Source organism: Pseudophryne corroboree, chromosome 4 (assembly GCF_028390025.1).
Source record: "Pseudophryne corroboree isolate aPseCor3 chromosome 4, aPseCor3.hap2, whole genome shotgun sequence".
In the NCBI taxonomy this organism is placed as follows: Eukaryota; Metazoa; Chordata; class Amphibia; order Anura; family Myobatrachidae; genus Pseudophryne; species Pseudophryne corroboree.
The window spans coordinates 801,643,630-801,715,718 of NC_086447.1; the positions used below are offsets into that span (position 1 = coordinate 801,643,630).

At 44.8% G+C, this 72,089-nt stretch overlaps 1 protein-coding gene across 1 annotated transcript; it reads right to left on the reverse strand.

The window, feature by feature from the left end:
- Positions 1–22,171: 22,171 nt before the first annotated feature.
- LOC134911794 (GTP cyclohydrolase 1-like) lies at positions 22,172–56,746 on the reverse strand. Its single transcript, XM_063919827.1, has 6 exons — positions 56,445–56,746; positions 46,575–46,684; positions 37,348–37,403; positions 30,486–30,517; positions 26,953–27,037; positions 22,172–22,657 (listed from the first exon to the last, which is right to left on the reverse strand). Exons 1-6 carry the CDS (start codon positions 56,719–56,721, stop codon positions 22,531–22,533), a joined length of 687 nt encoding a protein of 228 aa, XP_063775897.1. The 5' UTR covers positions 56,722–56,746; the 3' UTR covers positions 22,172–22,530.
- Positions 56,747–72,089: the final 15,343 nt, after the last annotated feature.

Consider the following 72,089-nt stretch of genomic DNA (forward strand, 5'->3'; position numbering starts at 1 on the left):
TTTAACTGCCGTGGATGGCAGCAAAATTTTTGATGCAGTTATTTCTTTAAGGACTCTACCAGTTCGTCTGAGAGTGGGAGTTCTTCATTCCGAACTTACTTCTTTTTTAGTGATTCCAAGAGCCACACATCCTGTGGTCCTGGGCCTTCCATGGCTCCGTCTTCACAATCCTACAATTGATTGGACGACTACGCAAATCCTGGCATGGGGTTCCTCCTGTGCTGAGACATGTTTGTTTAAAGTATTGCCTGTCTGTTCTTCCTCCCCCAGGTCGTCTGATGTTCCACCTCCTCCATATCAAGATTTCACGGATGTGTTCAGTAAAGCTTCTGCTGATATCCTTCCTCCTCATAGAGAATGGGACTGTCCGATTGATCTCGTTCCAGGGAAGGTTCCACCTCGAGGCCGAACTTATCCGTTGTCTCTGCCTGAGACGCATTCTATGGAGGAATATATTAAAGAGAACCTAGCAAAGGGGTTCATTCGACCTTCTTCTTCTCCAGCCGGCGCAGGCTTCTTTTTTGTAAAAAAGAAAGATGGTGGTCTGCGGCCGTGCATCGATTACAGAGGTTTGAACGACATTACCATCAAGAACCGTTATCCTTTACCCCTGATTACTGAGCTCTTTGACAGAGTTAGCGGAGCTACCATCTTTACAAAGCTGGACTTGCGAGGTGCATACAATCTCATCCGGATCCGTGAGGGTGACGAGTGGAAGACCGCCTTTAACACCCGTGACGGACATTATGAGTACCTCGTCATGCCCTTCGGATTGAGCAATGCTCCAGCTGTCTTCCAGCATTTTGTCAATGAGATCTTCAGAGACATTCTATACCGTCATGTCGTGGTCTATCTAGACGATATCCTCATTTTTGCCAACGATTTAGAGGAACATCGTTTTTGGGTTAAAGAGGTTCTGTCCCGTCTCCGTGTCAATCATCTCTATTGCAAATTAGAAAAATGCGTCTTTGAAGTCAAGTCCATTCCGTTTCTAGGGTACATTGTGTCCGGTTCTGGACTAGAGATGGATCCTGAGAAACTACAAGCAATCCAAAATTTGCCGGTACCCTTAACCCTCAAAGGGGTCCAGAGGTTCTTAGGGTTCGCCAACTATTACCGAAAGTTTATACGAGACTTTTCCACCATTGTGGCGCCTATTACTGCTTTCACTAAGAAGGGTGCTAACCCGTCCAAGTGGTCTGAAGAAGCCATGCAAGCATTTCATCTTTTAAAACAAAGGTTCATCTCTGCGCCTGTTCTGAAACAGCCTGACATCGACTCTCCTTTCATCTTAGAGGTGGATGCCTCCTCCGTTGGAGTAGGAGCGGTGTTATCTCAGAGGGCTAAAGATGGCCATTTACACCCTTGCAGTTTCTTCTCCCGGAAGTTCTCCCCAGCTGAGCGCAACTATGCCATTGGCGACCAGGAGTTGCTAGCCATCAAGCTCGCTCTAGAAGAGTGGAGGTATCTGTTGGAGGGAGCTTCTCATTCAATCACCATACTTACAGACCACAAGAACCTTTTATACCTGAAGGGCGCACAATGTCTCAACCCTCGTCAGGCCAGATGGGCACTTTTCTTTTCCAGGTTCGACTTTAAACTCCAGTTCTGTCCGGGCTCTCAGAATCGCAAGGCCGATGCCCTTTCCCGCTCATGGGAGCAAGAAAATGAGTCAGAGTCTTCAGACAAGCATCCTATTATAAATCCGTTGGCATTCTCCACGGTAGGGATGGACTCTACGCCCCCATCAGGGAAAAGTTTTGTGAAGCCGATGCTAAGGAAGAAGCTCATGCATTGGGCCCATGCTTCCCGTTTTGCCGGACATACAGGTATCCAAAAAACCCTGGAGTTTATCTCTAGGTCCTATTGGTGGCCAACTCTGAAAAAGGACGTCTTGGAGTTTATTGCATCTTGCCCAAAGTGTGCCCAACATAAAGTATCCCGCCAGTCGCCTGCGGGGCAACTGGTTCCACTATCCGTTCCCCGTCGACCATGGACCCACTTGTCGATGGATTTCATTACAGACTTACCCATGTGCAACAAGTTCAATACCATCTGGGTGGTAGTTGACCGGTTCACCAAGATGGCACACTTCATTCCTCTCACCGGTCTTCCGTCAGCTTCCAAGTTGGCTCAAGTATTCATACAAGAGATCTTCCGACTCCACGGTCTTCCTGAAGAAATTATCTCAGATCGAGGAGTTCAATTCACAGCCAAATTCTGGCGAAGTTTATGTCAAGTCCTCCAAGTCAAGCTAAAGTTTTCCACGGCTTACCATCCTCAGACCAATGGTCAAACCGAGAGGGTGAATCAGGACTTGGAGGCCTTCCTCCGCATCTATGTGTCCTCCTCTCAAGATGACTGGGTTCAATTACTTCCCTGGGCCGAGTTCTGTCATAACAACCAGTATCATTCTTCATCTGCTTCAACACCATTCTTCACTAACTTTGGATTCCACCCTAAAGTCCCTGAGTTCCAACCGCTTCCAGCAACTTCTGTTCCCGCAGTGGATATCACCTTGCATCAGTTTGCCAATATCTGGAAGAGCGTACGATCAGCTCTGCTCAAGGCATCGTTCAGGTACAAGAAGTTTGCGGATAAGAAGCGTCGAGCAGTTCCTGCTCTCAAGGTGGGTGATCGAGTATGGTTATCCACGAAGAATTTGAGGTTAAGAGTTCCCAGTATGAAGTTTGCACCTCGCTATATCGGTCCTTTCAAGATTGAACAAGTCATCAATCCTGTTGCTTACAGACTCCAGTTGCCTCCCTTCTTAAAAATACCCAGGACATTCCATGTTTCCCTGTTGAAACCGCTGATCTTGAATCGGTTTCATTCCTCACTTCCTCCAACTCCGAAAGTCCAAACTCAACGAGGCGTTGAGTATGAAGTGGCCAAGATCCTGGACTCACGTCACCGTTACGGTCAACTACAATATCTTATTGACTGGAAAGGTTATGGTCCTGAGGAACGTTCATGGACCAATGCTTCTGATGTCCATGCTCCTGCCTTGGTCCGGAGATTCCATTCCAAGTTTCCTCAAAAGCCAAAGAAGTGTCCTGGGGCCACTCCTAAAGGGGGGGGTGCTGTCACGATCCGGGTATCTGGACGCCATTTCTTACCCATCAGATGCCTCCTAAGGCTGGCTCAGCGCTCCAGGACCGGATTCCATCTGTTATCCTAATGTGTACATTCCTGTATCCTCTCCTGTCACTCTGGGACGCTGTCACAGTGAACGCCATATTACACCTGGCATGGCGTCTCCCGCGGCCTCCGCCGCCGTCCCTGAACTTCTGCATGCAGAGTGTCTGAGTGGCGATTACGTCAGCCGCGGCCTCTGCTGTGTCCGCGTGGTTGGATGTGCATCTGTCAGCCTGGCGCCTCCTGTCTCCGGGGGCCGGCGCCGCCATTACTGTTTTCATTACCACATGGATTACAAACCAAACTTCCCTCCAAGTGTCTGCATGGGCGCAGCCATCTTGGATTCTGTCAGCTGATCATTTCCACCAATCTGTTCTCAGTATTGATAATCTGCATAATTGCCTAGCCAATCCCTTCCTTGCTGCAGGTATAAATACACTGTGCCTGAGCAAGGAAGGCGTCAGTGCTTTGGTTGTCAAACCTAGTTCCTGTTTGTCTCTCTCCTGTGATTGTCTTCCAGGTTCCAGCTCCTGTCTCAAGACTTCCACCATAGAGACCCGCACCAGCATTCCACCTGCGGTGTAGCCTGACTCTCCAATCCATTGTGGATTCATCTGTTTCCAGCTACAACATTACCTGCTTCCAGCTCAGCTTCCAGCAGAGTACAGCTTCCCTTAAAGGGCCGGTGTCCTTTCTACACTTTACCACTCTCCACCGGTATTATTATTTCTCCGCTCTCAAGTTCTACATTTCAGTTCATATTTCATCGCTCCCAAGTTCATTTATTATTTAACTGGTTCCAGCCAGTATCCACTCCGTGCTAACAACAGTCTGGTTCCAGCCAGTATCCACAGCAGCTGTTTTATCTTCAGCAACCCAGCTTTTCCTGGAACACCAGCTGGCACAATCCTGGGTTATCACCATTGCTACAGTCGGGCCTGGTAAGGACTTTCCATCTAGAAGATCATAAGAACTATCTCACACTACCAGTGCCCTGTGGCTCCTGCCATCCTGTAGTACCCAGGAACTGTATTTATTCTTTGCTGACTTTTACGTTTTCTTTTACTGCTGCTGTGTTGCGGAGTTGTCATAATAAACATCATTGACTTTTATCCAAGTTGTCGTGGTCACGCCTTCGGGCAGTTATTATTCATGTTACTTACATGTCCAGGGGTCTGATACAACCTCCCAGGTTCCGGTACATCTCAGCCCCTACAACTGAGGCTGCCTCCCGTCAGCTCAGGCCCTCAGTTGTGACACAGGGCGTGCAGTGAGAATAGTGGGGATGGCGGTAGTAAACGAAATGGGGGAGAAGTTGGGGGTGTAGGGTAAGAGCAGGTGGTAAGGTTACTAACATGGGTACTAAAAGAGATTTTACCAAAGCACTAACCAATGACGATTACAGGTCATCATTGCTACATAAGGTGAAAGATGTCCCTAACGCAAGGGAAAATACTTATCTTAGTTGTATGTATGTAAACGCTAGAAGCATTACTGGTAAAAAGGGCGAACTAGAAATACTTGCAGCAAGCAAACAGTATGATATTATAGGCATTACTGAAACTTGGTGGGACGAATCTTATGATTGGACAGTCAATCTAGAGGGCTATACACTGTTTAGGAGAGACAGACTAAATAAAAAGGGTGGTGGGGTGTGTCTTTACGTAAAGCCGTTTTTAAAACCTGATATACGGGAAGATATTCAGGAGGGGACTGTAGACACTGTTGAGACATTATGGGTAGAAATTGCATGCGGGGAAAAAGGAATAAAAAATTTAGTATTGGGTGTATGCTATAGGCCGCCTGGTATCAACGTATCTGATGAGGAATTGTTACTAAAGCAAATTGAAAGAGCAGCAGGAGTAGGAGACATAGTAGTGATGGGAGATTTTAACTATCCAGAGATAAACTGGAAAAACGATTCATGTGATACTGCTAGGGGCAATATGTTTTTAAACACACTTAATGATAACTGCTTAGTTCAACTAATTGAGGAACCAACTAGGTACAATGCAATCTTAGACCTGGTATTAACAAACAATGGGGATTTGGTATCAGATATTATAGTAGGGGAACCCATAGGAAGCAGCGACCACAATATGGTCACATTCAATATCAGTTTTCATAAACAGCCCTATACTGGCTTAACTAGGACTCTAAACTTTAGCAAAGCGAATTTTGAAAAGATGAGGGTATTTTTCAGGGATATTGAAAGGGAAGGTTTGTTTTTAGGAAAAAATACTACGGAGAAATGGGAGGTACTAAAATTCCTGCTAGCTAAAAATACACTCAAATTTATTCCTACGAGCAGCAAAAAAAGGAATAAAAATCATAAACCGATGTGGCTTAACATAAAGATAAAGGAACTTATGGGCAAGAAAAGGCGAGCATTTAAAAAATACAAATCTGACTGGGAAGCAGAGTCATTTCAGCACTATAAGGAATGTAACAAAATATGTAAAAAGGAAATAAGAGCAGCTAAAGTAGAAACTGAAAAACTAGTAGCAAAGGAAAGCAAAGCAAATCCCAAAAAAATAATTAAATACATTAATAGCAAGAGATATAAAGAAGGAGAGTATAGGCCCTTTAAAAGACAAGTTGGGAGTCTTAAGCAAAATTATAATGACATAGCAGACACACTAAATGAGTTTTTTTCAACAGTATTTACTAGAGAGGACCCAATTCAGGGACTAACTCATAATCTCAATAATGGGAATATCCCACTGATAGGTACTTATTTAAGCGAGGAAGTAGTCTGTGACCGATTAAAACATTTAAAGATTAATAAGTCACCAGGTCCCGATGGTATTCACCCAAGGGTTCTAATGGAGCTTCACTCTGAACTTGCAAAACCACTATTTTTGATCTTTAAGGATTCAGTAATATCAGGTATGGTTCCCAAAGACTGGCGTATAGCGGAAGTAGTGCCTATATTCAAAAAGGGAAGTAAAGCTGAACCAGGTAATTATAGACCAGTTAGTCTTACATCTAAAGTGGGGAAAGTATTGGAAGGTATTCTAAGAGATAGTATTCAGAAGTTCCTTTAAGTCAATAAGGTAATTAAAAGGAATCAACATGGGTTTATGAAGGACAGATCCTGTCAAACCAACTTACTTGGCTTTTATGAAACAGTAAGCGCAAACCTAGATCAGGGTAAAGAGGTGGATGTAATCTTTTTAGATTTTGCCAAAGCATTCGACACTGTACCACACATGAGACTTATCTACAAGCTACAAGAATCAGGGCTAGGAAGCACAATATGCCCTTGGGTCAAAAACTGGTTAAATAATAGGGAGCAGCGCGTTGTGGTTAATGGATCTTTTTCAACTTGGACTGAAGTGCTAAGTGGTGTGCCGCAAGGCTCAGTATTAGGACCGCTATTCTTCAATATTTTCATTAACGACCTAACAGAAGGTCTAGAGAGCATAGTGTCAATTTTTGCAGATGATACCAAATTGTGTAAAGTTATAAATGTGGAGGGGGATGCTGAGTCGCTTCAGAACGACTTAGTTAAACTAGAAGCTTAGGCAGCGAAATGGAGAATGCGCTTCAATACAGACAAGTGTAAGTGTAATGCAATGGGGTAAAATTAGGGGATTCTGTACTGGAAAAGGACTTAGGCGTCCTCATAGATAGCAAACTAAGCAGTAGTACCCAAAGTAGGACTGCTGCAAAGAAGGCTAATAAGATATTAGCATGCATAAAACGGGGAATTGATGCTAGGGACGAGAGTATTATACTCCCATTATATAAATCACTTGTGAGGCCACACCTTGAATACTGTGTACAATTCTGGGCACCTTACTACAAAAAGGATGTCCTGGAGCTAGAAAAGGTTCAAAGGCGGGCGACCAAACTAATTAAGGGTATGGAGACGCTGGAATACAAGGAAAGGCTTGCAAGACTAGGCATGTTTACACTGGAAAAGAGGTGATTAAGAGGGGACATGATCAACATTTACAAATATATAATGGGACAATATACAGATCTTGCGCAGGACCTGTTTTTGGTTAGATCAACACAGAGAACTCGTGGACACTCGCTCAGGTTAGAGGAGAGGAGATTCCGCACAATACGGCGTAAAGGCTTTTTTACGGTAAGGACGATACATGTTTGGAATTCCCTGCCTGAGGGAGTTGTAATGGCCGACTCTGCCTGAGAATGGGTTAGATAAATTCCTAATGGATAAGGATATCCAGGGTTACGGGGCATAGTCACGCACTATGGTTATTATAAAAAAGAGGGGTAAAATGTAACGGCAGTCATCAACTTCAGTCAAAATTTTATACAAAATAATCGTGCATAGGAGACCACAAATAGGTTGAACTCGATGGACAATTGTCTTTTTTTCAACCTTAGATACTATGTTACTATGTAAAACATGAACTGTATGAGGTCCTGAGGACTGAGTTTGAGAACCACTGCACAAGACGACTCGCAAACGATGCAATTTTGTCAGCGGGGGGAGCGCATCGGCAAGTGCATACACACTGCAGCATGGCCCTTGCTGGTGATGTTGCCGTCGGACCTGTATGCACGTCCGACGGAGTATGTCATGCGAGAGCGCGCATTGTCAGCGGCAAAGTGCTAACACCATGCATTCCCAACTCGAGGCACACTAACTGTCCAGGTTTTAGTGATCTCCGTGCTTGAACACAGTTAACTTAATTAGTACCTCAGTTATTTTGATTTAACAATCTGAGTTGCAGCCTGGATATCCTGAACACCTGCACTGTTAACGTGCCCATACACTAGGATGATATCGTGCCTTTTGGTGCAGTTTCAATGCATCGGGCAGACAGATCACTAGTAAGTGGGTCACATCGTGTGTGATCCACTTACGATTACGATCTGAGGTGTGCTCCCGGGGGTCGTAAGTAGGGTTTTCAGATCTTACCTGTAGGTAAGATCTGGCCCTGTCGCTTGAGATGAGGCGCTTTAGTGTTAAATCGCATGTGATCTATCGTAAGCACATCGTGAGTGAAGGTGACCTGAGCTCATGATATCGTGAGTCCAGGAGCTGCTGGGGAGTTAAAGGAGTATCGCATGCAACGGACCGCTTGCAATACCTTGTTCTAATGTATGGGCACCTGTATTGTGCCCTGAGGACTGAGGTTGGGAATGCCTGGCATACACATTGGCAGATATCTTGAGTGATGTGTCCGAGCCGAGCACATCGTACACGATATTGTCTAGTGTGTAGCACCTTTAGAGAAGCCTCATAACATGACCTGTTACAGGTTCTAGAGGACCAGATTTCAAAGAAAAAGTGCCTTAAAGGGGGGGTACTCACGGAGCGATATTCTAAGCAATCTGACTAGATTGCTTAGAATTTGAGCATTATCGCTCCGTGTGTACCCCATATAGCGATAGCTGGTGCTAGATTGGCCTGCATGCAGGCCAATCTAGCGGGTCGCTCACTTCACCCGCTGGGTGAAATGAGCGGCCCCCCGTCTCCCCCCACGCTCAGCACAGATCGCGCTGTGCTGAGCGGCGGGAGAGATGTGTGCTGAACGGTTCGCTCAGCACACATCTCTCCCGCATCGGCCCGTCTATATGGGCCTTAACTTAGTGTGTCTTATCTCCCTTCTGTGCATTGTTTTGTGTTCATTTACTTAAGAGTGTATATAGGATAATTAGCATCTGAAGTATTAAATATAGTTGCACTGGGTTCAAGCAGAAAGAGGGCAACCTTGTTGCAAAGGGAAGAGGTTGACAGTGGTATAGGTTTGCCTTAATTGCCTGGTTTTATTTAATTAAAATAATTGGCAATTAGACATTAAAATGTGTTTAGCAATGAGAATAAGACTTATGCCTGTGGTGTAAAATGTAAGGTTACTTCTCTATAAATAATTGCACAGAAAATGACTTTATACGAGAAGTATGGCCATATGGATTATATGAACTCTGGGATCCTAACTGCATCTCTCTTTGCTACACATTCATGCTGTCACAGCCCAGGACTTCTACTTCCTAAATATATACTTGTATTCCTACGAGGCTGAAGTTAGCTTCTTATTCGGCCAGCTTCTTATTCACTTCTTATTCAAGCTCTAGCTTCTTATTCACTTCTTATTCGAACTCCAGCTTCTTATTCAGATCATTCAGTTTTGCAAGGGTTAATGAGTCTTGGGTCACAAATTTGACACCTGAAATCTACAGAGTAGGGTCCCTTGCATATGACCCACTTGTATTTTGCCTGGCCCAACGCTGTTTTGGGCATAAAATATACTGGCAAAGTGGGCACAAACACCATAATTTACCATTTTGAAAAAGTAGCTGTAGTTTTGCAAGGGTTAACTAGCCTTGGGCCACAAATTTGACACCTGAAATCAACAGAGGGTGGTCACTTACATATGTCCCACTTGTATTTTGCCTGGCCCAATGCTGTTTTGGGCATGAAATACACTGGCATAGTGGGCACACATCATATTTTACCATTTTGAATAAGTAGCTGTAGTTTTGCAAGGGTTAACCAGTCTTGGGCCACAAATTTGACACCAGAAATCAACAGAGGGTGGTCACTTACATATGACCCACTTGTATTTTGCCTGGCCCAACGCTGTTTTGGGCATGAAATACACTGGCAAAGTGGGCACACACACCATAATTTACCATTTTGAATAAGTAGCTGTAGTTTTGCAAGGGTTAACTAGTCTTGGGCCACAAATTTGACCCCTGAAATCAACAGAGGGTGGTCACTTACATATGTCCCACTTGTATTTTGCCTGGCCCAATGCTGTTTTGGGCATGAAATACACTGGCATAGTGGGCACACATCATATTTTACCATTTTGAATAAGTAGCTGTAGTTTTGCAAGGGTTAACCAGTCTTGGGCCACAAATTTGACACCAGAAATCAACAGAGGGTGGTCACTTACATATGACCAACTTGTATTTTGCCTGGCCTAACGCTGTTTTGGGCATGAAATACACTGGCAAAGTGGGCACAAACACCATTTTGAATAAGTAGCTGTAGTTTTGCAAGGGTTAACTAGTCTTGGGCCACAAATTTGACACCAGAAATCAACAGAGGGTGGTCACTTACATATGACCAACTTGTATTTTGCCTGGCCTAACGCTGTTTTGGGCATGAAATACACTGGCAAAGTGGGCACAAACACCATTTTGAATAAGTAGCTGTAGTTTTGCAAGGGTTAACCAGTCTTGGGCCACAAATTTGACACCAGAAATCAACAGAGGGTGGTCACTTACATATGACCAACTTGTATTTTGCCTGGCCTAACGCTGTTTTGGGCATGAAATACACTGGCAAAGTGGGCACAAACACCATTTTGAATAAGTAGCTGTAGTTTTGCAAGGGTTAACTAGTCTTGGGCCACAAATTTGACACCTGAAATCAACATAGGGTGGTCACTTACATATGTCCCACTTGTATTTTGCCTGGCCCAATGCTGTTTTGGGCATGAAATACACTGGCATAGTGGGCACACACCATATTTTACCATTTTGAATAAGTAGCTGTAGTTTTGCAAGGGTTAACTAGTCTTGGGCCACAAATTTGACACCTGAAATCAACATAGGGTGGTCACTTACATATGTCCCACTTGTATTTTGTTTGGCCCAACGCTGTTTTGGGCATGAAATACACTGGCAAAGTGGGCACACACACCATATTTTACAAGTTTGAATAAGTAACTGTAGTTTTGCAAGGGTTAACCAGTCTTGGGCCACAAATTTGACACCTGAAATCAGGAGCCTGCAATACAGGCGCTGCGCACAAAGCTTTTCTTAAATTCTGCAAAGTAGTCTCTGCGGGCCTAGGGGGTAATTCAGACTGCATCACTGCAGCGGCAACGATCGCAGTCTGAATTACTTTGTGGAGTGCGCACTCCGGGAGCCCAGTGAGATTCTATCAGCATCTCAGGGCTTCGATCGCCTCTGCCTGATTGACAGGCAGAGCCGGTCACGTGGTGGGAAGGGGCATGCCACCGGCTTTAGAACCGCGGTCCGGACAACAGAGGCCTGTCTGGACTGTTGGGGGGTGGCCCGAGGCAGCTGAGTGGTGTTACACACAGCCTCTGCGACCCGGATTGTGGCGAGTAGCGGACTGCCAGCGTGAAGGAGCTTCGCTGGCAGGGAGCTACTCATCAGGTACAAAATCATCGCCACCGTGCAATGGTTTTGTACCTGTGCGAGTGGGGGGCTAGGGCCAGTCATGCGGGGCGGACTATCCCTGTGCTGGGCATCCACCCGCATGTCAGTACATGATTGTAGATGTGCTACATTTAGCACATCTGTGATTAGATCTTGTCTGGGGACTGTTTCCTCAGACATTTAGTGAATGATGCTGCCCTGTGGTAAATTCGCGCATGAACCTACACAGTGGCGGAACAAGACCATGGTGGGCCCAGGTGCAACAAAATGCGTTGCCCCAGCCCCCCTAAGATCCAAAACATGTGTGTCAAAAAATAGGGCATGGTCTCATTAAAAAAGGGGTGTGGGCACACAATAGTACTACCAATTCAAATTATGCCACACAGTAGTGCAACCTTATTACATTACACCGATTTACATTACACTGAACAGTAGTACTCCTTATATACGTTACGCTACACAGTAGTGCTCCTGAAACACGTTATGCCACACAGTACTGCTTCTTATACGCATTACGCCACATAGCAGAGCTCCTTCTACACGTTACGCCACACAGTAGTGCTCCTTATACACATTACAACACACAGTAGTGCCTCTTATACATGTTACGCCACACAGTAGTATTCTTAATATACGTTATACCACACAGTAGTGCTCCTGATAAACGTTGCTCCACCCAGTACTGCTCCTTATACATGTTACGCAACACAGTAGAGCTCCTTATACACGTTACAACACACAGTAATGGTCCTTATACACTTTACGCCACACAATAGTGCTCCTTATACACGTTACACCACACAGTAATACCCCTTATACAGGTTACGCCACACAGTAGAGCTCCTTATACACATTACGCCACACAGTAGAGCTCCTTTTACACGTAACGCCAATATAGTAGGCACTACGGTAAAGTTTTAGGGTTAGGCTGCTGGGGGGGGGGTGAGGCACTGGGGTGGTGGCTAGGGTTAGGCTGTGGGGAGGGGAAAAGGTTAAGGTTAGCTACTAGGGAAAGGATTAGGGATAATGGGGAAAATACTCACCAGAACACTGCTGAGATATCGCAAATGCAATGTGATCCAGAAAAAGGCACTGCTGTCACCGGTATAAAGTACGAAACTGCTATATCACAAGGGACTGTTTGTTGACAGTTCTTCATGTCGACATAATGAATATCAATATAATAACTGTCGGCCAATTGTATCCAACTCCCACAAAAACTCAGGAGACTTCTCACTGTATAAAGATGGGACAATTCCTTTGTACAAGGATACACAAGGCCCATGGAGACAGATGCCCACGCTATGCATCATGCAGCCAGCAGCAGCACATGCACCCTGGGTGACAACACATGACCCTGTGCCTGGCTGCCTTAGTGGGGTCACTCTATGCTGTGCTGTATGTTATATGTCACTGCACAGTCACCATTACTATTTGCAGAGAGACCAGCTTACTGTAAGAACCCCGCCCACCACCTCCCAATCTCCGCCCTCTCAATGTAGGCCCCGCCTCTTCGAGGTCCGCGATTCTGAGTTTGCAGGATGAAATGTACAATTAGAAAAATGTATAATAAAATAAAAATAAATAAACACACAGCTGCCTGACCGCCTTACAAGGAATGCTGCTGCACTATCTCAGATACTCTACAGCAGGCCTGGCCAACCTGTGGCTCTCCAGATGTTGTGAAACTACACATCCCTGCATGCCCTGCCACAGTTTTAGCATTCCCTAATAGCAAAACTGTGGCAAAGCATGATGGGACTTGTAGTTTTACAACAGCTGGAGAGCCACAGGTTGGCCAGGCCTGCTCTACAGTTTAGCCGCATGGTCACGTGATGCTCCGGCTCCGGTAGCAAAAAGAAACAGCTGGGCTACCCGTGAATGAGAGGGGAAGATGGCCCCTTCTCCTTCTCCAGACTCCTCCACTGCATCCTCCTCCCCCTCTGGCCAGACTGCAGCTCTGCACACCAGCTCAGCCTCATTCTGTTAAGGGGAACTGGCTTGCAGCGCGCCGGCAGGTGGCATGTAATGAGTCAGTCTGACTCATTGTAGTGCCTTCGGCTGTGGGCCCCTTCATCGTGGAGGGGCCCTGGTGCATTGCACCGGTTGCACCGCTGCAAGTTCCACCCCTGAACCTACAAAAATAGCCCACCAGACCAAAGAATATCCTGAGTTGCGACATACATTTTAGCTTAGGCCATGTGAAGATTGCTTCCACCTTGCTGGGTTGAGGTTTAACTTACCCTTGGCATACAATATACCCCAGATACTTTGCCTCCACAGTTATGATGGCACACTTCTCCAGGTTAGCTGTGAACCCTTGTGCCTGTAGAGACTGTAACACTGCATCCACCTTTGGAAGGTTCGACTGGAACAAACCCACTGTGGTAGAGAAGGCTGTTGTTGCTTTGGCAGCTTCCATCAGAGGAATTTGCCAGTACCCCTTCAGTAAATCTAGCGTAGTTAGATACTGGCTTATTGCTAAGTTTTGTACTAGTTCATCAACCCCGGCATAGGATAGGAATCAAACCGAGGAACTTTATTTAACTTTCTGAAGGCATTACAGAATCTCAAAGCTCCAAAAGGCTTGGGCTCTAAGAAAAATGGGATTATTCCATTCACTGTTTGACTACTCTATGACCCCCAAGCGCCGCATCATTTCCAGTTCCCGTTTTACTGCTGCCTGTTGGGCCCCAGATATACAATATGGCCTTTGTTTTATCACACACCCCCCCCCCCCCCCCCCCCTGGGTGGAGTAACATTGTCATGCTGTATGATTTGAGTTTTCCCCAGGAGGGCAGAGAACACAACCTGGTACTGTGCTACTAAGTTTACCACTTCTTGTTTCTGGCTAGGACTCAAAGTTACTTCAGTAGGCACCTGACATTCTGGGGTTTTCATGGCTACTAAAGAGGGATGACTGGCACTTTCCAAGGCTTCAACAAATTCACATGGTAGACTTTTACCTCTTTCCTTCTACCTTCCTGCCGTACCTAGACACAAGTATCAGTACCTTGTTGCCCCTATTGAGAGTCCGGTTGACAGCAGTAATGCCATGACTGCGTTTTTGATCCTGTTGAGCTCTTACCATATGCTTGGTCAGAAGTGGCGCAATTTGCCTTAGACAGCCATACAATTGGGACACAAACTGAACGATGTTTGGCTCTTGGGACGGGATCAGTACTAAATCCAGCTGGACAGGATCCCGGTGGTCGAAATACCGACGCCGGAATTTCGACCACACAATCCCGACTGGGATGGCGAGCAGAACGCAGCCCCTTGCGGGATCGCTTCGCTCGCCACGCTGCAGGCACAGTGCCTTGCTATGCTCGGCACACTTTTATATTCTCCCTCTATGGGTGTTGTGGACACCCACGGAGGCAGAATATGTCGGTCTTGTGCCGGTCGGGGTTCCGGCGTCGGTATTTCGACCGCCGGGATTCCGTCCGGCGGGATCTTGACCGCATCCCCTTGGGACAATTTCTGCTCCCACCCATATTTTAATAGATCTAGTATCCCTCTGCGTTGTCTACCATAGAGGAGTTTGAAGGGTCTAAACCCCATACAGTCTCTATATAAAGTCTCTATATAAATAAAGGATAATAATAATAATAATAATAATAATAAAAGAGGCTTGGGGTACCACTCAAACTGCCAACATTAGCTAAGGTAAGAGTAGGTCCTAATCTCGCTTCTCCTGTGACACTGCCCTTTTCATCATCTGCATAAGGGTTCTGTTAAAGCATTCAACCAAGCCGTCTGTCTGCGGGTGGTAAACCGAAATGGTAATTCTATCCATCTTTAACAGGTGACACAGGTATTTCATTAATTTAGACACAAAAGGGGGTACCTTAGTCGGTCAGGACCTCTATTGGTATTCCTAGACGGGTATACAGCATCAAGAACTCCCGGACAATAGTGCTAGATTTCATGTTACATAGTGGTATGGCCTCCGGGTACCCGGTGGAGTAGTCCACCATCACCAATATATACTGATGCCCATGATCCGATTTTTCTACTGGCCCTATCGGATCTATAAAAATTGTCTCAATAGGCATGGAAATTATTGTCAGGAAAACCAAGGTCGCCCTAAATTCTGTCTGGGGTGCATTCTTTTGGCACACTGGGCATTCCTGACAATATTTTTTTACTGCAGCATGAATGCCTGGCCAGGAGAACCATAGCTAGATACTCTGGAGAGTTTTCCTCTCCCCTAAATGGCCACCCCATAAATGCATGTGAGCCGCCCTCAATACCAGCTGCTCGTGTTTTCGGGGAATCAGCAACTGGTCTACCCTTTTATCTTGCAAATAAGTTACAAGGTAAAACAAATTGTTTTTCACATAAAGTAAGGTACACCTTCAGGTGGTAAAGCAGAGTTTACCTTACCATTTACCACTACCACATTTTAAAAAGTATTGGACAAGTTGCCATCGTTATGTTGATCTCGCCTAAAGTCCTGCAAAGACACTCTTTCGCAAATGTGGGACTAATGTGTCCCAATCTCACTGGCAAGAGAGGGCTTTACAGTCATACAACCTTGGCTTCCAGTAGATCTTGGCCCCTGCGACAGCTTAACCTTTGTCTGTCTGCCAATGTCATGCCAGGTAACAAACTCCTGTAACAGTGGGAAGTCCTGGCCCAGGATTAGTGGATAAGGAGGTTTGGAAGCTACTGTGACTACCATTTTTACTGGTCTTACTTTAATCACCACCGGCAGGTGCACTCATGGGCATTCTTCTATGTCACCAAGTATACATAGCATCTTTACCAGAAGCACAACCTGGCCAGACCCGGGAAGAACCAGGTTAGCAGAGATGATAGACAATTCATTGCCAGTATCAACCAAGGCCCAGATATCCCAGCCTTCAATCTGTACCATCAGATGAAACGGTAGTTTCAGCTGGGGAAATAATTCCAAGCGCCATACTGAATACAGGTTGTGCTGTTTTCCCTGAGCTGCAATCCACTAGCTCACCCTGCTTTAGGAAGTACCGCTGTGCATGACTGGGCTCTCTGCACTCAAAACATATGACTGGAGACGGGCTGTTTGGTTTAACAATGGGGGATCTGGGTACTGGGCTTAGGTACTGGCTGTAACCCTTGCTTGGCTTTATTAAAATTTCCCAGGGTCAGGTACCTCTCAATCACCACTGCTAGCTCCTCAATTGTCTGGGGGTCAGCCTGCAAAGGCCCAGTGTTTTACACCACGGTCTAATACCCGTATAGCCTGGTCTAGAGGGTATCCGGACTCCAGGTCGACATCAAAAAGGTTGACACACCTTAGGTCGATGCCAATTGGTCGACACACCTTAGATCGACATGGACAAAAGGTCGACAGGAACAAGGTCGACATGGAAAAAGGTCGACATGAGTTTTCACAAATTTTTTCTTTTTTGGAACCTTTTCATTCACGTGGACTACGATTGGAACAGTAATCTGTGCGGAGCGAAGCGCAGCGGAGCGAAGGCACCATGCCCGAAGCATGGCGAGCGAAGCGGTGCACTAATTGGGGTTCCCGGTCACTCTACGAAGAAAACGACACCAAAAAAACATAAAAAACTCATGTCGACCTAAGGTGTGTCGACCAATTGGCATCGACCTAAGGTGTGTCGACCTTTTTGTTGTCAACCTGGAGTCCCAGACCCATTTAGAGCCATCACTTCCAGAGTTTTTATCTGTCTGTAACCAGGTTTTACTCAGTTTGGCCAATTATGCCAGTTTGACCACTGGAGGCTCAGATGTGTTCAGCTGCAACTCATAATATTCTTGGGCTTTGCTGGGACCCGTCACCCCAATCCTGCTGAGTATAGCTTCCTTCAAGCAAGGATAGGAGCTGACTTCAGACAACTTTAACTCAACATAGGCTCTCTATGACTCCCCTGTGCAATAAGGAGCTAATCTAACCCTTGATTTCTGGTATCAAATATGTCCCCCAAGACTAGTTAACCCTTGCAAAACTACAGCTACATATTCAAAATGGTAAATTATAATATGGTGGTTGTGCCCACTTTCCCAGCGTATTTCATTCACAAATCAATGTTGGGCCAGGCAGAATACAAGTGGGTGATATGTAAGAGACCACATTCTGTTGATTGCAGGTCTCACAATTGTGTTCCAATACTAGTTAACTCTTGCAAAACTACAGCTACTTATTCAAAATGGTAAAATATGGTGTTTGTGCCCACTTTGCCAGTGTATTTCATGCCCAAAACAGAGTTGGGCCAAACAAAATACAAGTGGGTGATATGTAAGTGACCACCCTCTGTTGATTTCAGGTGTCAAATTTGTGGCACAAGACTAGTTAACCCTTGCAAAACTACAGCTACTTATTCAAAATGGCAAAATATGGTGTTTGTGCCCACTTTGCCAGTGTATTTCATGCCCAAAACAGCGTTGGGCCAGGCAAAATACAAGTGGGTCACATGCAAGTGACCACTCTCTGTTGATTTCAGGGGTCACATTTGTGGCCCAAGACTAGTTAACCCTTGCAAAACTACAGCTACTTATTCAAAATGGTAAAATATGGTGTGTGTGTGCCCACTTTGCCAGTGTATTTCATGCCCAAAACAGCGTTGGGCCAAACAAAATTCAAGTGGGTGATATGTAAGTGACCACCCCCTGTTGATTTCAGGGGTCAAATTTGTGGCCCAAGACTAGTTAACCCTTGCAAAACTACAGCTACTTATTCAAAATGGTAAAATATGGTGTGTGTGCCCACTTTGCCAGTGTATTTCATGCCCAAAATAGCGTTGGGCCAAACAAAATCAAGTGGGTGATATGTAAGGGACCACCCTCTGTTGATTTCAGGGGTCAAATTTGTGGCCCAAGACTAGTTAACCCTTGCAAAACTACAGCTACTTATTCAAAATGGTAAAATATGGTGTGTGTGCCCACTTTGCCAGTGTATTTCATGCCCAAAATAGCGTTGGGCCAAACAAAATCAAGTGGGTGATATGTAAGTGACCACCCTCTGTTGATTTCAGGGGTCAAATTTGTGGCCCAAGACTAGTTAACCCTTGCAAAACTACAGCTACTTATTCAAAATGGTAAAATATGGTGTTTGTGCCCACTTTGCCAGTGTATTTCATGCCCAAAACAGCGTTGGGCCAGGCAAAATACAAGTGGGTCACATGCAAGTGACCACTCTCTGTTGATTTCAGAGGTCAAATTTGTGGCCCAAGACTAGTTAACCCTTGCAAAACTACAGCTACTTATTCGAAATGGTCAAATATGGTGTGTGTGCCCACTTTGCCAGTGTATTTCATGCCCAAAACAGCATTGGGCCAAACAAAATACAAGTGGGTGATATGTAAGTGACCGCCCTCTGTTGATTTCAGGTGTCAAATTTGTGGCCCAAGACTAGTTAACCCTTGCAAAACTACAGCTACTTATTCAAAATGGTAAAATATGGTGTGTGTGCCCACTTTGCCAGTGTATTTCATGCCCAAAATAGCGTTGGGCCAAACAAAATTCAAGTGGGTGATATCTAAGTGACCACCCTCTGTTGATTTCAGGGGTCAAATTTGTGGCCCAAGATTAGTTAACCCTTGCAAAACTACAGCTACTTATTCAAAATGGTAAAATATGGTGTGTGTGCCCACTTTGCCAGTGTATTTCATGCCCAAAATAGCGTTGGGCCAAACAAAATCAAGTGGGTGATATGTAAGTGACCACCCTCTGTTGATTTCAGGGGTCAAATTTGTGGCCCAAGACTAGTTAACCCTTGCAAAACTACAGCTACTTATTCAAAATGGTAAAATATGGTGTGTGTGCCCACTTTGCCAGTGTATTTCATGCCCAAAATAGCGTTGGGCCAAACAAAATCAAGTGGGTGATATGTAAGTGACCACCCTCTGTTGATTTCAGGGGTCAAATTTGTGGCCCAAGACTAGTTAACCCTTGCAAAACTACAGCTACTTATTCAAAATGGTAAAATATGGTGTTTGTGCCCACTTTGCCAGTGTATTTCATGCCCAAAACAGCGTTGGGCCAGGCAAAATACAAGTGGGTCACATGCAAGTGACCACTCTCTGTTGATTTCAGAGGTCAAATTTGTGGCCCAAGACTAGTTAACCCTTGCAAAACTACAGCTACTTATTCGAAATGGTCAAATATGGTGTGTGTGCCCACTTTGCCAGTGTATTTCATGCCCAAAACAGCATTGGGCCAAACAAAATACAAGTGGGTGATATGTAAGTGACCGCCCTCTGTTGATTTCAGGTGTCAAATTTGTGGCCCAAGACTAGTTAACCCTTGCTAAACTACAGCTACTTATTCAAAATGGTAAAATATGGTGTGTGTGCCCACTTTGCCAGTGTATTTCATGCCCAAAATAGCGTTGGGCCAAACAAAATCAAGTGGGTGATATGTAAGTGACCACCCTCTGTTGATTTCAGGGGTCAAATTTGTGGCCCAAGACTAGTTAACCCTTGCAAAACTACAGCTACTTATTCAAAATGGTAAAATATGGTGTTTGTGCCCACTTTGCCAGTGTATTTCATGCCCAAAACAGCGTTGGGCCAGGCAAAATACAAGTGGGTCACATGCAAGTGACCACTCTCTGTTGATTTCAGAGGTCAAATTTGTGGCCCAAGACTAGTTAACCCTTGCAAAACTACAGCTACTTATTCGAAATGGTCAAATATGGTGTGTGTGCCCACTTTGCCAGTGTATTTCATGCCCAAAACAGCATTGGGCCAAACAAAATACAAGTGGGTGATATGTAAGTGACCGCCCTCTGTTGATTTCAGGTGTCAAATTTGTGGCCCAAGACTAGTTAACCCTTGCAAAACTAAATTTTTTGAATAAGAAGCTGGAGCTCGAATAAGAAGTGAATAAGAAGTGAATAAGAAGCAGGCTGAATAAGAAGCTAACTTCAGCATCGTTGTATTCCTCCGGGTAATAAAAGATGCATACACTTTTAATGTTAATATACTTAGACCGTAATACACGTTATTCATAGAGAGAGATAATTTGACTTTATACTCCTTTTTATTGAAATTTAGAAAGAAGCAGCAGGATTGATGAAGCTACTAATTCCAGTCACAGCTCCTGTCGATAAAGATTATTTTGTTTTCCTCCATTGTGTCGTTGTAATGTGTCATTCTGACACAAGATGGTGCTAGCTGAATTGGTGACCTTTAAAACAGAGATGACAATCCAAAAGACCCAGAAGATCATATATATTGGTTTGGTGACATTTCAGAAGGATCACCGTAATTCTAATTAAGTCTATACATGGTCCATTTAAAGATATGTACTTTTGGGGTAAATATATCGCCACTATACTGCCTCTTTTCCCCTGCTCTGGGCTGGCCGTTGTGGCCAGAGTTGAGGGGAGCCATGTCTGGCCTGCAATGCCAGCACTGACCTGGGACTCATTGTAAAAGGGGCTGCTTAGCAGTACACTGAACAGGCGTTAAAGATCCCGGTTGGCCAGTGACAGCTGTGATAAGCACACAGACTCCCAGCTGCGGTAGCAGGGGGCATGGGCGTTACAGGGGTGGAGAGTGGTAGAGGAAATCCCTCAGGCAGTCCTCTAATTCCAGTTATTGGTTGAAGATCCGGGATCAGTATGAAATCCTGTTGCACGGGATCTCAGAGCTCGAAATACAGACGCCAGGATCCCGCTGGTGAAAAATCCGACAGGGGTGAGCAAGGGGTGTTCTCCCCTCTCCCCACCCTCTAACCTTAACCCTCCCTACCCGCATCCTAACCCTAATCTTCCCCCTTGGTGCCAGTAAAGACATATGGGGAGATTTATCCAAACTTCTAAACAGTAGAGAAATGGACATGAGGAGAAGTTGCTCATAGCAACCAATCAGCTGCTACCTATCATTTTATAGAATGTGCTTGATAAATGCTAGCTAGAAGCTGATTGGACGGGTGGTCTTCAGTATGCCGAATGTCGGGAACCCGGTGCACAGTATACCGGTGCCGGGATCCCGACACCCGGTATGCCAACAGATATTCTCCCTCGTGGGGGGTCCACGACCCCCCTGGAGGGAGAATAAATAGCGTGGCGCGTGCCCGCAGCGTGGCGAGCACAGTGAACCCGCAAGGGGCTCCTTTGCGCTCGCCACACTGTCGGTATGCTGGCGGTCGGACTCCCGGCGCCGGTATGCTGGTCGCCGGGAGCCCGGCCGCCGGCATACCATACTACACCCGATTGGACGCTATGGATAACTTCTCCTTAGAAGGTTTGATACATGTCACTTACACAATAGTATCTATTTTTTGTAATTTATTTTTTAGATAAAATCAAGAAAAAAAATAGCTGGAAAGCTTTTGTTAAAGAATCTTTATTGTTACATTGAGTTTGTTAAGTGCAATACTATGCATTCATAAAAATGGCAGTCCATTATTGTTTGTCTACAAAATACATATATGGAGATAATTTACTAAAACATCTAAAAAAAACAAAAAAAAAAACACAGGGTAAAGTGGAGATGTTGTCCATAGCAACAAATCAGATTTTAACTATCACTTATCTACTACATTCTAAAATTATAGCTAGAATTTTATTGGTTGCCTTAGGAAGCACCCCCACTTTTCCTTTTTAGGAATTTTATTAAATATAACCAACCAAATGATCAGTCACTTGCACAAGTTATTCAAGAAACTAAAGACAGGGCCTGATTCTAATTTGGAAGTAAAGCAAAATAAAAGCAAGTAACTGTGCCCCTGGACAAAACATGTTGCACTGCAGGTGGGGCAGATGTGTAACATGTGCAGAGAGATTTAGATGGAGATGTACCAAGCAGTTATAGAAGCGGAGAAGTGAGCCAGTGGAGCAGTTGCCCATGGCAACCAATCAGCATTGACGTAACATTTATAATTTGCATACTATAAAAGTATACAGAGCAGCTGATTGGTTGCCATGGGCAACGTCTTCACTGACTAATTTCTCCACTTTTATCACTGCTTAGTACATGTCCCCCTTAGATTTGGGTGTGTCCAAAGTGAAATCCAAATTGCAGTGTAAAAATAAAGCTAACGTGTGGGTTACATGCAAAAGCAGCCAGCATTTACCCTGCACAGAAAATATATAACTGTATCTGCTCCCCTTGCATTGCAACATGGTTTGTTTCAAATACAAAGTTACTTGCGTTTTTGTTTTACTTCCAAATCAGAATCGGCCTCAATATTATTAGTTTTTATTATACTTAAAACAAGAAAAAAAAAATTGTAGAGCACCATTTGTTAAGGCATAATACATCTTGCATATTCATTGTGTTTCATACAATACTTTGCATTGTAGTGGTAGTTGGTTATTGTTTGATCAGTGAAAGGAATTCTTCCCTTGTCTTGGGGTCATCTCTGAAGATTCCGTGCATTGTGCTAGTTATAGTTCTGCTATTTATCTTCTGCACCCCTCTCATTACCATACACATGTGCCTAGGGGAAACCACAGCCGAGCGTTACATATTCCTTCCTTCATTTACTGATATCAATTACTTATCCATTATAAGGTGTGACAAAGCTATCACAAGTGTCGGTCACCCTCCCAAGCCTCTTCTGGGAGGGTGGCCCAACAAATTGTGTTATGTTGGCCGTTGATGCCATGTTCCACCGCTGGTTGTACCCTTTACATAAGTACATTTTGAGGATGATTAGTTTAGTTGCTTAAGATGACATGCAATTTATATGTGCAAATATAAACCCATACTCCTTTAATATTACATCAGTACTGTGCTATATTTAATTGAATGAGTCTTGTATGCAAATGTAGCTGATATATAGAATATTGGTTGGCGTTAACATACTGTTAACTGGAGAGAATCCATTGTAATTGCCCTCTTTTTGAAAATAGTACATACTGTATATTTATAGCGCCCTCTGTTTGCCACCACATTTAATTCAATACTTTTCCACCGTCATCCGTTTATGTGTAAACAAAGTGGGGAAAAAACAATTCTCACAGTGTAGTATTGCATTAAAAAAAAAAAAAAAAAAATTTAAAACCACTTATGCTATAGCTCACACTGAAATCTCTAAAGGAGGGGAAAAGCTTGCACTGAGGTAAAGAGAGAGTACTGAGGTGAAGAGAAAGTACAGATAGTCCATTATTACCCAAAATCAAGTCTGTAGAAACCTTTTCTTATGGGGATTCCCCTTCTCCAGATATGTGTACACAGATGATTTTTTGTTCTTGTTGCATGAAGGAAAGAGGCTCGGGACGCTCTTACTACAGTCTCCCAACAGGTGTTCAAGGGTCTTATCATTTAAAAAAAAAAATGAGAGACTGCATCTAGTCATACTTGCCTACTCTCCCGGAAGTTGTGGGAGACTCCCAATTTTTCAGGTAGTCCCCCACACCTGCGGAAGAGCAGCAGATCTCCCGCATCCTAGTGATGCAATTCGGATCATTTTAGCCCCGCCCTTCTCCCAGAAGACCCGCAAATTGCAGCGGTTTGCAAAAGTGGGTGCGGAACTTGATTACATCAGAACCGTGCCCTGCCCCCTGAGTGCCCAGCAGTGTCTCTTCACTGGGCTTCTCCTGGAAAGGAGAAAACAAAAGTTGGCCAGTATGCATCTAGTGCATTATCTTTTTTCTATCTTTTCAAGATATTTTTCTTTTCAAGATTTTTTTTAATACTAACACTTATAAGAAGCAAACCATGTTCAGGTGGGGTGGTCTTGAGGTTGCCGGCGGCCGGGCTCCCAACGACCACCATACCAGTGCCGGAATCCCGACCGCCGGCATACCAACAAATTTTCTCCCTCTTGGGGGTCCACAACCCCCCTGGAGGGAGAATAGATAGCGTGGTGCGTGTAGCAGGCCACCGTACCCGCAGCGTGGGAAGCGCAGTAAGCCCGCAAGGGGCTCATTTGCGCTCACCCAGCTGTCGGTATGCCGGCGGCCAGGATTCCGGCGCTGGTATGCTGGCTGCCGGGAGCCCGACCGCCAGCATCACGTACTACACCCATTCAGGTGCATCCTATAAAGTAAACATATAAGATTCACTCATACACTCAAAAGAGGAATAAAGCCTCCTACCATATACAAGCTGCTAAAGGCATGTAGGGAAACACTTTTGGAAAAGAACTTATGTTCGAAACATTTTACTAGATGCACCTACTGCACCCTGGGGACCTGGTCTTATTCACCATCACTGCTGACCTGAATAGCTTCCTTTCCAGGAACCAGGTGTAACCATGAGATCAGTGTTCTGTATATGCAGATTATGGGCTTGATTCATGTTAGTTCGTAAACCTGTTGGCTTATGCACTAACCTGATGATGGGGGAGCTGGACATGCAGGATCCGTTCTGTGCACGTGCAAAGTGAGTCCTGCATGATCGCTCGCAGTCCCCCCCTATTAGCAGCAACATGACTGACATGCTGCAGCGTTCGGGGGGGCAGAATGGGGACCATTCTATAAAATGAGGGCATGTTGCCCCGGTTTGTAGGAATGCAGAGGCCAGGCTCTGTTTGTTTGGACGCAGATTTTCTGGCCCTGGAAGAGGCGTTCTGACAGCCAGTCTGAGTAAGCTTTGGCTTACGCAGATGGCCGAGGGCTGTGACCGTAGCGACCAATAGTCTCAATGGTGATCCAATGCTGTGTTTTTGGATGCAGCACTCGGATCGCAGGTGTGTCCTATAGACGCCTCTTGCAGCATTCGCATATTCGTTGTATGGCATTACACAGACGTTCCTCTGCAGTTGTGCAATACTATATACTGTATATCTGAATCGGGCCCTTTATCTGGGCATTTGGTAGGCAGCTAGTACCTGTTCATTCTGCGGCATCCTTGATTTATATGATTTTCTGTGAGTGCAATTTATGTATACACTGTTTATTTCAACATTACTGCACTAGTGTATGTTATCTAGTTATTCTGCACACACACGTGAGGCATTATCATCCTAACAACTGACTGAAAGGGAGGTTTGACAAGGCTGATTAAGTGGGTGTGATATGCCTACATTTGCGGTACTTCTAGTAAGGAGATTTTCTAAGGGAGCTGTATGACACTTCACCCCTCTGGCAACTGTAAGGCACCCTCTCCTCATTCTGCTATTTCGAGCAATCACATTGGGATGTTTAATAAATAATCTATGCTGTCTATGTTGTGTTATGTCTATTCTTTTACATGTTTAAATTCATTGGAATTCAACCCGGGTTGGTCCGAAATGAATCCGGGATACAAGGCAGTGTAAACGGGTAACTCGGGTCATCAGACCCGGGGTCCCGTTCACTGTATAGAGAGAGCCACGTTCCCAGGGGCGTGTCAACAGAGGAGGGGGCCTCTGTGCAGCTCCAGCCTCCCCATTGGTTACCACACGGACTTGCTGTTAGAGCCGTGGTGGGTCCTAGTGCCTGACAACTCTTTTATCTGACTGATGGAAATAGCAGTAGTGCTGCTGCTGTTCTCCTTTTGAAAAAAAGAAGAAGTCAGAAACGACAGGGGGGGGGGCTTGGGCACGGGCCCGAGTGCCTCCCCCCTGGATCCACCTATGGCTCTGTGAGCTGCTGGTATGCCCCCTGTCTCTCTTTCCCAGTGAACAGACGCGTCTATTCACTGCTGCTCTAAGAGTGAGTGAGAGAGGGTCTCCTAACTGCCCCCTTCCCCACACACACAGCGGGACACTCCCTGAAAAACTGGACTATCCCTCCAAAATCTGAAACATTTGGGAGGTATGATCTAGGTACATTTTATAAAAGTGTCTTTTGTGTGGAAGTGACCTATTACATGTTAACTTCCATGATCCTCTCATTCGGACAGTTGTTAGTGAGCTGATATCACAGGAGTAACATGAGATATGTGGCAGCTTTAGGGCCTAATACAGACTGGATCTCTGCAACAGCAATCGCGGCCTGAACCTCTTTGCGGAGTGCGCCCGGGAACCCAGTCTCAGGGCTGCAATCGCCTCTGCCTGATTGACAGGCTGAATCACAGTTACCCAACATTTCACATGCACCACTTTTCATTGCTGCCGCTGCTGTATGGCAATATTTCTTAGATGTGCTAGAAAACTGCCGTGTGTTTGTGCCGCTGCACTGTCACTTAGTAACCAGCCAGCTCGCTGCAGTATTTGGCCTAAGCAGATGAAAACAATATTGTGAGCTGTGAGGTGGTCAAAATTGAGTGGAAATGACGGCTATTAAGGTTAATAATACTATAGAAATAAGAAAGACTCAAATTATGTGATTCTAGCTTTTTTGGGGGGCAGTTTTTGGAAACAATCCAAAACCAGTCACGGCTGAAATCCAAAACTAAAACTGACCGATTACTTAGAACCAAAACCAGCAAAAACGGTCCGGCGTACATCTCTAGTCTAGATAAGTCATGTTTTGTATAGGGCATTCATGGGTAGTTTCTGAGTCGCCTGCAGATGTAGCTACACTGCTTGACTGGAAATAAATGTGGATCTCTTCCGGTATTTAGCATTGGACGCATTCCTGCAGCTGCACCGTCTCAATGCATCCAGTTGTGCAGGTAACTATCATCACTATTGGCGCACGTTCCCACCATCTCTTCGTCTGATCGCCTCTGAAGAGCCCGCAATTCCACCTACACAAGAATGCCCACTTGCCGCCAAGTTACATCAACAAGGCCACAAGTGATGATACATCTTAGGACGGGTATGACTCTGAGTCGCACCTAGATACCCAACATTTCATATGCTCCACATGCCACATATCTGCATTTTTTACTCTTCATTAATACAAGGAAGAGCTTACTTACGATGCTTCAATGACAACAGCCACTCCCATTGGTTGCAGAGCCTCATTAATTGCTAGGGCAATTTGTTTTGTGAGACGCTCCTGAACTGTAAGTAAATAAAATGATTTAATGATGTGCGCTTAGACGGCCATCAAAACAGGACACAATGTGCCCAAATTGCATTGAAATTGTAATCATTGCAGTGTGAACAGAAACGCTTTAAAATTAAATAAACATATTTACATTGCTGAAATGATTCACATAGCCCAACATTTCAGTATGGAAAGTATCCTTTCCTCAGAGATACGTTTTAAGGCTGACAGTATAACCACGAAGGGTTTTGAGTGTTGACACTTTAATAATGTGCTGGTATTTCCCCTTTAAGGGAGTCAACTTAGTTTTAACAGCCATTAGTAGTTAAGTGGGAAGAAGCGTTTGGAGTTAATAGTGGTGTGAGGCAGAATATCTGCCTCTTTGTTCTGGTTTTCCCAACCTCCCACCCGTTTTCTTTTGGATAGTTTTTCATGTGTGCGTTGCGGTAAAGAATGGTAGCTTGTTTGTTAAGTTCAATTTTAGGCTTAGTGGGAACGCTCTCCTTGCTGGACAGAAAATGGTTACACCACCTGAACATGTGGGTTGTGGAATTGAGAGTGAACACCAACATTTGGTTCTATGTGTGTGTGTTTGGTTCTACCTGTCCGTTCTTTAGTGCTGCCACCATTTAAAAATGTAAATTTAAAAATATTGTTTGTCAGTAATACATTTCAGAAAGTTAAAATTCCAGCATTTCTGTCCGTGTTTTTATCCTTAGTGGTTGAGTTATGTATATGTAGTTTATTACATGTGTGATGAAATGAGAAGTCTGTGACAATTAATATAGCTATGCCTCATTTCCCATGTCAAATATGTACTTTTTATACCCATATCCGTATACATTCAGTTAGTCTATTTGTTCATTCTCCATAACATGTCCATTGCTGCTTACCCAATAATGAGGGTAATTCAGAGCTGATCATAGCAGCAAATTTATTAGTAGTTGGGCAAAACCATGTGCACTGTAGGGGGGCAGATATAACATGTGCAGAGAGAGTTAGATTTGAGTGGGATATTTTGTTTCTGTGCAGGGTAAATATTGGCTGCTTTATTTTTAAACAGCAATTTAGATTTCAGTTTGAACACACCCCACCCAAATCTAACTCTCTCTGCACATGTTACATCTGCCCCCAGAGGCGGATTGGCCATAGGGCTTTGAGGGAAGATTCCCGGTGGGTCGACGCATCCGTGGGGCCTGTTTTGTTTGAGGACATGTAGTCCTTTTTATAGACAATGAATAAGATGCAAAATAATTTGCATATATGAAAATTACTTTGCCAATTAGCCTGTGATTGCAGATGATCTAGTGTATGCTCTGTCTGCCTGCTTGGCTGACATATAAGATTGAGTGAATAGTGATCGGGATACGGTTGGTGTAATAAGCAAGAAAATATATCTTTCTAAAGAATGATATAGTTTCCTAAATTCTGAAGGTGTATCATATAATGTGCTCATAATATTAAATTTTAGTTCTTTTTAACTGCCCCCTTGATGCTGGACATCTCCACTATCTGGAAAGTCTTGGGGGGAGGGTGCTGCTGCCATGGCCCATGGCTAGACCACCTCTGGTGCTGCCCATGTTGGGCCACTAGTACAAATTTTTCCAGGGCCACTTTTTGTTCCCAATCCGCCCCTGTCTGCCCCCCTGCAGTGCACATGGTTTTGACCAACTGCTAACAAATTTGCTGCTGCGATCAACTCTGAATTAGGCCCATTGTGTTTAAATCAATCTTAATATTGTTAATATATGCAATTGTGTTATGTTATCTGTTACCCTTTAGATAATGTATTCATGTTAAACCTAGTTTCCTATTTTTAACTAAAGGGGGGGAGAGATGTGTGCTGAGCGATCTTAACACAAACCTCTCAGCACACATCTCTACCCCGCTCAGCACAATGGTAAAGTGAACGACCCGCTAGATTAAGCCTGCATGCAGGCTCAATCTAGCACCAGCGATAGCGATGTGCGGGGCCGCGCATCGCTATTGCTGGGGGCCAGACACACGGCAGATCTTAAACACGGATCTCTCCGTGTGTACTCCCCTTTACACTACAGTGGACACTCAAAGGGTGAGTCATAAAAGGCACCATTGTCCCTTTTTGTTTACTCCTTATTGTCCAACAGTGAACTGGCCAGACAAGGTGTCTCTCTGACTGATGTAATCACCTTGATTAGAATATGTATTGTATTCCAATGCTGTAAGATCCTTAGACAAAGAAATCAAACACCCCTGCAATATGAAGCTTCTGGGGGTATAAATAGAGCTAACCAGAGAGCTGAAAGGGAGATTCTATGCTCCTTGACTAAAGGTGGGTACACACTAATAGATATATCTGCAGATCAATTGATCTGCAGATATATCTATGGACGGATCGAGCAGTGTGTTCAGCATACATACTGCTCGATCCGTCGGGGACTGACGTCATGAACTGGGTGGGCGTGTACACACGCCCGCCTAGTTCAGCTGTCAATCACCGCCGGCCGCCGCAGCATGTGTACGGGCGGTCGGCCGACCGCCCCGTACACACACAGCGACGCGCCAATATATCGGTAGATATATTGGCCGTCGGCTGTGCTGCGCGGCCGACGCAATACGTCCGTGAACAACGGAGTTCACAGACGTATCGGCCGTACACACTGGCCGACGGTCCCGCGATATATCGGCCGTTCAGGAGAACGGCCGATATATCGACCAGTGTGTACGGGCCTTTAGAAGTAATGTTCTGTCAGGAGTTTGTGGTGGGAATTGTCATGTAGAATTGGATTACAGAGGTGTGCTGAGCTGTTTATAACATTCTGTTCAATAAACCACTGTTGGTTTTTCATCTACCACTGTGCCTGAGAGATTTGTAACCCATTATCTTCACAACATGTAACATGTATTCTATGCCGCGCCTCCACCCCCCTGCCTCATGCCGTGAACATCTCAGCTTTGCTTGAATACTGCCATCAGGCTACCTCCCACTTGCCTGCACCTCTTGTCATCTGTCTGTCGCCCCTCCCCACTAGATTGTTAGCTCTTCAGAGCAGGGCCCTCTTTCCTCTTGTTATCTAAGCCCTCGTCTCAACACATTTCACTCGCAGCTCTCCCCTACTCAACGACCATCTTTATCCTGCTAGTCAAGGCTCATCTCCATCTATTGCCACCAGCCTCTAGTAGTACGATGATCACTCCATCAATACTTGCATCTTAGCTGTATTATGTCTTGAGAACGTGTGGTGCTCTGTTACCTGTACTCTTTCTGTTATTTATTTACTGTAATGCTATGTTTTGTCTCCCTGTACTGTCCTTTGTACGGCGCTGCGAAACACGTGGCACCTTATAAATAAAATGTAATAATAATAATGTAAAGGGTAACACGAAAATCCGCCGTTAGTGAGCTTAGAAAGAATATGATATATGTGCTGTATGCATACTGTAAATGCCTCAAATAATAACTACAAATTCATGTGAACAAACCTTGTAGTCTCCGGCTGAAGATTTCAACAATTCTGAAGGGAAAAAAAATGACAGTAATATTTTTGGTAACACGTGATCAATGTATCAGTGCATCTTTCAGACTTTGTAAGGCCCTTCCACTGCGTTATTACCATTTGTTCAAGGGCTAAACTGTCTGTGTGTGCTAAGTGGGCTATGATATTGAAATGATAAAGGACTTAAACCATCTGTCCCTACCGTAACATCTCTCCAGTATACTACTGGGACATCTACCTCGTCTGCGTTCTCTTAAGCTCCTGTACCAGACTGTACACCTCATGTACAGGTCCAGCCCTATCATTACTTGATGCCCTCTATACATTCTGTGTTCTGACCTGCGTATTAGATAGTTGCTGATACCTACTTTGAACTATCCATCTATTTATTGCCTATGACTTATGGCTTTTGATTTGGTACCGATTCGACTGATGGGAATTGACCTGGTTTTAACTATAGGTTTTTATTTGTCCAACATATTTGTTTTGGATACATATCTCCTACACACAACGGGGCTGATTCTGAGGTGGGAGCAAAACATGACATAAAAGAGACAAAAAAGATTAGATAATGGTAGCTTATCTTTAGATTGAGGTAGAGTCAGAGATGCCCAACGCGTTTCGTCCTGTGGACTTCATCAAGGGGTGAACACCTACCATTATCTGATCCTTTTGTCTCTTCTATGTCACTTTTTTTGCTGTGGAAAAACATTTTTTCCCATTTTTATAATGATTTTAAGTTTCTACAGGATTTTATCACTGTGGTCCATTTTTATATTTTAATCTCTGTAACGGTTTTTTATCAGTGTACTTTTTGAAATAAATTGGTATTTTATTGTTTAAAAAAAACCACTCGCTGTCTATATATATATATATATATATATATATATATATATATATATATATATATATATATATATATATATATATAGTCACAACTCCATTGGTCGCTCACGTAATCCTATTCTCGCTGTTATATATATATATATATATATATATATATATAAACAATAGGCTAGAACCCACAGCACTCATACATCCGCTGTGCCAGTGGTATTTCTGACCACACCATTTAAATAAAAGAATCATACAAATTCAGCACTCACCGAATATTAACACTTCAAACTCTAATTCATCTGAATTCAGGGACTGTTAGTTCCAAAATACTGCACTAGTTTGTTAAGCTGATTAGCCACTTCACGGCCATTCTCATTTGGTCAGTCCCTACACTGACTTTCAAAAATCTGAGCATTGCTCTCAGGCATCTTTTGGATTTTAAATACACAGTATGCTTCTATCATGGGTTTAGGCCCTGTCTCCCTCTTTTAAAGAGACAGGAACCACACCCAAGCATATCAGTTAATAAACACCTGGGGAATTTCTTAAAATGTAATTTACATATGGACAATAGGGGTGCAAGAAAAAGTGCGACCACAAAAATTTTATATAAACAATAGGCTAGAACCCACAGCACTCATACATCCGCGGTGCAAATGGCATATATATATATATATATATACACAGAATATATACGCAGTATATATATATATATATATATATATATACTGCTCAAAAAAATAAAGGGAACACTAAAATAACACATCCTAGATCTGAATGAATGAAATATTCTTATTAAATACTTTTTTCTTTACATAGTTGAATGTGCTGACAACAAAATCACACAAAAATTATCAATGGAAATCACATTTATTAAAATATGGAGGTCTGGATTTGGAGTCACACTCAAAATGAAAGTGGAAAAACACACTACAGGCCGATCCAACTTTGATGTAATGTCCTTAAAACAAGTCAAAATGAGGCTCAGTAGTGTGTGTGGCCTCCATGTGCCTGTATGACCTCCCTACAACGCCTGGGCATGCTCCTGATGAGGTGGCGGATGGTCTCCTGAGGGATCTCCTCCCAGACCTGGACTAAAGCATCCGCCAACTCCCGGACAGTCTGTGGTGCAACGTGGCGTTGGTGGATGGAGCGAGACATGATGTCCCAGATGTGCTCAATTGGATTCAGGTCTGGGGAACGGGTGGGCCAGTCCATAGCATCAATGCCTTCGTCTTGCAGGAACTGCTGACACACTCCAGCCACATGAGGTCTAGCATTGTCTTGCATTAGAAGGAACCCAGTGCCAACCGCACCAGCATATGGTCTCACAAGGGGTCTGAGGATCTCATCTCGGTACCTAATGGCAGTCAGGCTACCTCTGGCAAGCACATGGAGGGCTGTGCGGCCCCCCAAAGAAATGCCACCCCACACCATTACTGACCCACTGCCAAACCGGTCATGCTGGAGGATGTTGCAGGCAGCAGAACGTTCTCCTTGGCGTCTCCAGACTCTGTCACGTCTGTCACATATGCTCAGTGAGAACCTGCTTTCATCTGTGAAGAGCACAGGGCGCCAGTGGCGAATTTGCCAATCTTGGTGTTCTCTGGCAAATGCCAAACGTCCTGCACGGTGTTGGGCTGTAAGCACAACCCCCACCTGTGGACGTCGGGCTCTCATACCACACTCATGGAGTCTGTTTCTGATCGTTTGAGTAGACACATGCACATTTGTGGCTTGCTGGAGGTCATTTTGCAGGGTTCTGGCAGTGCTCCTCCTGTTCCTCCTTGCACAAAGGCGGAGGTAGCGGTCCTGCTGCTGGGTTGTTGCCCTCCTACGGCCTCCTCCACATCTCCTGATGTACTGGCCTGTCTCCTGGTAGCGCCTCCATGCTTTGGACACTACGCTGACAGACACGGCAAACCTTCTTGCCACAGCTCGCATTGATGTGCCATCCTGGATGAGCTGCACTACCTGAGCCACTTGTGTGGGTTGTAGACTCCGTCTCATACTACCACTGGAGTGAAAGCACCGCCAGCTTTCAAAAGTGACCAAAACATCAGCCAGAAAGCATAGGAGCTGAGAAGTGGTCTGTGGTCACCACCTGCAGAACAACTCCTTTATTGGGGGTGTCTTGCTAATTGCCTATAATTTCCACCTGTTGTCTATTCCATTTGCACAACAGCATGTGAAATTGATTGTCAATCGGTGTTGCTTCCTAAGTGGACAGTTTGATTTCACAGAAGTGTGATTGACTTGGAGTTACATTGTGTTGTTTAAGTGTTCCCTTTATTTTTTTTGAGCAGTGTATATAGAGAGCAGGGAGCGCATAAGATTACACAGTTGTTTTAATATTTAAAAGGTTCTAAAGATACTGTACATAAAATTCCAACATAATAACCAGTTTTCAGAATGGTAATAGGTGTGCTGGAAAAAGTCCCATGGACCTTACACAGGGTTGGAAATAACGGGGTTAAACTTCTGGATGTTCACTTAAGCAGTTCAGTATTCAGGATTGCATTACTGGATGTACTGATGTTTGAGAGGCACCCTATGCTCCGACCTCTATGAACTCACTGCTTCTCTGTAGTAATCACTAGGCTGGAGACACCAAGGTGTCGAGCGGGACATACTGATGAAGAGAGTGCTTCACTCGGCCGTCTCTCACAGCCTCATAGGAAATGCTTGGGAGAATCTGCGCACTGCAGCTCCCCCTAGCTTCAGCTAGCTGCCACTGCCAGCTGTCTCTGGTTTCGAGGAGGCAGCTGCAGCATAACTCCTCCGTCGCCCACAAAAAAATAAATCGGTCAGCTGCGACGATGAATCGGTGGCCAGGGGTGGATTCTAGGTACTCAGAAACCCCTCCTGAGTGCGCTAGGGCCAACGGCTGGGAAAGTCGGCGAAAAGTCCACCCGGGTACATGCATCGCATTGCAAAAAGGTCCACTCTGACCCGCCCTGAGGTGAACAAGAGGACATCCTACAGACCACCTCACCTGTGTTGCTTACAGGACTGTGACCACCAGAAAGGATATAATAAAGCCCCTGGTGAGTTGCCACCTAAGTCGGAAAGAAGCAAAGCTTCTCTACCTGTGAAGAAACTGAAGATACTTTGGATCCTGTTCTCTGTCTTAACTCCTGTCATGCTGGAGACTCACATCACGGACTATGGGCATGAGATAAAAGGAAATAATGCTATACTTGCCATCCATAAGGCCATTGATAGAGCTAACAATGAGACTGACTGTTGGGTGTGTACACATTTGCCAATGTCAGCTGAGTCAGGGATACCCTTAGTAGCCATTCCGGTAACTTGGGAAGAAGCCATGAGATTTGATTGGGTATATTGGGAGGAGAATTTCTCTAGAACCAATATCAGTATCAAAATTAGTCCTCAGAGGCGAATAAATTCAGCACCCTTAGCGATAGTAGCCAGAGTAGGACAGCCTGCCATTTGTGTGGTTCATAATGATAAAAAGTCCTTATGCATATTCAACAGACAACAGATGGGGGACACTGAGTGTCCCCGAGGAGTCCTGGTACTGAACGGGAAGGATGGGGGAAGATCTACATTTAGAGAAATTTATGGTAATGTAAAAAACTCCATGCTTAGAATTTGGGAAAGAAGTGTGGACAATGATGGCTCGAACCCCTATAGTAAGATAGGTAACAACACTCACTCTTTCCTTCTCAGCACTACTCACCAATGTAATGGTGACAGGTGTCATACTCCCTAGAGGTTTTTAATGGTTTTGAGGGAAAAATGCTTACTTAAGGTTAGCACTAGGGGGATCAGGTAAGTGTGTCCTTTCTAAGGTAGCCCCCATGTTAAGAGTGACAAGAAAATTGCACTGAGTCCCACGTAATATCGATTATAAAGAAGTGTTCTACAGGGTCAGGCGAGGTATAGTATATAAAAATAGGTGGGAACAGTTCTATTTGCTTTTCCCCCAGGTAGGGGTAGGGATTCTGTCAGAAAGATTGGAAGCATATACTCACTACATGGACAAGATAGTAAATGAAACCAGTCATGCCATATAAGAAATAAATGAAGAATTAGCTCAAGTGCATAAAGTAGCTTTGCAAAACAGGTTTGCTTTAGACCAGGTGTTGGCCTCAGAGGGTGAGACATGTGCCTTGATAGGACAGGAGTGTTGTACTTACATTGCAGATACATTGCAGATAATTCAGATATAGTGGAGCACTGGATGAAAGATGCAAGGGTCTTTCAGGAGTCCAGAAACTCACTGACCTTTTATACACACACACACTGATTACAATTGGGTAGTTTCTGTTGTCATTATGATTTAAAAAGAGTAAACACAGTTGTTTGACAATAAATGGCTTCACCCAACCACTAACCATGAGTGAAAGAAAAGTTTGTGAGTTATCATTCATATTCTCTGACAAATGGCCAGAAAATCACAGATTCTGCTAGACAAATTCTGTAAACTTATGAGCACAACTATATATATATATATATATATATATATATATATATATATGATCACGACAAACGGCACTCAGCGGTCTTGTATCAATAATCACCCCATCAGCATAATTGCTCTGCAACGTTTCGTGTCTTTATTGAGCGGTCTTCAGGCAGTGCCATTTTTCGTGATCATATAATACTTTCAAGGATCGGGCACCGTGGCCAATAGCCCTCCCACAAGTGCTGAAAGGAGTGTGGCTTTGTGTAGAGGGGCATTGTGGAAGTCCCCTGTTTACATAACTATGGGGGCGTGGCCTCATGGGAAGCCCCCGATCACATCACTCTAGGGGCATGCCCGGCATCTCTGGAGACTCTCTTTGCACTGCCGTCTCCTTCTTAGTGACAGGAGTTGGGCAATGCAGGATAATGTCACACTGCAGCACACGGCTCCCAGTCACTGTCAAGGTTCTGGCATCTCGGTGTCATCCCCTGTAACCTCCTGCACCCCTCTGTATTATGCCTTTGATACACACACATATATATATATATATATATATATATAAATTCCAAAGGTCGGCACTCACGTCTGTCCCATATGTATAGCTTGCCAAGGTGCTGCGTCGACAGAAAGCATGTAGGTACACCCAGAAAACGGCACTCACTGGTCTCCCAAGAAAACACTGAACAACGTCCTCTTACACTTATGTGTATCCTGATGATGGGTTGAAATAAACCCGAAACGTTGATAAGAGGACGTTGTTCAGTGTTTTCTTGGGAGACCAGTGAGTGCCGTTTTCTGGGTGTACCTATATATATATATATATATATATATGGGAAGGTCTTGCACTCTCACAATAATAATGTCAACTGCTAGGGTGCCTATCAGGATCCAGTCACAGAAGGAACTGGGCCCATAGTACAATACAGGAAATCCCACTTTCGTGGGAAAAGATAGCACTCTCCAGACTATATTAAATAAAGTCAAAAGATAATTTAATGAAAAGAGTAGTCTCACAGTTCATATGTGGAATCAAACGATATCCATTAGTGTCCAACGTTTCGGTCCCCAGCGGGGGCCTTTTTCAAGGAAAAATAGTAATCAGCAGTGGCAGCAGTTCAACTTCTAATCAGCATGCAGGGAAACTGGAGACTTTATTTAATATAGTCTGGAGAGTGCTATCTTTTCCCACGAAAGTGGGATTTCCTGTATATATATATATATATATATATATATATATATATATATATATATGTACTTGGGTAATAAAACAAACTGTACTCCCTGCTCAGACTCCCTGCACTTTATGTATGCCCATTTGTTAGCAGAATCTGTCAACCAAATTACATTCTGCCAAGTGCTGGTCAGACTGGGAAGTTGTATACCAGCTGTGCAGAACAACTCAATATAGTATCTGGCAATGCCCATGATAGAGGCATACAAAGCTGAAGTATCAGCCTAGAGTATTTTTTCCATGCAGTAGCGCCTTGAGTCCTGTTAGAGAAAGAGCGCTATATAAATAAAACTATTATTATTATTAGTAGTAGTAGTAGTCACCACCTATTTATTAATAATGAGTTACCTTGCCAGTTTGCTCAGTCCGACAACTTTTTTATTTGGTAAATAGCCAATGTGAACCTAGGGATAAAAGGGAAAAAAACTCATGTAGAGGGATTTTTACTACTCTATATACGTTCTACTATACACATGGGTCACGTTTCATCATGTACATAAAATATTTCCTAAACCTTGTATCCTCTTGTAGCTTTCAGGTCAGTTTGAACAGTTTGCATTCATTTGTATATTTTCTCTTCTGTAAGCCATTTGAATTTATTCCAGTGTAAAGTAGACAGAAAGTGAGTGTACAGTAGAAAGGGAGTGTACAGTAATGAGAGTTGTTATGATGTCATTAAGTTTCCCCCTGTGTCCATATCTATATGATCAGAACACAGAAATCTATAACCTTGTCTAGACTCATGGGAAATGTACGTAGACTTCTAAACAGGACAGGTGGAGGAGTTGCCTATAGCAACCCGCAGCTTATAGCTATCATAATATAAAATGTACTAGATGAATGATAGCTAGAAGCTGATTGCTTACTATAAGCAGCACAATAGACTTGTAATCTTTAGAAAGCTTGATACATTGCCTCATTATTCTGGAATGTTTCTCCTGCTTCCAGACTGATTGCTCTCTGATCAGCGTAACACTAATACCCCCTTCACACCACTGCAAAAACTCGGGTATAGCCTGGGATAACCCGGGTCATGGCTTATTGTGAAAGGGTTAACCCAGGTCCAGTGATTAGGTAATCCAACCCAGATAGCAACCCAAGATGGTCCAGGAAGGACCCGGGTTGCAGGGTAGTGAGTACAGGTAACTCGGGTCGTCCTACACGGTTCCTATTCAAACCCTAAGGAGAGCCATCTCACCAGTGCATGCAGATGATGTCATCTCCTCGCGCCAGAAGAGGAGAGGCCTCAGCAATATCCTATGTCCAGCATGTGGTGTGAAAGGTTTTCAAGCCACTGTGACACGGCTTGAACCCATGACCAGTGTCCCGGGCTGGACTCAGGATTGCGGTGTTAAAGGGGTATAATTAATGGTGACATATACATGGATGATTCAGAAAATCAATTTTTCTGTTTACTATTGCATTTTTATAGCCAGACAGTATAATCCATGGATAAATTATGTGAAGTGGAATAAATCGGATTGCTTCATGATCTGATGCTCATTTTCACGGACATTATGTACCAATTAACTAGATCATAGAAAATGCAGAGTAGCAAGAGGCAAATCAAATAACTACTTTAAGCACATATTAATGTGAAGATTTTTTAAGATGCTTTTTTGACCAGGATGATCAAATGTGTGTGTCATTTTTTTGTATCATGCCTGCAGTACCCCTCTGTGCTTCCAGAGGTGATGCTGTGGCATTTGGACATTCTCTCCTCTCATGTATTGTTAATCTGGTGTCTCCTGCAATCACCTGCATCTGGTCCACTACTACATAACCCTGCCTCTCACCAGGCATCTTGCTGAGTGGTCATTAATGTTTCCTGGTCTCTGATAGGATAAGGTTGCTGTTCCTGGTCCTGTCTGCTGTCCATGTTTTCTGGTATCACCAAGTAATTTTTCCTGTAATTTTTACTGCTGCAGCAGGAGAGTGTGCTTCAAGTTAGTTCTGATTCCCTGTGCCTGGAAGCTGCCATTATCTGCTACTACTTATCAGATTTCTGGATCCCTGCTTCTGCCTGCTCTGCTCCTCTGGACTTTGTGTCAAACCGCAGTGTTCCAGTGTCGACGTAATCCTAAAAATACTCTGCAGCACACCTATCTATCATCTGCTGTCGTGCATTTATCCTGGTACATCTTGGTGAACTCAATTCCAGCCCCCTCAGTTTGTCTGCTATATTTTCAGTTTCCACATCTGTGATTACCTGCCCCCGGCTCACCTCCCCGCATTGTTAGATGCCGTACAAAGCAGAGCAGCAGTGATCACAGGCTCTCCCAACCTCCCCCCCCCACCTGCAGGACATTGAATATTTGTATGTAAAGTTTACTGCATATGTGGCACCCCATTGTACCCTAGCTAGGACTGGCCACCCCCTGTCCCTACCTGGTTGTGCACTGGGTTGCCACTCCTGCATGTTCCTGGCCTACCCGGAGCTGCAGGGGTTAACAATCCCCCCCCCCTCCCCCTTGCACTGTGACTTCAGAAGAGACAGCCATGGAGCAGCAGGACCTGGGTACAGGAGCCGCAGTGAAGACAGCACGGAAAGACAGTAGCCCTGTGATTGAAGGAGTGTGATCCGAGAGGAGGAGTATGAAGAGGGGGTGTTACCATTGAGGAGAGTTAGGCCCCGTGTACAGAGAGGACCACGTTGCGTGTGTGAGCCTGTGCTGTCCGAGCCTGGAGTGGGCAAGTTTGGGTGCTGCAGTGAGGAGAGAAGTGGACATGCCATGCTGATGAGGGGGCCGCCGTGGGAGGGAGCTGCTGCTGACGCACTGCCAGAGAGAGGAATAGAGTGCTCTGAGGAGAGATGGAGCCCCATGTGTTGCAGAGGAAGAGATCCTCCGATGCACCGTGCGCAGGACTGACGGCTGGAGAAGGGAAGCAGGAGGATGCTTCTTGAGCACCACTGCCAGAGAAGTGGACAACGGGAGCCAGGGTTAACCCCAGGGAGCAGTAGTAGTCTCAGCAACAGGTTCCAGTCAGTCGCCCTTTACCTGCCTGCCAGCACCTGCCCCATTTTCCTTAAACATGCCAGAGACTATCGGCCAGTCAGGCGTCCGCAGCCACGCCACTGCAGGGCACATACCTGCAATAGGTAGTCTGTCCAACTACCGACCCATCTCGCTCCTCCTTTTTGCCTCCAAAATCATTGAGCGTATTGTCTACAACCGCCTTATTTCCTTTCTTTCCTCACACTCACTGCTTGACCCATTCCAGTCTGGCTTCTGTCCTCTCCACTTCACTGAAACAGCCCTCCCAAAAGTCTGCAATGACCTCCATGCTGCCAAAATCAAAGGGCCACTACTCTCTACTTATTCTTCTTGACCTCTCTGCTGCTTGTGACACTGTGGACCACCCTCTCCTTCTGCAAATCCTTCACTCCATTGGTCTGCATGATACTGCCCTCTCTTGGCTGTCTTCCTACCTCTCTGACCATTCATTCTCTGTCTCCTCTCATGACTCCACCTGACTTCCACTAACTGTTGGTGTCCCCCTAGGTTCTGTCCTTGGTCCTCTCCTTTTCTCTCTCTATATGTCCTCATTAGGGGAGTGATAGGGAACCCTGTACTGCAAGATAAGTAACTAGAGCCCCTCAGTGGAGGGTCTTCTGCCAATAGCAATGACCCATTGTTCACTTAGTGCAAGCAGGCACCCCGGTTCTTAGGCCACCCCCAGATCTTATTGCCTCGTGGCAGTAGAACAGACAGAGAACCGCTAGGTGGTGTTAGATGGCAGGAAAACACCACAATACAGCTGCAGAAGGTGCAACTGAAAATTAGTCACTAGGATTACCCTCAAGGTGGTAAATAGAATATATGCCAGAAGGGCTAAGCACAGGCACGGAATCACAATCAATGGCCGCTACAGATATGACAAGACACGGCAAGGCAACTGGAATAGATGATAAATAAACCAGGACTTAGCTAGACTGGTGACAGGAATCCCAGGACAGACATGGATGACACGGACACGAGTGATCTGGACAAAACACAGACTGGAACTATGATGAATCTTTCCACCGGGTGTTCTGATAATCTCCCTGAACAGGAATCCACCGGACCTTACTAGAGATGGTAACGACAGGATACTCCAATAGACACGCAGCACAAGGTCTTTCCAGAATCCTTCTAAATGGAATCTATCACCACAGAAGCGGCAGGTATGAGTCTTTCTACCAGAGAATAAAAGGGATCTTCCGGACCAGAATCCACTGGACCTTTCCGGAGCTGTTAATACGACAGAATCCTCCAGCAGATTAGGCAAGAACAGACCTTCCCAAAGTTCGTCTAGTAGAATCTCTCATGCAAGCACAGAAACAAATTTGAATCTTTCTCCCAGGATTAGCTTTGGAATCTTTCCTGACCTTCTTGGAGGTGTAAATCGACAAGATTTTCCCAGAGGATGCCAGACAGAGTCTTTCCAAAGTTCTTAACAGAGTCTTTCAAGTAGTTTCCCAAGTCGAATGACACAGCCTAAATGAAGCTATCACCAATACTGACTAAGCAAAAAGAAATCCTATTTATAAGTAGCTGATTAGTTGACTGGAACCAGTTGAGTGCTGCCATCCAAAGAGAGCTCTGCCTGCATGATTACAGCACCTGACACAGTGCTGCAAACTTTATCACTCCAGGACTGATCAGTAGCCTGAAGCAGCCAGCTAATGACACAGCGTTCCTGTAGCTAAGCGACGGCTGCAACGGCAGTATGTAACAGTGAGCTCATTAGTTCTTTTGACTTCCAATATCATCTCTATGCTGATGACACTCAAATCTTCCTTTCCTCCCCGGACCTCTCCCCTGCTCTTCTCACTCGTATCTTCAACTGTCACTCTGCTATCTCTTCTTGGATGCCCCAGCGCTTTCTTAAACTTAACATGTCTAAGACTGAGCTGATCATCTTCCCTCCCTCCCGCATAACCTCACCTCCCACAATTTCATTATCTATTGGTGACACTACTATCTCCTCTAGCCCCCAAGTAATCCTTGACTCCTCCCTCTCTTTCAAACCACACATTCAGCACCTCTCCCAAACCTGCCATTTTCATCTAAAAAATATTTCCAGGAACAGACCCTTTCTGACCCAGGATGCTACTAAGACACTTATCCACTCGCTGGTCATCTCCAGACTGGACTACTGTAATTTCCTCCTGACTGGCATCCCTGACAAATACCTCTCTCCACTCCAATCTATCCTCAATGCTGCTGCCTGGATCATCTTCCTCACCAAACGCACTACGTTCATCTCTCCTCTCTTTCAAGACCTTCACTGGCTCCCCTTCCCTTTCAGAATTCATTTCAAGCTTCTCACAATCACTTACAAAACCCTCACCCACTCCTCTCCCATTTACATCTCTGACCTTATCTCCCTTTACACTCCCACCCGTCCTCTGTGCTCTGCTAATGCACGCCGACTCTCCTGTCTTCTGATTACTTCCTTCCACTACTACCTCCAAGATTTTTCATGTGCTGCTCCCTTTCTCTGGAATTCCCTACCTCTACCCCTCAGACTCTCCACCTCTCTACAAAACTTCAAACAGGCTCTCAAGACCCACTTCTTCACCAAACCCAGCCAAATCTCATCCTAACCCTCTGTTCCACGCTCTCTGTGTACCCCATCTGTGTCACCCCTGTTTGTCTACCCCTCCCCTTTAGAATGTAATTTCTCATGAGTAGGGCCCTCTTCCCTCCTGTGCTTATCATTTTCTTACTTTAATAGTCTTCAACTGCACCAAATTCCGCGTTCTTCTGCCACCTGATACTTATTTCAGTGTCATCTGCTGATGTAGCTACGTTTATTTACCCTGTACTTGTCCTATATTGTCTTCAACTGTAAGATGCTGTTTTCCTGTTTTGATTATTTGTTTATGTACTCTGTAATTGGGCGCTGCGGAACCCTTGTGGCGCAATATAAATAAAGGATAATAATAATAATAATAATAATAATAATAGTGCTTTCTTTAAAAGGGGCTTCTCCGTCCTTCTGCCTAGTGTTCCAGTGGTGAGACTGGCAACTCCAGCTTGAAGAACAGGTGCGAGCACCGACACCTGCACCTGCACAGACACTTGACTTACCTTACCTGTCATTACAACTCTGTCATTACACATATCCAGCCACACCAAAGTTTACCTTTGCTGTTCCACTGTTTTCTGCAATATACACTTTGAATTTCTCTGCTACACTTTGTGAAGCTGTGATTCTGAGATACTCCAGGGGTTTTCATAACCAGCCCAAATAAACCAGAAAATGCTGAAGAGCCTGCTAATTTGGATTATCTAGTTAAGATCCTTATTGCAGAACTTCCTGGAGTACTCAATCTTGTCATTCCACCTGGAGATGTTTCACTACATTCCTTGCAAACGGACATTATCTTGCTGTGTGCCCAAATAGCACAGTTTCTCCCTGTATTGTCTGAACTTCTTAAGAAAATATCTGTACTACTCCAAGTTGATTTCCCTTCCAATGGAATTGCAGTTCCTGAACAGCTGGCAGAAAACCTCACCCCTGTACCCCATAAGGGGCTTTCTGATTTCACCAATTCACAGAGGGCCTCCCCTCCATGGGATATATTTACTAAAAGTCGATTTTGGCAAATGTTGTTCGATTTTGTGTTTCAGAGACTAAATCACACATTTACTAACAGGTGATTTATTTTTTTTAACTATCAAAAATCATCAGTTGGTAAATATGTTATTTAGATCCTTAAACACAAAATCGATCAAAAATCGACCAAACATCACCCAAATTCGACTTTTAGAAAATGATACCCCCATGTATCCCATCAGCTTCAAATGCTGCACAACCAGTTCATGTGAGTTCCCCTTACTGTGGCAAAGCGAGTTTTTTGCAGATCAAAAAAAGCTTGAAAGCTTCTTGCTTTCCTGCCCCAGCCACAGGCCCAAAATTGATGTGGGAAACATTTGTTCTGAGTTACTATCTGGAAAAGATTCTGCTTTTGAACCATTTTGCAATTCCATTCCAGGAGGAGGCTCAATGTGTCCAGGCCCAGCTGGTTCCACAAGTGGATTTCATGCCCTGCCGGTCTGACAAGGGGGATGTATTGTCTGCTGGTCCCAAAAAGGGACTGTTTGATAATCTGAGTGCTGCCCAGCCAGAATTTCCTCACAGAGCTGACTAGCCAGAGTTTCAACACAGAGCTGCCCAGCCAGAGGGGCCTTACATTGCTTTATACCCAGGAGAAGTCACTCATGCCGCAGATATAGGTAGAGTTGCTCTTACTGCAGACCCAAGAGAGGTCATGACTGCCACAGACCCAGAAGGGGTCTCTAGTACCTAAGCTCTGGAGAAGTCTCTGAATGTCCTGCCCCAGGAGGGATCTCTGAATGTCCTGCCCCAGGAGGGGTCACCGATTAGCCTGTTTAGTATCCTGCCCCAGGAGGGGCCTTTAGGTATTTTTCAGAGTATCTTCTTCATGAGAGCGGTTCAAGTAGTCTGCCAGTTCCTGTAAAGGTGTCATCCTTTCAGCCTATTGCCCTGGCCTCCAAGCCTGAGGACCTTGTTGCCCTGACCTCTGAGTCTGAGGACCCTGTTGCCCTAGCCTTTGGGTATGCAGAGAGTGCCACTGTGTGGTCTGCCAGTCTGAGTGTTGCTTTGTCTTTCAGGGTCACTTGGTCACCCAAGGCTACCAGTTTGCCAGAGGTCCAAAACGTGCCACAGATGCCTGCCTTGACTGTTGTGCCACAGATACCACCTTGCCTGTCATGCCACAGATGCCCATGCTGCCCAGGGTGCAGCCTGTGTCTGCCTTGCCCGAGGTTACACAGTTATCAGATCCACCTGAGATCGGCGGATCAATGATATTCCATTCCCTGTCTAGCCAGGATGTCCAAGTCTGCTGCCAGTCCAATGCTCCCTATGATTGACCAGTCCTGTGCCCGAGAGGTGACTATTGTCCAGACTAAGGGGGTTATGTTCACTGATGCTCAAGCAAATGCACCCTCAAGCTATCAGGCCACTTATTTTGAGGAGAACATATCCCAGCTTGAACCTTTGATACATCAACATATATAATCAACTGATGCTACCCACAATGATATATTTGCCTCTATGATGATGAGCTTCAGAGGAGAGGCTCTGATGTGGGCACATTCCTTATTAGACACTAAAGACCCAGTATTGTAGAATTTGCCTGCTTCCTTTGGGGCAACTGTAAGGAGATATAGTCAACCTGATACTCTTGCTTTCCTGGATGACTCCTTTAATTCAGAGGAGTATAGAAAAAAGAACAAACAAAAGAAAAAGACAACCTGAACTTATGTCTTGTGGAGCATCTGGAATTCGCTCCTTAAAGTGTGTGTGTGGGAGGACGGGTTATAGGCCTAATTCAGCATAGGTCGCAAAAGCAAAATCTTTCTCTAATGGGCAAAACCATGTGCACTGCAGGGGGGAGGGGCAGATATAACATGTGCAGAGAGAGTTAGATTTGTGTGGGTTATATTGTTTCTGTGCAGGGTAAATACTGGCTGCTTTATTTTTACACTGCAATTTAGATTTCAGTTTGAACACACCTCACCCAAATCTAAAGGTGTGTACACACGGAGTGATATGGCTCAGCGATTTTGACTATATAGTATTTATATATTTTATATATATATAAAATCGCTAAGAAAGTTAGTGCATATCGCTCTGTGTGTACACAGCGAGCGATAGGGGTGCGCGTCCACGCCAGGTCACTATCGCTGGAATAAATAGACGGGTTCACTACGGCTGGCCGGCGGTCGGGCTCCCGGCGACCAGCATCCCGGCGCCGGGAGCCCGACCGCTGGCTTACCGACAGCTTGGCGAGCGCAAATGAGCCCCTTGCGGGCTCGCTGCGCTCGCCACGCTACGGGCACGGTGGCGCGCTGCGCGCGCCACACTATTTTATTCTCCCTCTATGGGGGTCGTGGACCCCCACGAGGGAAAATAATTGTCGGTATTCCGGCTGTCGGGCTCCCGGCGCCGGTATACTGAGCGCCGGGAGCCCGACCGCCGGCAAACAGAAGACCACCCAAATAGACAGTGCAGGCAAGTAAATTTTCACTATGTCGCTGGAAAAGTAAAAGCAATAGCACCCCAAGCGTTGCCCATACACGCACAATGAACAGGAAATGGGTCGCATCGACCCGGCTCCCGTTCAAACCGCTCAGCGAGCCGGGTTGAATACGAGTTCAACCCTGCTCGCGACCAGGGTTGAAATACTGGGTCGCTCGACCCAGTATTTCAACCCTTGCACCTTTCAGACCGCACCTAAACACGGGTAATGCACGCTCATGTGCTAATAACCCATATTCATAGGTGCCGGTCTGAAAGGGGTATTACACTTCACAGTGAATAATCGTGTCATGAAACCAAATGAATGTGTGTGTGGCCATCCCAACCGGGGACCACACAAATGGTGGGGACAAATTATAAATTTCATTCCTCTTTTTTTTTTTTGCACTGCAATTCTCATTTATATTTAATTTAATATAATTTACTAAAGCGTGTTTGTGTGACCCTCCTTCCCCACCCGCTTTATTTCTGTATTACTTCACCATTGTTCATATCTGCCTGCATATTTGTGTACATACCTTGCCAAAAAATGGCACCAAGTGGTGTTCACAGAGCGAAAAGACATCAATATCTTTCACAATGACAATTTCATCATGGTTTTCATCAAATATGGCATTGTTGAGTATATCTAAAAGCACAAAAACAGATATATTCATGTTATATTCTTAAATTATGCATTTGTCTTTTTTAATAACCTATGCAACTGTTGTCTATGGGAAAATATCCCGTGTTGTGTGTGTGCCCATTTTCTCTCTTGCTTGGTGTCGTGCCCATTATTGTGCGAGTGGCGTTTGGCTGTGTTTGCGGGAATGAGAGGCAGTTGGTATCCCTGGCTAAGGTCATGTAAAATGTAAAAATAATTATTTTTGGGACTATTACAACCGGCCAGTCCAAGACCATCAGTATATTTTGGCCTCAAGCACACCAAAAGCAATGGCACATATTCAGTAAACAGTTTTGAGAAATACTAGTAGTGATAGGGAGTGCATTTGGTTTTTATTTTACATATGCTACAAGATAGTGAATGGCATATACATTTGCACAACACTTAAGAGAATCTTAACTGTAAATGTAACTGACTCAAAAAGTATAATTGCATCACAAGCTTAGACTATATACTTTATGTTAGTGCAAAAAATATGCCTACAAAAGGTATTTTCTAGACATACACTAACCCTATTTACATGCAGAGCCCGGAGTGCCGTGGTTAGCTGCACCACGGATTACATACGTAATCCCGCCGGGCGGGATGCCGACTGTCAGTATCCAGATAGCGGCATCCCGCCAGACAGAATGTGGAGACGAACGGTATGAGTCCTCTTGCGGCCACAGGTTCCATTCCCACTCTATGGGTGTCGTGGACACCCACAAGTGGAAATAGCCCCTGTGCGCAGGTATTACGGCTGGCAGCATTGCCAGCTGACGGGATTTCGGCGGTCGGCATCCTGGTCGCTAGAATCCCGCCACCACTTCTATGCCGTTACTGTATTGAACTTGCACTAGATCCCCCTTGATCTTCATCTTGAAAGTGTAGGAGGCTGTAAGTGCTGGTTACCTCCACCTTTAAAATACCGGGGCAAGTTGTACAATAACTGTTATGAGACGTGCAAAATTGCACAACTGCACTTCTAAATCACTTCATATAAACAGTATATTCAATTTAATATGTATGTCCTGAAAGGTAGTTAATTCATATATGAGGTTGGCTCAGTAAGTAAAGTAACAAGACCTCTAATAGCCCTTTCACACTGCACAAATAACCCGGGTCGACACGGGTCAGCGTGCGGTGTGAAAGCGCCATAGCCGAAATCCCGGGTCTCAGTGTTATTCCTGGGTTGAATACCGGGTCAATGGCAGTGTAAACGGGCTCCTGGGTCGATGCAACCCGGGACCCGTTCACTACAACAGGGAGAGGCGGCATGGAGATGATGTCATCTCCCAGTGCCGCCTACCGCCGCTATGGCAACCTGCCCGGCATATTGCCGGGTCGGGGAAGCCAGCAGCAGCGTCCAATGCCGGATCCCACCGGGGAAGGACCTGTTTCCAATTCCCGGATGGGAACTGGCATTGGCGGTGTGAAAGGGGTATAACATGTGTAATGTTTTCTATTTAATTCTAATTTCCCACCAGGCCAAAGCAGGAAGACCACTGCTTCCCATCACGGGCTTCAACTAAAAATCCCAGAGTTGTTGAGCCCGACCATTTTCAGGTCAGTATCAGGGAATAGAGATCTTTAAAACTGTAGAATATTCCAGATTCCCTCAGCTACCGCCAGGGGTTCGGGAAATTTCAACAATCTGTTGCAGATGTATGGAAGCCTTTAGTCTCTCTAGAACTCCCAGAACCTTGCCTCCCCTTTACCACCAAGATCCTCGAGGGGCTTGTCTATCGCTTTCTTGCCACATTCCTATCCTCACACTTCCCGCTTGACACACTTCAATCTGGTTTTCGCTTCTGCACCCAACAGACTGCTGTTACTACTTCCTGTGGAAAGCCCTCTCGTTAATGCTGTCATTCATTGCATCTTCCTCCTTTTCTGTGTCAGCCTCCACCTTCTGCAAACTGCTTCATTAGCTCCCTATCCACCACAAAATATAGTTTACACACCTCCCAAAATATAAAGCCTTTAACTGGTCTATTCCCTCCTACATCTCCAACTGACGGAGGGATGTAATGACATCCAAGATCAACAGAAATGCAGGATGCCGGATAATCTCTGACATTTTTTTTTAAGGGGGCAAAAGCATTCCTTGTAAGTGATTGCCCCTTTAAAAAAAAAGTCAGAGAACGTCTGGCATCCCGCACCACCGACGATCTCAGACACCATTACATCCCACCGTGTTCACTCTGTCCAGCTCTCTTCCCGCTTACCCACCAACGTCTATCTCACCTCCTCTCACTTCCGCATACAAAACTTATTTTGTGCTTCCTCTCTACCCTGGAACTTCCACACTGTATCAGACTCCGGGAGAGATTTAGCAAAGCATGGAGAAAGATAAAGTACCAACCAATCATCTCCTTAGTGCATACCTCCCAACTTTCTGATGGCTCAAGGAGGGGGCGCCGAAAAAGGGGCATGGCCTATTGAAGGGGCGTGGCCTTGTATGGATGATGCGATCGTGAGCCACGCCTCCAATTTTCGCCCAGTCCCTCTGCCTCACTGGAATAGACGCTGTGCCTATTCGCCGCTGCTCTGCTCAGAACTGAGAGGAGCAGCAAGTGATAGGGAGCCTCCCAACTGAACCCCCCCCCCCTACCCACAGCGGGACCCTGCGGCTCGCGGGAGGGACAGCGGGACAGACCCGAAAAATCGGAACTGTTGGGAGATATGCTACTGTCATTTTTAAAGCACAGACTGTAAAATGAAGCTGATTGGTTAGGACTTTAGCTCTCTCCACTTTATCTCTTTCCAAGCATTTATAAATATCTACCTCTCTACCAGTCTCCACACCTTCAATTAAGTCTGTATGACTGACCACATCATAAAAGCTTTCAGCCTTCCTCATCACTCTCTACTCAGCTTCTCAGGCCACCAGACTATCCACTTTCCCAGAGTACTCTCCTTATTCAATCCCTCCCTCCCTCGTTCTCCTTTAATTTAGGATCATTGCATGCGGTTTTGCTTTCCACTGCACTTTTCATCATTGCTTCCTACTATAAGCCGTAGGTGGTCATTCCGAGTTGTTCGCTCGCTAGCTGCTTTTAGCAGCATTGCAAACGCTAGGCCGCCGCCCTCTGGGAGTGTATCTTAGCATAGCAGAATAGCGAACGAAAGGTTAGCAGAATTGCTACTAAATAATTCCTTGTAGTTTCTGAGTAGCTCCAGACCTACTCCTAGATTGGGATCACCTCGATCTGTTTAGTTCCTGCTTTGACGTCACAAACACGCCCTGTGTTCGGCCAGCCACTCCCCCGTTTCTCCAGACACGCCTGCGTTTTTACCTGACACGCCTGCGTTTTTTAGCACACTCCCGGAAAACGCACAGTCACCACCCAGAAACGCCCCTTTCCTGTCAATCACTCACCGATCAGCAGTGAGACTGAAAAGCGCCGCACGAACAACAGCAAAACTGCTAAGTTTTTAGTTAAATAACTTGCGTACCATGCGCATTTAGCTGCAAATTGCAGCATAGCGAAAATCGGCAATGAGCGAACAACTCGGAATGACCACCGTAATACATAGGTCTACCCCACCCACTACCTGCCCGTACCCCATCACACTGCCTCAAACTGTATTACTGTGTTTTAAATAATCCCATGCATTTATTTATTTTATAATATTTTTTAGTCCCTATAACTGTACTGTAATGCAGATACCTTGTGGCGCTCTATAAATAACACATAGCTATTATAATAATAATAATAAATCCTACCTTTACACGACAGAGATAAAATGTCTGAATACTAGTGCTGCCTGCTGCTGACTGATCAAAGCAGGGACTACCTTGAACTCTTTGCCTTCAGCCAACAATAAGCAGGTTCTGCACATGGGCCCTCATTCCGAGTTGTTCGCTCGCTAACCGCTTTTCGCAGCAGTGCACACGCTAAGCCGCCGCCCTCTGGGAGTGAATCTTAGCTTAGCAGAATTGCGAACGAAGTATTCGCAATATTGCAAAAAGATTTTTCTTTGCAGTTTCTGAGTAGCTCGAGACTTATACCCCTTTTCCACTAGCTCAAAAAACACGGGTAAATGCACGGGGGCGCGCATTTACCCGTGTTTTTGGCAAGTGGAAAAGGGTCAACCCGGATCAAGTGACCCGTGAATCCTACCCGGCTATTTACCTGGGTAGGACACGGGAATGATCCGGGTAGGGTTCTAGTGTAAACGGGAGCCGTGTCGATGCGACACGGCTCCCGTTTACACTGTATGGAAGGGCGGCGCTGGGAGATCATGTGATCTCCCTGCGCCGCCCCTGCCGTGTCACTAGAAGCGTCACCAACCCGGCAAATGCCGGGTTGTGACTGCTGATGGGAAAGGGGACGAGCACGGGTCGCAGCAGGGGGCAGCTCCCGTGTCAGGCTCCCGGCTGCGACCCGTGATCGTAAGTGGAAAAGGGGCTTTACTCTTCCAGTGCGATCAGTTCAGTGCTTGTCGTTCCTGGTTTGACGTCACAAACACACCCAGCGTTCGCCCAGACACTCCCCCGTTTCTCCAGCCACTCCCGCGTTTTTCCCAGAAACGGCAGCGTTTTTTCACACACTCCCATAAAACGGCCAGTTTCCGCCCAGAAACACCCACTTCCTGTCAATCACACTACGATCAGCAGAACGAAGAAAAAATCTCGTAATGCCGTGAGTAGAATACCTAACTTTTGAGTAAAATAACTAAGCGCATGCGATCTGCGAACATTGCGCATGCGCAGTAAGCGATTAATCGCAAAATAGAGAAAATCGGCAATGAGCGAACAACTCGGAATGACCACCCTGGTCCTTGTGATTGGCTGGCAGTGATGGAACATATGTTGGCCTCCCAAATTCACAACCACTAATAAAAATGTTCTTGACATGGAGAAATTTGTTTTAACAATGCTATAGAGTTCCATTTGTTTTCAGTGTGACTATTCATTTCCATGACCCATACAATAGTGTACTGTATTTGCACATGCTGGAAACCCTATTTAAAATGAATGGCACATTGAAATTAATTGTAGAGAACACCATTGTTTCAAGAAATCAACAAAACTATAAGGGCCTGTCAAGTTCTATTATAGTGAATATAAAGCTTACAAATATGTAGGTTTCACAATGCTATTTTTCCTACCGCATAGCAACAGAAAAGTTAATAGGAATGCACAGAATATCTATACCTCCCAACACATATCTAAATTGGGCCATGGCTGCAGAAGGGAGCGTGGCCAAGTCCAGAAAAGGTTTGATGCATGCACAGTAGGAGCCGCAATTTTGTGCATGTGTAATGGAGCTCTGCTGTGGACACTGTTCCTTGGTGTCTGCAGCTGAATGGACCTGAAGCACTGTATAATGACCAACAGAAACTTGCATGCAATGGTGGCAACCATCACAACCTGATATCAAATGAAAAATTAATTTCCATTAATTCGGGAACATCGGCGGTTGCCAACCACTGTTTTCCAATCCCTATCCCTACAACAGGTACATCATGAAGTATCAGCCAATACCACCTGACTTCCTGTGATTCAGAACAAATGTCAGCTTGTGGGACATTGGGTTAGTCCTTGTCCCTGTCACCCCAAATAGGAACAGCTGGAAAGTAAGCGTATCATTTTATCATCATTTAGGGGATCTGTTTCAAAATAACATATAATTATTCTGTGTTATTAATGTAGTATGTTAGTTCTGCCATACACTCTGCCAATCAACTTAGATCAGTGGTTCTCAAACTCGGTCCACAGGACCCCACACAGTGCATGTTTTGCAGGTAACCCGCTGGTGCACAGGTGTATTAATTACTCACTGACACATTTTAAAAGGTCTACAGGTGGAGCTAATTATTTCACTTCTGATTCTGTGAGACCAGCAAAACATGTACTGCAGGCATTCCCAACCGCGGTCCTCAAGGCACACCAACAGTGCAGGTTTTAGTGATATCCAGACTTCAGCACAGATGGTTAAATCAAAATAACTGAGGTACTAATTAAGTCACCTGTGTTCAAGCCTGGATATCACTAAAACCAGGACTGTTAGTGTGCCTTGAGGACCGCGGTTGGGAAACACTGATGTACTGTGTGGGGTCCTGAGGACAGAGTTTGAGAACCTGTGACTTAGATAATGACCTTAGTAATAACCTCATAAATCACTACCGTAGTAACTGACTATTTAATCTGATTAGATTTAATTAATAAAAATAACTTAAACAGGTGGCAGTTTGTGAATGTGGAGTAACATTCATCTCACTAAAAATGACAGTTCCGTGAAAGCTAAATTTGGGCTAGTACATTAAAAGATCCTTAACCCTTTGGACTCGCTTGTTCATACCTCCCAACATGACCCTCTCCAGGAGGTAGACATGCTCTGCTTCTGGACTTTTCTCTTAATTTATGATTGCCATCACCTGTGTTGAACAGGTTAGTAAATTAGAAAGGTGTTTCAGCACAGGTGATGGCAATCATAAATTAAGAGAAAAGTCCAGGAGAAGAGCATTCTGTCCCTCCTGGTGAGGTTCATGTTGGGAGGTATGGTTTGTTTATCAAATTGACTTTGACAAATGGAGATACCAGGGGTAGACAAATACGGATTTTCCTTAAAGCATAGGTCTGCAAACTCGGTCATCATTACCCCACACAGTGCATGTTTTGCAGGTCTTCTCACAGAATCACAAGTGAAATAATTAACTCCACCTGCGGACCTTTTAAAATGTAATTAATACACCTGTGCAGTGTGCACCTGCTGGGTTACCTGCAAAACCTGCACTGTGTGGAGTAATGAGGATCGAGTTTGCAGACCTATGCCCTAAAGGACTTCACATTGTATGTGATCATGGTTGTATTACAACTTTTTAGATTACAGAGGATTTAAGAGATACCAATATTTCAGGAGTGAGAGGACAATTGTGTTTTTCACCTATGAATGGTAATTTTTTTTTAAAGAAATTAAAATTTACGTGTTTTTTTTATATATATGTTTATTCGTGCATATTAAAGTGTTATCAAGAAAATAAATTTATATTCATCTATCTTTCATCTATCTAATCTTTGTACATATCGCACTAAAAATGTCTGGAATAATATCAATTAAGCATAGTACTCAAAGATTTTGGAAAACATACTGTACTTTTTTTTGTCTTTTTACTATGTACTACCCCTCCCCCACCCAGTTATTTGGAGTATTTTTTTCTAGCCTTTAAACAGTAATATTAAGTTAGTAGCTTGCTTATTGTGACATTATATTTAAATAGTACTGATAAAGGGAAGTCAAAACATTGAACTCATGCATACTAATTCACAAATTAGAATGAACCATTCCGTTTTTTTTCATTGAAGTGTAACCTCTTCCAGATCGCTAATGTCGGGTCGCACCAGGGAATTGGAAATGGGTTCTTCCCGGGTGCGACCCGGCATTGGACCCTGGGAACTGGCTTCCCGACCCGGCAATATGCCATCGGGGGCGGGCACCGCGTCGCCATCGGGGGCGATCACCGCGGCATCATCGGGGGCAGGTGCGGAGGCGGTGTTAGGAGATGAGATCATCTCTGCGCCATCTCTCACCATGCTGTGAATGGGTACCGGGTCGCATCGCCCCCCGGAAACCCATTCACACAGCACCTGACCCATTATTCCCAGGTTGAATTACCCTGGAATAAAACTGGAAATAGTTTAGAAATCACCAAAAATTTGCTTTATTCCGACGGAATGAAGCACGTTTTTGGTGATTTCTAAACTATTTCCAGTCTCCTGAGTGCGGCCTCTCTCCCAACCTTTGCATATCCAGGGGTGCAATCCCCTTAGGAGCACAGCAATACCCGGATGGGTAACCGGAGTGCCAGGGCGTCTTCCTCCGGTCACAAACTGCTTGGGTGCTCTCCTGGGGTAAGATGCCCACATGTACCAATAGAAGAAATGAGGCTGCACTCCAAGGCTTTCAGTAAGTGAAAAAAGTTTTAGTGACAAACTCTCAACGTTTCGCGGAGTTTAAGCCCATCATCAGGATCCTGCTGATGGGCTTAAACTCCCCGAAACACAGAGTTTGTCACTAAAACTTTTCTCACTTACTGAAAGCCTTGGAGTGCAGCCTCATTTCTTCTACTGGTATATACTTTTTGGAGTAAGTCAGATTTCAACTTTGAGTGCTGTTGCCATCTGCGTTTCTATAATGAGCGCAATGTGTGCAGTGCACATGAGCCCCTGGGTCCAGGAAGGGGCCCACACCACCCACATTGTCCTCATGTTTTAATACTTACCTCTCTGGAGTCCAGCGTCAGGCACTGTAACCACTGTGAAAGTCGCAGCCAAAATGGCTGCCACACATGCACAGTAGTGAATTTGGTCTCCGGAACATGACGGGTGCCATGTTTCCGGAGACCTGCCCATGATGCTGGAGACTACTGAGCCGTGCAATGGAGGAAGGGGCCCACCAGGAGTCTGCACTGTTAAAATGCCCCTGGCTATTGCTATTGTAATTTTCTCCCATCCATACCTGAGCTTGCTATATATCCCTTTAATCCAGGACACCTATGATTTACACAGGTTCTGTGGCTGGCTAAAGCCTGTGTTTCACCTGGTTTTAATCAGCCACAGAACTTGTGTAAATCATAGATGTCCTGCATTAAATGGATATTATATCAAGCCTACCCATACCTAGCTTCTCAATTTTGCAATGTCAACCTGTTGCCATACATACATATTATTTTGCTTGTCATTAATATATAATAATTAATTGAAAGTATAATGTTTCTCAATTACAAAACTAATAAATGTGTAATGATTTCATTGTTGGACAGAGCTACTTGGACACACAAAAAAACCCCTTGTTTATGAAATGTTAATAGCATGACCAAATCATGGACTGCCTACGTCTATTGGGGCAAGGGCTATTTCCCATCTAACATTTCAAGAATTGATTCGAAATATTTAGAGAATTTTGATCCTGGCAAAAAATGTACAGTTTTTTTTTTAAACATTGCAGCTGGAAATTGAGACATAAAATGGTTTGTGTGACAAGGATTAATCAAATATTTGGGTTTTTGTTTGGAGAGTGTCCATTGAGCGATTTGGATACTGCTTTCTGCCTGTCCAAAAGCTGCTCATGCAGACCCCCCCAACATGGCTCCTTCCGCCAGGTCCAAAATGCTCTGCTCCTGGGCTTCCGTCTTCATTTCTGCTGACAGTCACCTGTGTTGAGCTAGTTAGTTAATGAAAAAGGTGATGGCAATCATAAATATAACACTGTAGAAGTCCAGGAGCAGAGCAATTTGTACCTGATAAAAGGAGCCATGTAAACTGGTCTGCCCAAGTGTAACCCATAAATCATACTTGCCTACCTGACCCTCTCCATGAGGGAGAAAATGCTCTGTTGCTGGACTTTCCTGGTAAAGTATTATGGCCATCACCTGTGGTGAAACACCTTTCTTATCAATTAACTAGCTCACCACAGGTGATGGCAATCATACATTACCAGGAAAGTCCAGGAACAGAGCATTTTCTCCCTCATGGAGAGGGTCAGTTAGGCAAGTATGCCATAAATCAATTCACTTTGGAAACATGCTGCACTTTGGATATACAATTTACTGCACACTAATTGCAGTATCTGTGCACAGGCAGAATGAATGAAAGGACATATGTTGGTCAGGCTCATCTGGTAGAGCAGTATAGCTAACCTGTTTATCAGACGCCATTTTCCTTAAAATTCATGTGCATCAGTCATCTGTGCTCTAGCCGTAAAGCCGAATGACATGTTTACAGAAATGTACTTACCAGGAACAGTCTCTTGATATCCTTTGGTGAAATACTGCATAGCTTTGGCAGCCCTTTGGGGGGTATTGAGCAATCCTTCCCTGTCTGGATTCTCCCCCAGTTCTCTGAGGATGTTGGTATATGCATTAGCTAAAGCCGGCAGCTTGCCCTGGTCATGTTGCTCCTTCTTGCGTTGATTCACGTCTTGTTGAACCAAAGACTTTTTCATCTCCATTGTGCCATTACTGTAGCTGGTTCTGTAATCGCAGTTGATTTCTCCATTCATGTGGTTATTCATGTTTGATACTGTTCTGCACAGCCTAAGACTTTAATGGTTACAGAGAGAACTGGCAGAATAGCACTGATGTATCAATGACTTGTGACAGGTTGTCAGTGACCAGTCATCCCAGCATTCCCCTGTATTTATACACCACCAGACCACCAAGGCCAATCTCTGATGACATAGAATGACGTTACAACTGTCAAGTGTTACACTAAAGTATTCTCTTCCAGCATCCTGCTCCCTGAGGCTAGAGCACAGATGACTGATGCACATGAATTTTACGGAAAAGGGCGTCTAATAAACAGGTTAGCTATGCTGCTCTACCAGATGAGCCTGATCAACATATGTCCTTTCATTCATTCTGCCTGTTCACAGATACTGCAATTAGTGTACTGATAACGTGTGTGTAGCAGACAGCGGAACATTTACAAGCTCCAGCCACCAGCAGATTTACTGTAAATCAAACATTGTGTGCCACACTATAATGGATGTATTAACCACTTGTATGCGAGAAGTAGGAAAATCCAGATTTCCAGGACATTACAGAGAAAGCGGAGTTTAATATTTGGCCCGTATCAGCCAATAAAGGTAGGATTTACATTTACATTTGCACAGCTCTCACTCATGGATAATAAAAAATAAAAATGAGAGGTAATTTCCCCCAGATGTGAACATACTATGCTGCTAGTGATTGATGCTGGCTAATTCTTAGGCGCAGAGAATAATAGGAACCCCCGGTTTCACCACACATAAAGGAAATGACGGACATTTTGCAGTGAACAAACAGACTGAAGTAAAAGTATCCAAATAGGTCAGTATAAAACTGACAAATTACTTATAGTGATCTTGATATGTGTAGACATGCCTTTGGGAGTGATGCCCCAACACCTTCCTCCTGTTGCTTTGTCCCATACCCTGCAGCTCCCACACCTCCCCAAGTGGTCGTTCCTCCTCTCCAAAGTGTGTCCTGTCTCCCTCACAGTGGGATACTTCGGGACATATGCCCAGGCTTCTACTGTGCATGCATTGAGTACAGGGGACAGATCTTCTACAGTTATTGTGTAGATTTAGGTAAAATTATTGGGTTAATACTGAAATGTGTATATGCCAAAATGGGGCCCTCATATATTGGTATAGGCTTCTTAAAGATGGCCGCTTCTATCTGTAACTTCCGCTCTCTTCTGTTGTCACTTCTTGGTCCTTGCCACGAAGGGAACATAGACACAACCATACTAGTGTGTGGGCTTATGGTGACTGGCTACTACTTTCAGTATTAGAGGTAACGGTGCTGCTTGTTTCAATGATTGGCCAGTGCTTCCTGTATATGTCAGTTTGTAATGATTGGTTAAGTTTCCGTGACACTTGCTGTATTGCTGGTGAATGTACTTGGGCCACTGGTATCAACACTTGTCATAGCAAGCAGAAGGGCAGACAGAGGCTCTGCCCCTACACCGATGGAAAGGAGGCATATCTTAATTACATGCCCCCTTTTGAGCGGCCATGCCCCTTTTTCATTGCGCGCGCCTTCGGCGTATGCAACAGTACACCCTGGAGTAAACACTAATAACCTGTTCACACTGCACCGAATACCCAGTATCGACCCGGTATTTTTCCAGGTCGACACAGGTCGCCTCACACGGTAATTCAACTCGGGAATAAAGAAGGGTTATTTCCGGGTAACTACCAGGTCAGGCGCAGTGTGAACGGGTTACCCGGGTTGATGCGACCCGGGACCCGCTCACAGGATAGGGAGAGGCGCATCCGCCCGATGCCGCCTCTGGCTCTGCTCCCGGATGGCAACCTGACCGGGCATATTGCCGGGTCGGGAAGCCACCCCGTTCACATTGCACAGGTCCAATGCCGGATCACACCCGGGGAGGACCCGTATCCAATTCCCGGGTGTGACCTGGCAATGGCACTGTGAACGGGGTATAAATCGTTTAACATTTTCCATACCCCCATTTCAAAATTCCCACTTCGACCACTGTATATACAGTATATCAAAAGCAAAAGAAAATAATTTCAACATCATCAATGCTCAGGTTTAGTTGTAGAAACAGCTGTGTCTGCAAATAAACCTGACTGCTAATGCAATTGTTGATATTGAAATACAGTTGTTATCCTTGTACCATATAGTTATCAATTATATCGTTTTGCATGTACGAAATGAATAGGGTTGAACATCTGTAAATTAGTTTAAGTCACAGGTCTTATGTCTTGAGCAGAGTACAGTACACCCGTGGGCTACCTGCCTCAATCATTTTCAGTAAAGTTAGATTTTATTACATGACTATCTTACATTTCCAGGTTGAGGAAGTTTATCTCGTCCCATGTGATGAACCTTTCGTAACAACTGCTAAATACTCATTTTACTCTAAATTTCATGCACTGCCTCTTTGGCAGGGTAATGATATCACATGCTCCTGAGTGGTAATGTACCTTTACATCACATGAATATCATCTGTCATTTTCTCTATAACAGTATTTTCTGCATCCTAGGAGCTCCCAGCGGATCTGCACCATCTGCAGTGCAAGATTGTTACTGTGCTCACTATTCATTATGGACTAAGGTTTCCCAGAAATGTGCTGATCTTGTCATTTTAGACCAAACTGGCACCAAATTGCTGCATCTGTCATCTAAACAAGAACCAGAAACCCAGGCCACATATAACTGAGACTGATCAAATGTCAATTAGGAGTATTGCAAAATCTGGTGGGCCAATGGTTGTGATTGGCCAGTGTGCAGCGATTGACAAGCCATACCCAAATGGCCTCATGATACGGTTGCTCAACTTGAGTGCCAGTCAAATGGATCCATCTAGCTTGGTCACAAGCAGGGTTGGCAAATAAGATGCAGCAGAGCCAGATTAAGGGTGGAGGCCCTCTCTTAGGAGCCTCTCCCACCAATGGTGCACGCTGCTGCACTGTGCAGTGTTGGAAGCTTGCTGTGCGCTGCCTCGCACTGTAGCCACTGGGCACTAGGAACCAGCGGTTCTCCACGGATACGCATACTGTAGCATGCACATCGCAGACCATGTACCATTATCATTAAGAGCCGGTGACCGAGAGGGACAATTACTTAACTTGAGAACAAAGTGGATTGTTTTAATTTAACACCAAGTGGCGTTAATGATAACATTTCCTGGAATATTTTTCATGAGTTATTACACTCTTATTTCTATCCATATCTAGGTTTATTTTATAGTTATTTATGTTGCTTCTCAGATGTTATTTTGGACTACATAATATGCTATTAATGCTTTTCATGTTGCATTCTATAGCAATCTCCACTACAACTGCAATCATCTACTAATGTCTGCTCTGTGCTGTGATAACCTCAGCACAACCGATTTATTTAGTGTAAGCTTTGCTTTACCGTAAGACTAGATAGAGGAAAAGATCTGCGCCAAATAAAAAAAATTCACCGAATGTTAGGCATGTGCAGCTATAAACTGAGGAACTTCACCCAATAAAGCTCCAAAAAGTGAATTTTTGTAGAAAGATTGGCAGTTATAGCGCTTCTCCGACCATTAATGTTTTGTGGGTACTGAAAAAGAAAAGAAATGTATATAGCGTACACTGTGTAATAAGGAGAAACAATCATCCATCATGTGGTATGCTCACCATTTGGTATAGAGAATTGCACCGGGGGTAAAATTGCACAGATACCCGCTGGTGGTCAGTGTGCAGTGTTGTCTCCTGCAATTCCAGCTGTTGTAGTCCTCAGTGGATATATGGAATACCCATTTTTTTCTAACTTTCAAATTTAGAACTTGTGTACCATAATTTGTGGGCTGCAAAGTATTTTTTAAAGACATTGTAGATGTCACTATTATAAAAACTAGAAGTTTTTTGCATGATGAAAATGACTGCATGGAGCATGTGTAGGCATCACATGTACAGTACGTACTGTAGCTGTTGATAACAATTTCAAAGATGGAAACATGCCAGAGTATCAATGTGTGACTGGAGAAGGCACGGTGATGTATTGTAAGGAGAAAAACCAGAACGAACGTCATCTCATCATGGAACATACAGTACTATACAAGTTTTAGGCAGGTGTGGAAAAATGCTGCATAGTAAGAATGCTTTCAAAAATAGAAGTGTTAATAGTTTATTTTTTATCAATTAACAAAATGCAAAGTGCATTAACAGAAGAGAAATCTGAAAAGATAAAGACATTCAGCGCTAAGAACTAACTGAATGTATATTAGAAAATTTATTAAGAACATACATCATCAATTTCATACATAATTAATATATACTGTTGCAACAGGTATTTAAAAAATATTGAAAATATGTGGTAAAAGAACCCACAATAAAAATATAGGGCCAAAAAACAACACTGCTAATTAGTGAAAAAATCTTGAAATGCTGGGTGTATTTCGAGGTATATAATGAGAAGCCTTATCCTAGGGAAAAAGGTTTTGTTTGTACGGTGTTACCAGTTCACTGTAGTGAGTCCTCCAGTCGGTTAGCACTCCGTAGAAAAGGAGATCCTCTCACTTGTTTGGATATGTCCCGTGCTGGTACTGATGGGGGAATTGGACCGTAGCAAGGTCCTGATGTAATTATCTTCCCAGAAATTGTCCTTTAAGGATCACCGTTCCCAATTTTCGGATAGCAGGCAAATCATGTAATATAAAGGTCCCAGTCTTATCACCAACGCGTTTCACTGCTAGCGCAGCTTTTTCAAGGTGTGAATGCAGTGTACAAAAGTCCTTTTATAGCAGTGTTGATCATTATGCCCCACAGGTGTGTAATAATTAATTAGTTGAATAAATTATCAAATTTGAACATTGATCAAGATATATTGTGTAATTAGATGCCAGAAGACAGTCCCATTGAACATTAATAAAAACGAGTTGTGGAAAGTATTAAAAACACTATTTTATAGAATTATATAATGGTCACGTGGTCGTCCTTCCCGGAAGTAGGAAGAGATTCAGTCCGATGGTGGGCGTGAGTGTCAAGCCTCTCTTTGGATCTAAGGCAAGGGAGGAATCTTAACCAATCAGAATTGGTCACGTGATCGGAATCCGACCGCGTGACCTCACTATTTATCTCGTCGCTAAGCGACGTAGGAAATCTTTATTTATAAAGCCCCCGAACATCTTTTGTAAACAAGAAAAGGTAGTGGTCAGCATGATTCGATCACATGACCCTATTACGGCCACGTGATGGACCTGTAACTTAGCAACGTTAGAAGCCGTAGTCATAGTAAAAGTCTTTTAAAGTGCGAGTGCGGTGTCACCACCGGAGTAAAAGAAGCACCCGGTGATTCACGTAACCGCCACTATCTGGCCGTGAGACCGGTACCTCCCGTCTCCCCGGCTCTCACCCCGCTCATAGAAACATCAGATTCAAATAGGTTGATAAACTACTTCAGTCTCTCCGTTTATGGGATAACACATATTTTTTCTTTTATCAAATTCAATGGTGTAATACAGGTGTTTTCTATTGGATATGGTGATCCACATAAGGTGTATCAAAATGATTCAATAGCACAAAAAATTATCCCAAAGAAAAAATAAAACATGAATAATACTATATCTCATATATATTCACTTTGAACAAATTGGTGGTCCTAAAACCTCTCACTTGTATCAAATTAAATTTCTAGGAGTATACTCCGATCCCATCTAACAGATTGTGGTTTATTAATAATATTTAACAGTTTTTATAATGTGCAGATATTAGTACTAATGAGTAGGACTCTCCTATCATAGAAGTGCATTTAGCTCAGGGCCTCATTGAGGCCACTGGGATATAATGAATCGAGTTGAAATGTCCAGAAGATTTCTTGTTTACATAGGCGAGTATGTCTATCTCCTCCTCTTTCTGTTCTTTTAATATGGTGGGAACTTTGTGGTCAGCGGTGAGGTTACTTTCGGTCACCCGCTGACCACAAAGTTCCCACCATTGGTTACAATGGAGCGCATAGGCGCTACATTGTAACACTGCCGTGTGCCGCCTGTCAGACAGTACAGGAGCACACAGCCGATCAGGAGGGTGCCACAACGTGGCGCTCCCTGATTGGCTGAAGAAACCCTCTTAGACATAAGTCAGAGGGGGTTTCTGGCATTCGGGGAAAAGGGTCCCATGTGAAAACATGGGGCCCCTTTCAGTTCGTGGTCGGGTGTCCGTTTTTTTATTTTTTACAAGTACATGGATTACAAATGGATTACCCGAGGAGCCCTCTACACTGGATTTGGTGAGTAGAATTTTTTCAACAAGTACACCATGGATTCTACATGGAGAAGAGGACCGACCCTCGTGTGAACATAAGGTAAGTATGTGTATATGGGGGTGTGTATGTATGCATTAAAGTTATACTTTCAAGGTGTGTGTGTTATGTCTTTATTGGGGTATTTTTTTTAGTAGTAGTACTACAGGTACCAGCGGGCCCGGTTTTCCGCCGCATGCTGGTACTTGTGGTTCTCCAAGTACCAGCTTGCGGGGGAGGCTTGCTGGGACTTGTAGTACTGCTACTAAAAACAATATTCATAACTTACAACAAAGGCTATCAGCCCCCCATCCGCAGCCCATTGGATGGGGGGGACAGCCTCGGGCTTCACCCCTGGCCCTTGGGTGGCTGGAGGGGGGGGACCCCTTGATTGAAGGGGTTCCCACTCCTCCAGGGTACCCCGGCCAGGGGTGACTAGTTGGGTATTTAATGCCACGGCCGCAGGGCGCCGTATAAAAGTGACCCCCGGCTGTGGCATTATCTGTCCAGCTAGTGGAGCCCGGTGCTGGTTTCAAAAATACGGGGGACCCCTACGCTTTGTCCCCCGTATTTTTGGAACCAGGACCAGGCGCAGAGCCCGGTGCTGGTTGCTTAAATATGGGGGAACCCCTGTCAATTTTTTTCCCATATTTTTGCAACCAGGGCCGGCTCAAAGAGCCCGAGGCTGGTTTGGCTTAGGAGGGGGGACCCCACGCAATTTTTTTTTTAAGTTTAAACATTTTTTTTTTTTTACAAGGTGCACAATGAAGCCCAGCACGGATCTCTCAGATCCGGCCGAGATTCATTGTATTAAAGTCGGCAGTGTTTTACAAGTCACTCACGTAAAACACTGCCTAAAAAAACGAATGACATCGACATCGGAAAAACCGAAAATGCAGAATACGGCAGCTTAGTAAATTAGTCGTAATCAATTCAAAAAGTTGCATATTTACACTTTCGATGTCATTCGTGATTGAACTTTGACCTCAAACGGGAGAATACGATTCTTAGTAAATTTACCCCCTTGTTCTTCTTTATGCTGAAGATAGTTCTTAATGACTTTGGCTGTATGTTTGGAGTCGTAGTCCTGCTGCAGAATATACTTCCTATATGCTTCCCTTCGAAATCGGAAAATGTCCAGCAGGGGATGCCGTCAATTTACCTACAATCAAAATCCTGACGGTCAAAGTACCGACAATCGTTGATCACCGGTCAAAATACCGACAAGGTCAAAATACCGGCATGGTCAAAATACCGACATTTAAAATACAGACAAGGTCAAAATACCGACATTGAAAATGTCAACAGCTCAAAAAGTCGACATGAGTTTTGCATGATTTTTTCATTGAAACCGACTTGTTCATACTTTACCATCCCAGTGGACCTGAAGAGGGAATATAATAGTGTGCCAGCGCAGCAAGGCACCATGCCCGAAGAATGGCAAGAGGACACAGTACACTTATACTGTGCCCATGTTGAACCTATGTCGACATACACACCAAAAACAATTTAAAAAACTTGTGTCGACTTTTTGACCTGTCAACATTTTAAATGTTGGTATTTTGACCTTGTCAATATTTTAAATGTTAGTATTTTGACCTTGTCAATATTTTAACTGTCGGTCAATTGTTGTCGGTATTTTGACTGTCGGGATTTTGATTGTAGGTATTTCATACTGAACCCATCCAGCAGTGCCATCAGCTCAGAACTGGCAGAAACCAGTGGGACCCATTTACTGTTCGGAGAAGTCTTGCCAGATGTGGTTTTCATGGAAGAATTGCAGCCAAAAAGCCATACCTTCGATGTGGAAACAAGGACAAGCGACTCAACTATGCATGAAAACAGAGGAACTGGGGTGCAGAAAAATGGCAGCAGGTGCTCTGGACTGATGAGTCAAATTTTAAATGTTTGGCTGTAACAGGAGGCAGTTTGTTCACTGAACGGCTGGAGAGTGGTAGAATAATGAGTGTCTGCAGGCAACAGTGAAGCAAGGTGGAGGTTCCTTGCAAGTTTGAGGCTGCATTTTAACAAATGGAGTTGGGGAGGCATCTGGTTGGCTCCAAATTTATTCTGTAGCAGGTCAACGACCCCAAACATGCAGCTACAGTAATGCCATTAAGAAATATCTTCAGTGTAGAGAAGAACAAGGAGTCCTGGAAATGATGATATGGCCCCCACGGAGCCCTGATTTCAACATCATTGAGTCTGTCTGGGATTACATAGAGACAGAAGGATTTGGGCAAGCCTATGTCCACAGAAGATCTGTGGTTAGTTTTCCAACATGTTTGGAGCAACTTCCCTGCCGAGTTCCTTCAAATACTGAATGCAAGTATACTGTACCTAGAATAATTAATGCTATTTTGAAGGTAAAGTGTGGTCACACCAAATATTGATTTGATTTAGATTTCTCTTCTGTTCAGGGGCGGAACTCCCGGAGGCAACGGAGTCTGTTGCCGCCGGGCTCCAGCCCTGAATGGGGCACCTGGCTCCTCCATTGTATACCAGCCCTGCCCTTCTTGCTTCAATAGAGGATCCACCAAGATGGGCAGCGCCGATCAGCATCAATGGTGCGCTCCCCCTCTGTGACCCCTCGCATGAGACCCGATAGTTTTGTGAAGCTTAGGATACATGTGATGACAGAACTATGCCTGTGTGTATCCATCACACACCAGGAACCGCGGCACTGACATGGGCAGTTTACCTGTTAACAAAACATCCCTCTCGAGCGATGGGGAGCGGAGACACATTACAGGACTCACCGCCTGGCTGGGTGCTGCGGAATATGCAGGATTCGGGGAGGCGAGAAACAATAGCAGGGGAAGCAGAGTGGAGACCGGGGACACAGGGGAGGAACTTCCCGCACCACCAGCCACCCTGACCAAGATAGGGGGACACGGTCCGGACAGTGAGGCCAGAAGAAGCGCCGCTCCCAGCGGGAACCACAGCGGACAAGGAGGGTAAGCGTGGATAAAATTCACAGCTCTTGTGCAGGGGGCATCGGGAGTCTCCCCTCTGCTGGGAAGCCAACTAAACTCTATGGGCGAGACCACAGCCACCCGGCCACATTAGGAGGAGCGTCTCTTCATCCTTCAGTGTCCCGCAGAGCGGAAGAAGTTTTTATGCACCTCACCCTGTGCTGTCCCCTCTCTCTCCCCATTTCTGTCTTTCTCCCTCATATCTCTCTCTCTCTCTCTCTCTCTCCCTGTCTCTCCACTTCTCCCTGTCTCTATCTCCCTTTCCCTGTCTCTGTGAACCTGTCTCTCTCCCTCTCCCTGTCTCTCTCCCTCCATCTCTGTCTCTCTTTCCCTGTGTCTCTCTCTCTCCATCTCTGCATCTCTTCCTGTCTCTCTCCCTCAATCTCTGTCTCTCTCCTTCGTCTCCCTCGCTCTCTTGTCCCCATCTGTTTGTCTCTACCTGTTTCTGCATCTTTCACCCTCTGTCTCTCCCTTGTCTATTTCCCTGTCTCTGTCTCGCTCTCTCTCTCCATCTCTCAATGTCTCTCTCCCTCAATCTGTCTCTCCCTGTCTCTATCTCCCTTTCCCTGTCTCTGTGTCCCTGTCTCCCTCCCTGTATCTGCATCTCTCTCCCTCTCTCTCTGTTTCTCTCCCTCTGTCTCTCTCTTCCTCATCTCTGTCTTTCCTTGTCTCTGTTTCTGCATCTCTCTCCCTGTCTCTATCTCTGCATTTCTCTCCCCGCCTCTCTCCCTCCTTCTGTCTCTCTCTCCCTTGTCTCTCTTTCCTCGTCTCTCTCTCTCTGTCTCTCTTTCCTCATCTCTCTCTCTCTCCGTCTCTGCATCTCTCTCCCTCCATCTCTCTCTCCCTCCCTGTCTCTCTCCCTCATCTCTCTCTTTCTTTCCACGCCTGTGTCTCTCTCTCTCCCTGTTTTTGCCTCTGTCTCTCTCCCTGCAAAACTGTCTCTCTCTCTCCTCCTCGTCTCTCTTCCCGCCTTTATCCCCCCTCCCAGTCTCTCTTCCTCATCTCTCTCTCTCCCCATCTCTGTCTCTCTTTCCGTATCTGCATCTCTCTTCCTGTTTATCTCCCTCCGTCTCTGTCTCTCTCCCTTGCCTGTTATCTTTCTTTCCCCATCTCTGTCTCTCCCTGTTTCTGCGTATTTCTCCCTCTGTCTCTCTCCTTCTGTCTCTCTTTCTCTCCCTTGTCTCTCTCCTTGTCTCTGTGGTTCTCTCCCTCTTCCTGTCTCACACAGTGGGAAGGTGGACATGGCTCACACAGGGGAAGGGTGGGCATGGCTCACAGCCTCACACAGGGAAAGGGGGACACATGGCTCACATAGGGGAAGGGTGGGCATGGCTCAGAGCCTCACACAGGGAAAGGGGGACACATGGCTCACACAGGGGAAGGCCGGGCATGGTTCACACAAAGGAAGGGGGGCATGGCTCACCAGGGGAAGGGGGACATAGCTCACAAGAGGCTGATATCACTCACAGGGGAGGGGGGGGGGGTGCATGGCTCACACGTGGAAGGTGGGATATCACTCACACAGGGCAAGGAGTCAGTTAAAATACAAATAATTTTTTTGTAAGGGGGCACAACATTTATCTTGCCTCCGGGCAACTGGGATGAAGTTCCGTCACTGCTTCTGTTCATTTACTTTGCATTTAGTTAATTGATAAAAATAAACTATTAACACTTCTATTTTGAAAGCATTCTTACTTTGCAGTATTTTTTTCAACACCTGCCTAAAAATTTTGCACAGTACTGTACCTAACAATGTTATATTACAACCACCAACAAACATTGGAGAAATAAGGCTTATTAATTACTGAAGAAATGTCCATGCAAGATATTTATTTGCACATTTTGAGCTTTTCTTACATTGCACAGTGTGTAGTGGTAAATCTATTTCTTCCTTCTTCTTCTTTTTTTTTTTGGGGGGGGGGGGGGGAATGGGGGGATCCCATACTGAGGACCTTTCAAAGCACCCATGAATAATTTTGAGGTAAAAGAATCCGTGTACTGAAAGACCCTACTCTTGTTCCCAATTTATATACTCTACCATGTGTAGACATATACACAGTAGCGTTAATTTTTGAATGGAGCCAGTTAATTTTCCAGTATGTTTTTTGGTCATCGGAGTTAACCAGAATGGTCATGGGGTGAACATGCACATACTGATAGGGCCCTAGTTATATTTAAACTCATGACCCTCATGCTGTGAGACAGCAATGTTAACTACAATGCAATCATGCTGCTCTAAGCTATTATTAGTTAAATCATTTTGAACCTAATGTTTATGTCCTTAAAGCTATCACCTCTGCCCCAATAATTTTTACTCAAGAAAAATAGGTGGTTGGTAAATACCCGATAAATATAAATATACGTGAAATGAGTGTAGGAGAGCAGTATAGACATATTTTAATGGCATTACATGGAACGTTGTGAAGACCTTAATCATTAAGTGGAAAAAAAATAGCACAACACTGACGCTACCAAGATCAGGTTATCTTCCTGTTGGCGGTTAAGCAGAAAATTCATCAGGGAAGCTACTAAGAGACATACAGTACAGCAACATTAAGAAGCTGCAAGAATTTTTATGCAGGAACCAGTCACTCCCTGCATGTGACAACATTCTCTTGTATTCTGCACATGTATGGGCTATGGGAGAGGGTGGCAAAGCCGGTTATCACAAAGAACATTCAAACATTGTCACCCCAAGCAGGACCGTCTTTTCATATGGGATCAATGGGCTCTTGATAGGCTGATAGATGATGGTCCCCTCTTTCCAGGGGTACCAGATTTTTGAAAATCGGCCCAGGGGAACCGGAAATATCCGACTTGAAAGCAGTGGTCCCCATCCAAGACTGTTAATTGCTCTTCCCAGCCAGATATCTCGGGTTCTGTCTGACTTAGATTTTTTTCTGAGGGTATAATCCAAAATCTGTGACTCGCCCCTTTCACTGGACACTGGCAGCTTGTCTCTACTGTGCGCAGAACAAGAGATATCAGCCTTCCAGCAGCTGGTCCCTGCTCCAGCTCTACACGTCTAATATGCAGTTTTAGATTTTCGTTGGTGAATTGCTCTGGCTCCTGCATCTGATCCCCAAGTCCCCAGTATCTCCTGAAAGGTGGGACTCTCTAATTTTTTTTTTTTTTTTTTTATCCCATACAAAGCTAAGAAATATATTTTCAGGAACTTGAGATATCGGCAGTCAACCAAGCTGCCCTCCCACCGGAAAATGCTATATATTAAGCCCACTCCACTATCCACCCCTCCCCTACGTATTAAACACCCCCTACCACCCTGGAAGTCATGTACCTACTTCTTTCAGTCCAATGCCTCCTCTACAGTTTAGCCCCATCTATGCAGTAAAGGTGTAATTAGCAGAAATTACTGCTCCAGGTCCTACATGCTGAGTGGAAGATAGAACACCCCCTACCGCCCGCGGTACATCAAAGCTGCCTCTGAGACCGTTCCCCACCCCTGCTGCTGGAGGATAGATAGGGGGCCCAGTGCTTTGCTGTGCCCAGAAGCCTACACTGCTGTTACGATGGCCCTGACCCCAAGTCATGTGGAAAAATGTCTTATGGTCTGATGAGAAACAAGGTTGGTCTTTTGGGTCATCATTCTAAAGCAGGTTTTTTTCAACCAGTATGCCGTGGCACACTAGTGTGCTGCGACCAGTTGCAAGGTATGCCGCGGAGCCAGAGCAGCTTCCTGCACCTTCAGAGTAAACTGTTGGCCCGGACTCTTCTTAGAGGATCAGTCGTGCTCTGCCCGTGACCTATGCCTTGAAGACGCGGCGGTGTGATATCATAGGTCACAGCCGTGGCGTCTCACCACCCAGCCAGCCCACCCGCCTGCATACACATCTTCCAGTTCCTGCCTGCATACACAGCTTTCCTTGCACACCCACATCCACACCTGCCTGACTGCCCGCTGCTCAGTATTCGCAGCACTCCACTATGAACAACCCCCACCACTGAGGGACAGGGAGGAGGACAGCTGACCGGTAGGTGCTAATATTTGTCATTTTATTTCTCCTGTGGGGAACAATAAGATTTATGTGGGTAGAATAACGATTTATGGAGGGGAACAATGTGAATAATTCATGTGGTGAGCAATAGGATTTATGTGGGGAGCAATGTGATTGATTTATGTGGGGAGCAATAGGATTTATGTAGGGAGCAATGTGATTGTTTTTTCTGTGTAGGCCAATGTATGTGTGGATTTTTTTTTTTACTGTGAGGGCCAATGTGTGTTTTTTGTTTTTTTCTGTGGGAAACTGATGGTGTGCCTTGGCAATTTTAAAATATTGTTCAGTGTGCCGTGAGTAAAAAAAGGTTGAAAATCACTGTTCTAAAGGATATGTTTGTCGCAAAAACACCAGAGCTCATCAACCCTGGAACAGCGTACTTACTATGACACATGGCGGTAGCAGCATCACACTTTGGGGCTGCTTGTCTTCTCTAGTCAGGATAGAGGGTGGGATACATAGCTCCATATACAAAACTATTTTATATAACCTGCTGACCTCTGTCGGAAATTTCACCTTCCAACATGATAATGATTTAAACTCATAAAGAGGGCTGTGCTCAGTAGACTCGCGACCACAATGTGATGGACCTTAAACTTTCTGCAGTTTGTTGAAACTTGAACCTTGTAGGGCAGATTGGAATAGCACTGCAAAGCACTGGCATATTTATAATGGGTGTGATGCACACGGAGCCCTGGAGTCCAGGGAAGGACACCTTGCACCCATTATTATTATTAATCCTTACCCTCCGGAGTCCTGTGGCGCAGCAGCGCTGCTGCAGAAATCATTGGGAAAATGGTGCGGCGCTATTTTACCAGTGTTTCGTGCATGCGCAGTAGGAAAATATTTGGGAAAATGGCCACCGTGCATGCACTCTAGACTCTGGGACGTTGCTAGAAATGCTCCTACTGTAAAGTCTTTATTCAGAAAGACTCACTGCTATAGTAAAAGCAAAGTGTGTTTCCACAATGACAAAGATAGGGGTGTGCACGTCTATGCACCCCGAATATTGTAGGTTTTCTATATGCATTTCTTTTTCATAAAAATAGTCCATTATTTCACTTGCATATTGTTGGTTGCAGGAAATTTCATTATTTACATCACAAAAACTTGCAATTCCAATATTTACTATATTACCTGCTGTAAAACATAAATCAATTGTATAGAGCTACAGAGTATGCTAATGCTATATAAATAAATATTAATAAGCAGTGGTCGATGTGAGGAGGTATACAGTGGTATAATGTACCAGTTCTTTTCTCCATCTCTCTCTTAAGGTGGGTACACACACTGGCCAATATATCGCGGGTCCGTCGGCCAGTGTGTATGGCCAATACGTCTGTGAACTTCTTCGTTCACAGATGTATTGCGTCGGCCCCGCTGCACAGCCGACGGCCAATGTATCTACCGATATATCGGCGCGTCGCTGTGTGTGTACGAGCGTTCGGCCGACCGCCCATACACATGCTGCGGCGGCTGGCGGTGATTGACAGCTGAACTGGGCGGGCGTATGTACACGCCCGCCCAGTTCATGACGTCAGTCCCCGATGGATCACGCAGTGTGTATGCACAGCACACTGCCCGATCCGTCCATAGATATATCTGCCGATCAATTGATCGGTAGAGATATCTACCAGTGTGTACCCACCTTAACTCATCACTTGGTAATCAAGGAAGAGATGTACTAAGCCACAGAGAGAGATAAAGTGGAAGGATATAAACTACCAACCATTCAGCTCCTGTCATTTTTCAAACACAGCGCATAACATGACAGTTAGGAAGCTGATTGGCTGGCACTTTATCTCTGTGCACACAGATGGAAGGTAGGAGGGGGAGAGTGTGGAGAGAGCTGCAGAGTAGGGATGACCATCGACGATTCATAATCATTGATGGTTTATGGCTGATGTCTAATACTTTTGACATCCATGAGAGGGAACCAGATGGTTTCCTTCCATCGCTGGCACAGCACAAACACATTTTTTTTTTCTTTTTCCAGTGTGCCGTGACACGGAGCATAGCTCTGCCCCCGACACTCCCATGAAGCTCTGTGGGGCAGTCACTAAAAAGAAAGGGAATTACCAGTCAGTGGTAGATGAAACCATTAATGGTTTCCCATGTCATAGTTGGTCACCATCGATGACCACTCGCAATTTCACCATCAGTGGC

Coding starts and splice junctions, on each gene's coding strand:
- LOC134911794 (XM_063919827.1), bottom strand. CDS start 56,721: ATGAATAACCACATGAATGGAGAAATCAACTGCGATTACAGAACCAGC. Junction 46,685..56,444: donor ATATCAAGAGACTGTTCCTG/GTAAGTACATTT, acceptor TTGTGCTTTTAG/ATATACTCAACAATGCCATA. Junction 27,038..30,485: donor CTTCAGCCGGAGACTACAAG/GTTTGTTCACAT, acceptor ATTTACTTACAG/TTCAGGAGCGTCTCACAAAA.